This window comes from Ixodes scapularis, unplaced genomic scaffold, assembly GCF_016920785.2.
Source record: "Ixodes scapularis isolate PalLabHiFi unplaced genomic scaffold, ASM1692078v2 PGA_scaffold6__148_contigs__length_123643588, whole genome shotgun sequence".
In the NCBI taxonomy this organism is placed as follows: domain Eukaryota; kingdom Metazoa; phylum Arthropoda; class Arachnida; order Ixodida; family Ixodidae; genus Ixodes; species Ixodes scapularis.
This window is the reverse complement of record NW_024609881.1, coordinates 44,018,850-44,079,556: the sequence shown is the minus strand read 5'-3', so window position 1 is coordinate 44,079,556 and position 60,707 is coordinate 44,018,850. Positions and strand designations below refer to the sequence as shown.

Sequence of the window (60,707 nt, the reverse complement as noted above, 5' to 3'; positions counted from 1 at the left end):
AAAAAGAGAGAGCTGGGCGAAGAGGCGGATGGCGTACTACTGCCAATGTTCTCCGAACTGCAAAAGGACGCTACTAGTGCCACTCAATAAGCTACGCTTCAGAGTAACGGCACTTACCTATCTTGGAGCTTAAAATCATGGCGGCTAGTTATCTGAAGCTTTATCTTAAATTACAGGAAACTCTTTCCCGTCCTCCACAAATGTTTAAACAGTTCGCGACAGTGGGAAACAATGTTATGTAAGCTCACTAACATTGAATCTAATGCTGAGGAAGTCTCACTTTTGAATCCTGATGATCGGCAGTTGCGTCTGGCCTGCACAGGCACCAAAATGGCGGCGCCCACAACAATGTCGGGGAACAGCGTGCCGATAGTCTAAGCGTAACTCATTCAGTGTATCTATAGCCGGCGACAGGTCAAGAACGAAGTGGAAGCTCCTCCCACCCTTTCCACTTCAGCAGAGCCAACGGTGGAGAGGAGGTCGCCTCCTCTCCAGCGTTCGCTCTGCTAAAGTGGAAAGAGGTGGGAGGAGCTTCCACTTCGTTCTTCATCTGTCGCCGACTATAGACGCTCCGAGCCATCGCAGCCAATCGAAAGCTGCGAAAGCATCACGGAAACGCCCCTGCCACAGTGCTTGCGTTTGTTCGCAATGTTCACAGTGGCACCGTGTGCACGAAACCGACGAGGGAAAATGAAAGGCGTTTAGAAATATCTGTAATGCGAAACTAGAGCGCAGCTCTTAAAGAGGAGGAAGGGAGGGTACGGGGGGGGGGGGGGAAGAATGCCCCCTCCTCCTCCTGCCGCTGAATTTGTTTATGGGTGACGTGACACGGATTCGTGACGTCATTTTCCCCGCTAATTCTAGCGGGGAAACTGAATTCGTGTTGAGGAAACCTGACGTCAATTTCCCCGCTATATTTAGCCGGAAAATATTCCCCCCAATTTAGCGGGGAAACGTCTCATAATGCAAGGCGCGTGGTTACGCTGACGCCGACGCCGCTCCACATGGAAACGGGCCCGTAAGAGCTGAGCTCTATAGGCCCATACGCACATTCGCGTTTGAGCGCGGTGCGTTCCGTAGCGGCAAGCGGACGCGTTGCGTGGCGAAGACCGCTTGCGCCAAGCTTGTACGCACAGTTGCGTTGACACGCAGTCAACCGCAGTCAAGAGCCAATAAGAACGCGCTATCGTCGCTAGTGGCTCACCAATAGTAAGCGAAATCCAAGGCAACATGGCGGCGCACGGCGACGGCGTCAGTGTTCGATCTTGGGACAATCTCGCCGGCTTCCCCGACATTTTGTCAAGCTTGAACCATCGCAGCCTTGGAAAATACAGTCCCCACCGCTCCCCAGAACGAAAAAGCGAGCACTGCGACCGGCGAACCGGATACGTCTCGCCGAGTCGGCCCGGTGGGGCGAGCGAACACGTCACCCCATCTCCTCTTTCGACTTCTGATTGGTCGAACGCACCCGAACGCACCGCAACGCTTCGGAAAGTTGAGCGAGTCTCTACTCGCTTGCGTTGCGCTACCGAGCGTTGCGGGAAGGCGCGCGTCGCTCTGCAATCGACCGCGCCTGGCCGCAAGGACTCCGCAACGCACTCAAACGCGTTCAAACGCGAATGTGCGTACGGCCCTTAAAAGTCCTTCCCCTACGCCAAAGGGCGAGGCATCCAGACACGCAAACCTTAGTTTACAAAATGGGCAAGCCGTTTTGTAAACTATACGAAGTGGTGAAAAAAATCCCTGGAGAAGGGGAACATGAGGGACAAAGGACAAACACAAATCTCCAAACACAGCTAGGTGACTGGTGCGCGACCAAAAAAATCCGCCTGGTCCGGGTATCGAACCCGGGACCTCTCCATTACAGGTGGAGCGCTCAAGCGACTGAGCTAACCAGGGGTTAGACGTCAGTAGAGCAAACGGGTTTTATCAGCCGCCACCAGTATAACACCAAAAAAAAGTGAAGCTTGCAATTTAAGGTTATGATTATAATGCAATTAAATGCAAAGGTGCAATAATCCCTTCTCCAGGGATTATTTTCGTCATTCTTGTCCAGCTCGCTTGCACCTTTGCATTTAATTGGATTATAATCATATACGAAGTGCCGTGGACGCGCATCTCGGGCGCAAGCCACGACAACGGAGACCGCGGATCATCCTCCAGTGGTTGTGGGGGCTGGCTGCGGGGGTCCCGAGCGCGTCAGAGGTTCACGCGGTGGCGTAGACGCAGCATCGGGTCGCCATATTTCTGGGTATCCGGTGTGATCTTTCGCTACACTTGCGTTCTCGAGACCCATGTATGTTGTGTCTGGTAAGTTCTCCGTTTATCTATCGCTTTTAACGTTACTAATGCTCACACACCGACGGACGGCTTTCCCCGCGGGGCGCGTCCTGGCAATTCTCGCTGGAATCATCGCTGTCAGTCTATTCTCTCCGACCACAAACAAACAAGGGCCAGTGTCTCAATGTTTGGGCTCTAGCCGTGGGCCCTGTCCTTGGGAGCTGAAGTTTTGGCCTCGTGGCGAGGGTGGTTTTGTCCGTCCGATTGGTTGAGAGGGCTTTGGGGCCTGTACCGAATGGAATTCTATCTAGCCCTGATTGGATGAGATATGTTTCGGCGCACTGTCATAACCCCCGACCGGACGGAAAATCGTCGAGTTTAAACGAGCCCGAGGGATCCAGTAGTACACTCCCGCGGCTCGCCGCGTTACTACAGTCGTGCGTGACAGCCCCTGCTCTACGGCTTAAAGGCCTGTCCACACAGGACAGTACAGAAATCGTCAGGCGACTCGACTTCGACAAATCGCTCGGCGCTCCGCTTCGGGCCGTTTTCTTTTTTTTTTGTCGGGGGGAAAGTTTGTTTTGGTCAAATCTCGCCCGTGCCTTCCACGGTGGCCTTGATGTGCTGATCACGTGGGCCCGGAGAGCCACCCACACGCTCTGTTCGTTGTGGGTCAATCGCTCAAGGCCTCCGCCTTATTTCAGGTTCCGAAAGCGGAAAATAAATGACACCAAAACGCACGCTACGACGCAGGAATCTCTCAAATCCACCCGAAGCCGGACCTTTTTGGCCTTCCTGCCGAGGCAACGGCGGAAGCAAGGCCAGCGAGCCATGGGAGAACACCTGTGGCAGGTGGCGTGTGACGTCAAGTCTGACGAGCACCGACGCCAAAGAAAAGTGGAGAACGCGAGGAGAAAAGTCGTGACGTTGGCTTGCCCACAGAACTCGTCTGGCGATTCGACTTGTGCAAAAATCGTCAATACTGAAGCCGACGCGTCAATTTTGACGATTTTTGCAGGAGTCGTGTCGCCTGACCGTCTAAATTTCGACCCTTGAGTCTCCGTTATGAGAACCTCCGTCTCTCCCTTAACCTCCCTCGTGAGGGTATCCATTTACTAGAAAATGAATGTCATGCTGCCCCATGGGACATCAAGCCTGTAGCTTGTGATTGGTGTTCTACAGAATATAATAAACGTAACGTCTCCCCACTCATTCTAGAACAGGAATTCCCAGCTCAGCTAGAAAAATTCAAACATTACTGCCAGTTTTACACTGATGGTCGAAGTCCTTAATGTATGTTGGCTCCGCTGTTTATGCAACTTCGTTTACCCATGCCACTCGGCTTAACAATGTCGCCAGCATTTCCACTGCTAAACTATATCGTGTTCCGTAATCAGGAGCAAAGAGATGAAAGCCATTATTTTTGTAGACTCTCAAAGTGTTCTCACTGCAGTATGTTCCGTCACACCAACCAAAATAAGTTGACTCAACTCGTACGGGCCAAGGTACAACGGGGACTCGCGGGTGGGAATGACACTAAGTTTTTCCGGGTCCCGAGCCATGTGCGCATCGCGTTGAACGAGGCTGCAGATCAACTAGCCGCCTCTTCCCAGAACCTTTTACCATAAAATGGCCACGTACGTCACCAATAACTTAAAATGGGCATAAGATTGTCACTTGTACGACTATGGCGATTCGAATGAAAGTAAGGCGATAATAATAAGCTGTGATCAAACCAGAACTTGGTGCCCGGGAAACCTCTTGTAATAAAAGTAATTTGCACAAAGTCCTCCTGTGTTGCTTAAAAATTGGACGCTCGTTCGTTACACATCAAAACCTGCTTATACACGAACTCAACTCTGTTACGTCACGGCGTGGAGGTGGCGCGTCGTGCGCACTTCCCGTCTGGGGCTGTGGACGGAAGTTACCATGCGGGAAGTGCATTCCTGCGTTGTTTTGAAAGAAACGAGTCAAAAACCTGCCTTCTCGTCAAAACGCCGCGACTGGTGCGGTAGTAAGAGTTGAGAAAGGTTTTAAGATCAGCTGTCATGTGCTCGGTTTGTCTGATAACTTGGATTTGTGTCGTGAAAAGGGAAAACCAGACGCCGTCGGACAACGATTGCTTGGGTGGGAAACACTTTGGGTTTAATTCACAGATGCTTGTGGTCATCATATTTATGTTTTTTTTTGCCACCATAAAAGCGGGAAAACGGAGGAGGTGTGCGGACCACCTGCGGAATACGTTCAGTGCGTCTTCAAGTTCAAACGACCGCCTGATCGTTCAACCTGCCGTCTGCTCATCAAACGTTTCTGCTTGTCGTCTGCTCTTTCAGACGACGCCGGCTCGTACACCAAGCGCTGGCTCGGTAATTGCGATAAGAAGTAAGAGCAGGCCCCAAAAGACATTTAAGTTTGAAAGTTCGTTGGAGTAAGCGGGCTTGGTGTAAACAGTAGATACAAGGAGATGTTGATCATTGTTACCAGTGGCGATCACTGACTTGTTATGCCTGATTCACTTAATTTGATTCTGCTTGCAATTTTCAATATCGATGTCGACCATCTCAGCTACGATTCACGCTTTTGCAGCCCGAGCGCCGTCATGACTGAAAATTGCGAGCGAAATCTCGCCATGCGAATTATACTTTAGCGTTCATACTGCGGCGTCCACGCAGAATGAATCGCCGTATGTCAGATTATTCACGCTAAGTTTTGTGGTGTAAGGAGCCTCGGTAATTTCGCCGAGGCCTCTCAAGTAATTAAGCATTGCCAGGAAGACACAGAATCAACAGTTCCGACGCGAAAAAGAGCACGGGGACTGACACCGACGCCGACAGCATCGCATTTCAATTGTTTGTTTTATGGGCGACGGCGAACTTCTTGTCCACACTCCATCGCGCATGCGCGGCGCCATTGGGGTCCGCTATGGCAGAGCCGTATATGTAGAGAGTTTGGTCATTCGTTGGGAAGTATAGGAGACAAATGAGGAGGCGCCATTGCCCGAAAGCGGGCTGGGCGTGTTCCAGGGCGTCTTCAGAAATTCGAATGTGACCAACCAGAAGCCGGAAATAATACCCTGGCGGTGGTCGCGAGAAGCAAACCTGATAACTGCATTGGAGTAACTCTCGATAGCTGAAAATATGGTACACGTGATGTTTCAATCACACTCATCCAAAATGATGGTGGAAGAGTGCGACTAGCGGAAAGATCGACATAATCCTTACGCCAAGCGCCGAGGGCCAGGAATCTGCCGTCCGAGCGATCACGCTCTGTCCGCGCAAAACAGAGTTGAGCGGCGCATTCGTTCCTTACATCTTTCTGCATGATCATGATCAAAACAACACGTGCATCCTATTTTCAACCACGAAGAGTTACTACTCTTCACTGTGTGGAGACTGAAGAAAAGACAGCCGCTTCACTGGTGTCTACGCCCGTTCTAACCCGTGCTTGTCCTGAGCGCGCGCTAGCTTGACCCACCTCACGAGCCACCTTTATTGTCGTCCTTTTCAATCCCCACATCATTCCCCCTCTCGGGGGGGGGGGGGGGGGGGGGGGGGGGGGGCGGAGAGTTTCTTCATCAGGTGGTTTTCGTTGGTCCCCTCCCCGAGCACACGCCATGATTGTGGAGTTTTTGGCAGGGGGCATAGTGATGCCGTGATTCCGGTCACTGCACAGCCTCCGTCGACGATAGGGTTGCGTTGGGAGCTGTGCCTCGGCAAGCGATGCAAGGGTGGCCAGGACAGACGTGCTTTCCTGGTCACGACTCGTCGGTGGGGGGTGGTTGGTGAGGTCGTGGTGATGGGCGGTGGCCTCCCCAAGAGATGGCTTCTATGTGGCGAAAGATCTCTTGGTAGTTAAATTTCATCGTCGCTGAGTCTGATGTTCGCCAGTTCTGGTGGTAAGGGTAGTGTTCGGCGCAGGCGTTCGGGGCAGGCACGGCCAACAATAAGGAGGGCGGCCTCGATGTCGGCAGGTGTAAGGGCCCGTGATCCAGCTCGCACCAGCGCCCGCTGGCGGTCTTCTCGGTCGTGGTGAAGTGCTCCTTGATGATGTTGTTCGCATGAAATGAGTGGGACGCGGCAAAGTTCACAGATGTCGGCATATTCTTCCTCGTCGTAGGCGGCGGGTAGATCTGCAGCACAGCGCTCCGTCAGTGTCCGTCGCCGGAAGGGATGGGGAACGTCTTCTGGTGCAGTCCCTTGTGGCACTTGAGGTTGGTGTTCCCAGGCCATCCGGGACGCGAATGTGACCATTCGACCGGCCTCCATCACGCACCAGGTGGCAGCCTCGGCAGTGCGTGGCGGTTGCTGACGGCGGTTATGTCGCCTGGCGCGGCGCGAGTGGCCCCGCGGGTTGAATTGGGGGCGTAGGGGGGATCGGGAGCGGCTCCGAGAGCGTCGGAAGGAATGGGTGTTGCTGCGTCGAGGTGGCATGCCTGGATAGAAAATAACCATGAGCAACAATCTTTCGTGTGGCAAAAATTGACGGGGGACTGTGTTTCTTAGGACATCCCTAAAGGGTGACATGTCTAGAAACAAACGGCTTCAGATCACAAATGTTAACGGGTCCAGTTAACGACCCGTCTTCGACATGTCGTAACCTATACACCAAATGTGATACCCGTGAAACAACTTCCAAGGGACCTTCCCAACGAGGAGCTAGTGATGCCGCGAATCCCTTTGCTGCATTACTAAGCGGGTGCACGCGCCGGAGAACGCAGTCGCCTATTGAAAATTCTAGGGATCTCCTGCCTTGGTCATATTGGTTCCTCTGATCGAGCTGCGCTAACTCAATATTTTGTCGAGCCACTCGCACAGCGTCGGTGATTTTATCACGAAGTTGTTCAGCGAATCTCGCGTACGAGGTGTTTGGTCTTCGATTATCGTCGGAAAAGCTGTTCTCGAGGGGAAATCGCAGCTCGCGTCCGAAGTTTATTTGGGAAGGTGTGAACCCTGTCGTACGGTTCTCCGTAGTTCGAGTGGCGAAAGCCATTTCCGGGATGTAATTGTCCCAGTCTTTATGTCTCTCGGTGTATACCACTAGCATTGCTTTGAGGTTCCGGTTGACCCTCTCAGCTATGTTGGCTTGAGGGTGGTAAGGAGTGGTGCACTTGTGCTGGATGCCCAGTGTTGCGCAACAGTCCTCAAAAACCTTACTTGTGAAGTAGGATGCGTTGTCGGAAATTAATGGGGAACAGAACCCGAAGCGGGTGAAGGTGTCCCTCAATTTGTCCCAAATGGTCCTGGAACTCAGTTGGCGGAGAGGGTGAAGCTCCACCCACTTTGAGAAGTGGTCGGTGACTACCAGGAGATACCTGTTTCCTTTGGGGCTGCGTGGAAAGGGGCCCATTATGTCACATGAAACAATCTCCCATGGATAACGACTTTCCACTGACTGCATCAAACCAGGGGGTTTACCTCCCCTGGGTTTGGCTTGTTGGCAACGTAGGCAACTGCGTGTGTAGCGGAGAACATCCTGGCGCATCCTCGGCCAAGTGGCAACGCGACACAGTTTCTGGTAGGTTTTCTGACCGTCACTGTGGCCCGCTAGCGCACTGTCATGAAAATACCGGAGGAAAGTTTGCCTTAATGTACGGGGTACGACCACACGAAAAGGGGACGTTGTGGGGTCGGCTTCGTCTGCCTGCGGTATGTAGCGAAGGAGGAGTCCATCCTCGCTGTGTACATATGCGTCTGCCGACCCATACGTCCTGTTTCCATCGGTTTGATGGGGCTGAGTCAAGCACCGAGATACCTTTTGGCACATGTCGTCTTTTTGCTGGGCTTCTCGTAGCTCGTCCCGGCTCACAGAAAGACCCCAGGAGACTTCAGCGTCAGCAACAGCGACGAGTTCCGCTGTGTCATCCGCTTTTCGGGGGGGTAGGGGTGCTCGTGACAGGGCATCTGCTGCGACATTGAACCTTCCCGGTTTGTATTCAATGGAAAAATCATATTTCTGTAAAGCCAGAGCCCAGCGGGCAAGGCGTCCAGCGGGGTGTTTAAGGTTTTTCAGCCATGTTAATGCTTGATGGTCAGTCTGGATGGTGAAGGTCGCTCCATCTAGGTACATGTCAAACTTTCGCAAAGCGAATATTATAGCTAGACATTCTTTTTCGGTTACCGTATAGTTACATTCGGCCGCGGTGAGAGTATGACTCGCGAATGCAACGGGCCGCAACGCTGCGTTATGTTCTTGGAGTAATACTGCCCCTATACCGTAATCACTGGCATCCGTTTGGAGGACGAATGGAGCATTGAGATTAGGAAGTCTCAGAGATGCAGTATCCGCAATAGCATTTGCTAACGCTTTAAACGCTTGTTCCTGAGCGGAAGTCCAGGTCCATGGAACTTCCCGGCGTAATAGCTGGTGAAGGGGCCGGGCCAAATCAGCGCAGTTGGCAATAAACTCGCGGTAGAATCCCACCATGCCAAGGTACCGTTGTAAACTTTTTTTGTCTCGTGGCTGGGGAAATTCTATAATTGCTCTGAGCTTCTCTGCTTGCGGCTGGAGCGATCCTTGGTCGACCACGAAGCCAAGAAGCTCCACTTTGGGTGATGCAAGTTGCACTTTTGAAGGGTTAATCGTGAGACCAGCTTCACTCATGCGCTTCAGGACGACCTGTAAATGGTGAAGGTGGTCCTCGATAGTACTAGAAAACACTACTACGTCGTCCATGTAGGCCATTGCATAGTTAAACTTTGCATCACCCAAGACTGTATCCATGAGCCTCTGGAAGCTCGCAGGGGAGTTAGATAGGCCGAAGGGGAGTCGGACAAATTCGAACAGACCCCTGGGGCAAACAAATGCTGTTTTAGGGACGTCATCTGTTGCTACGGGAATTTGCAAAAATCCCCTACTACAGTCGAGGGTTGTGAATATCCGTGCAGACCCCAGTGCATATAAAACAGACGAGACTGATGGAAAGGGGTATGCATCTCGCTTCGTGACCGCGTTCAGAGGACGGTAATCTACGCAGAGGCGTGCGGTGCCATCCTTCTTGGGTGCTAACACAACCGGAAAAGCCCATGGACTTTTCGAGGGACGGACGGCTCCGGTCCGAATCATCTCATTCAGTGCTCCGTCCACGAGTGTGCGTTTGTGAACACTTAGGGGCCGCGCGTTAAATCGGATAGGCGGAGTGTCTCCAGTATCAATTCGGTGTTCGAGGATGCTAGTCCTCCCAGGTGTTTCTGTAAACATATGTGAGAAATTCTCCAAAAGCTTCGCTATACGTGAACGGTCCGAGTCGGTGCCAGAAAATGACTTTATTGCCACGTGCAGATACCCCGAGGAGGGGAATCTCTCACATATTGTACCCTCTAGAGGACGAGCTGCCGTAGGCATTGGTCTGACTGCAAACTTGAAAGTAGCGGACTGCGAGCCATATCGATATTCTTCTGCTGACAAATCTAGGACTATTTTTTCCCTGGAGATGAAATCTCGACCGAGAAGAATAGGGCAGGCGAGACCCGGCAGATATGTGAAATGTTGTCGACATTGTTGCCCATCAAAGCTCAGCTTCAGTCGAGCTCCTTCAGTGACGGAGATAAGTTGGTCAGATGCCGTACGGAGCTCTCTCTGAGAACGCCGCATTGAGATGTTCCGGTCTTTGCACAATTTTCTAACGAAGTCTCCAAAAAGTGGAATTGCAGCTCCGGTATCCAAGAGAGCTGCGATCTGTTGACCGGCAATGTTAACCACAATGTAGGGTTCTGTTATACCTCTACTTTCGTGACGCATAGCGTCAAGGGATGGTATAAAGTACGTGACTGGACGGAACCTATAAATTCGAAGTAGCTTGTCATAGACTTTCAGCCGACTCACCCATGATACCATGGTCGCTAGGATTCCCATGATCAATGAAATGCCGAGGATTGTCACGTCTCGTAGACCCGCCCAGGTCACCGTTCGGTAGTGGGCACGGGGTTCCGGTTGGACCGCACGGGCCATACACTTGTCTACGGGTTTTCCAGAAGGCCGCGCTGGTGTGGTCGCATCAGCCATTTTTCTGGCATGTGGGTGGACGACGGGCGGCCACGCCGCTGCCACTTCCTGCGAGCAGCCGTTGTCGTCACGTCTGTTCTCCGGAGTTGTCTCGTCGGGGACCAGGACGCCACCGAGAACCGCTCCGTGGGAAGCCTCGGGGAAAGCACCGGCGCTGGTACTACCGGAGGCATCTCCGCGAGCGCCGCCGAGAGCGTCACCGCATAATCCGTGAGCGGGAGCGTCATCGGGCGCTCGAGCGGGCGCCACGCCGGGACCTGGGGCATCTCCGCGAGCGCCTGCGAGAGCGTCGCCGCGTAATCCGGGAGCGGGAGCGTCATCGGGCGCTCGAGCGGGCGCCACACCAGGTGCTGCAACATCGGGCTCATCACAGGAGGCCCCCGGCGGGGCTGCTCGTGAGGCTGGGCCGAGACTGCTGAAGAACCGAGACGGTGGGGTGACCGAGGGCCTGTAACAAGGAGAAGCCACCGACAGACAGGGCCCTGCTATCGGCGGCCTACCTCGTTTCCCGAATTGTCGTTTGAAACCCGCCGGGTGCAGTCCCGGCGAAAGTGGCCGAGACTTCCGCACCGGAAGCAGCGGAGAGTAGCTGAGGTGGCCCTTGGGTATCGCTCTCTGGATGGGGCTTGGTATTGGCGGCCATGCTCGCGGACTTGAGCACCATCGCCCAGTCCGTGGGTGTAAGGGTCCAGCGCTCGGGGTACCCTTCCGGGGGGAACTGGCCGTCACCCATGCTCGTCCAAGGATTGCCTGGTCGTGCCTGTCCAAGCGCAGGACGGTTCCAGGCAAGCCTCCGGCGGTGGAGGAGGCCGATATCTTAGTTCGGCCAGGATGTCCGCCTGGATCTGGTGGGCTGCTTGGGCCAACTCGTCCAAACTCCGGAACACCCGCCCACGCAGGTAGGGATGAAACTGCGGGTGGCTTTGCCGGATAGCCCGCGACACCTTGTCTGAGTCGGACGCACTAGGGTCAGCCCTGTCATAGAGAGTTTGGAGCGCCCTAACAAACTCGACTAGGGACTCGTCGCGGTGCTGAGTGCGCGCCCTAAGCTCATCGAGCATTCGCGCGCCGTAATCGGGAGGCAGAAATTCATTTTTGAACTGCTCCGAAAAGTCTTGTAGCGTCGAGAAGGGTGATTGTCTCCGACGCCATGTCGCGGCGCTTCCCGTGAGGGCGATCGGCAGTACGCGTGATAGAAGTTCAACCTCAGACATTTCAGACACCGCCTGGTATTCACGCAATTCGTCAAGAAAATCAGCAACCGATTTTCTATCTGCGTAGCCTGAATATTTCGGAATCTCGGCATGTAAACGCAATGTCCCCGTCCGAGGTGTTGGAACTAAGGGTGGTAGCGGACGGCGTTGTTCCTGCAGGAGCCGCGACATCTCCGCCAGGAACAATGCCATTTGTTCTGGCAATGGGCCCAACGCGGTGAGAGGTGCAAGCGGCACCGGTGGGGAAAGGCTCTCAGCGGGCAATGGAACCTCCAAGTCTGCTGTGGGTATATCAGAGCCCGGTCGCAAGTCCTCCGCTCCATCACCAGTCGCGGTAGCACGAGCTGTGTTCGCTGCATTGGGGCGGCTACGGGATCGCGTAAGCGGGGGCGAAGTTGACATTTTAACGGTCACTATAACAAGCTCGGCGGTGAAGTAATCCAATGTCTGTATAGGCGCAGCGACTGCGAAGGCCTGCTAAACGTACCTGACTGTACGGGAATCTGGGTTCGGGCCCCACGCTGTGGCGCCAATGTGGAGACTGAAGAAAAGACAGCCGCTTCACTGGTGTCTACGCCCGTTCTAACCCGTGCTCGTCCTGAGCGCGCGCTAGCTTGACCCACCTCACGAGCCACCTTTATTGTCGTCCTTTTCAATCCCCACAACTGTTACGCGCTTATTAAAACCATATACGAACATAGACCTTTGATCAGAACTGTTTCTCGCTACCACCGCTAGGGGATACTTTTCGGTTTCTGGTTGGTCAAGAGAGCATGCCAAGCCCTCTTTCCGGGTCTGCCGCACGCCCTGGCTCTGCACGCGCCTCCCATTGACCAAACTCTCTACATATACGGCTCTGCGCTATGGGCGCTTCGGTTTGTTTGTAAACATGAGTTGGTCTATACACCAACTCATGTTTATTAACAAACCGGAGCGCCCCTAGCGGACGCCGCCGGCGCCGCGCATGCGCGATGGGGGTGCGGGCACGAAGCTCACCGTCGCCCGTAAACAAACCATTGGAACGCGATGTTGTCGGCGTAGGTGTAAGTCCCCCTGCCCTTTTTCACGTTCGAATTGTTGATTCTATGTCTTCCTGGCGATGTCTGACTACTTGAGCGGCGTCAGCGAAATTACCGAGGCTCGTTACACCGCAAAACTTCGCGTGAATAATGTAACATGTGGCGATTCATTCCGCGTGGACGCCGCAGATTGTACGCCAAAGCCTGATTTGCATGATATTTCGCTCGCAATTTTCAGTCGCGACGTCGCTCGGGCTGCAAAAGCCTGAACCGTAGCTGAGATGGTCGACGTCGATGCTGAAAATAGCAAGCAGGATCGGACCAAGTGAATTAGGCCTAACAAGTCGGTGATTGTTACTGGTAACAATGATCAACATCTCCTTGTATCTACTGTTTTATCGAGCCTGCTTACCAACTTTCAAATTTAAGTCTTTTGAGGCCTGCTCTTCCTTTATCGCAAGCACCGGGCCAAGGATTGGTCTACGGGACGGCGTCGTCCAAGAGAGCAGACGACCAGCAGAAACGTTTGAAAGAGCAGACGACAGTTCGAACGATCAGGCGGCCGTTTGAACTTGAAGGTGCACTAAACGTAGTCCGCCGGTGGTCCGCACAACATGACGGTTTTCTGGCGTTCATGTTGGAACGAAACAAATAAATCAGATGACCATAAGTATCCGTGAATTCAACCCAAAGTGCTCCCCGCCTAAGCAATCGTTGTCCGACGGCGGCTGCTTTCCCCTTTTCACGGCACATATCCAGATTCTCGGACGAACCGAGCACGTGAAAACTGACCTTCAAACCTTTCTCGACACTTTTGGTACGGCCCCAGTCGCGGCGTTTTGACGAGAAGGCAGGTTTTTGTCTGGTTCCTTTCAAAACAACGCAGGAATAGACGTCTGTCATGGGGACTTCTGCCCACAGTCCCAGACCGGAAGTGCAACCGACGCGCCACCACCGCGCCGTGACGTAACAGAGATGAGTTCGTGTATACACGAACTCAACTCTGTTACGTCACGGCGCGGTGGTGGCGCGTCGAGCGCACTTCCGGTTTGGGCCTGTGGGCGGAAGTCACCATGGGGGACGTGCATTTCTGCGTTGCTTTTGAGAAGACCAGAGACGAACCTGCCTTCTCTTCAAAGCGCCGCGACTGGGGCTGTACAAAAAGAGTCGAGAAAGGTTTGAAGGTCAGTTTTGATGTACTCGGTTCGTCCGAGAACGTGAATATCTGAAGTGAAAAGGGAAAACCAGACGCCGTAGGACCACGATTACTTGGGCGGGAAGCACTTTGGGTTGAATTCACGGATCCTTGCGGTCATCAGATTTATTTGTTTTGTTCCAACATGAACGCCCGAAAACCGCCAAGTTGTACGGACCACCTGCGGACTACGTTTAGTGCGTCTTCAAGTTCGAACGGTCGCCTGATCGTTCGAACTGTCGTCTACTCTTTCAAAAATTTCTGCTTGTCATCTGCTCTTTTAGACGACACCTGCCCGTAAACCAAACGTGGGCCCGGTATTTGCGATAAGAAGTAAGTGCAAGCCTCAAAAGACCTTTAAGTTTAAAGGTTGGTTGGGTTAAGTGGGCTCGGTGTAAAGGCTAGAGGCAAAGAGATGATGATAATTTTTATCAGTGGCCATCACCAACTTGTTATGTCCGATCTACTTGGCCAGATTCTGCTTGTGATTCTAAGTATTGACGCAGACTATCTCAGCTACGGTACACGCTTTTGCAGCCCGAGCGACGACGCGACTGTAAATTGCGAGCGGAATCTCATCATGCGAATTAGGCTTCAGCGTCCATTCTGCGGCGTCAAACGGGGAATGAGTCGCCGCCTGTCACATTACTCACTCAAAGTTTTGGGGTGTAACGAGCCTAGTTAATTTTGCTGCTGAGGCCGCTGAAAGTAGTCCGACATTTCCAGGAAGACGTAGAATCAACAATTCGAACGCGAAAAAGAGAACAAACATTCCCACCGACGCGACAACATCGCTTTCCAATGGTCTGTTTATGGGCGAGGGCGAACTTCTTGTCTTGTCGCGGCGCCTTTGGCGTCCGCTAGGGGCGTTTCGGTTTGTTTGTAAACGTGAGTTGGTGTATAGATGAGGAACCGCCGGGGTGTGGGAGCACCGTGGAGAAAGCAGTGTTGTACACGTTCCTCAAAAAGAGGAACGGAAGTTCGTTCCTCGTTCCTCCTGATTTTTGGAACGTGTTCCCGTTACAAGCTCCGTCTGCGAGAAAGGAACCCGTTGCAGTTTAAAAAATGGAACGTGTCGTTACATATACGTTACATTTGTATTTTGCTAATTAAAATATTTAGTTAGAGTAAACGAACATTTCTTTTATCTATCCCATTAAATAGCAACATACTAATTTGAATGCCGTGATTGAAGGACGCTAGGGGAAGTAAACAAGCGGAAGCAAGGTTTCATTTGTTGATACATTAATTAAAAAAAAAAAAAACCTTAGCGTTTTGCTGTAGTCACGTTTGTGGTAGACAATTCAGACGAGCCAAATATACTGTTACCCCCCTTGCACAGGCGTTTTACAACAAACTCACACGTTTCAATCTAACAATGTCCCGTGTTCAAACTTAACAACAGTTGCTTCTTGATACTGCTGTCAGGAAGGCGTGCAAATGGAGAAGAAGGTAGGGCTTTCTGAAGGTCAGTCTTGAAAACTACCAGTCCTTCCTGAAGGTTGGACTCGTTTTTCAGTTTGAAGGTGGGAGAAGAGGACAGAGAAGGGAGGTTAGTTTCTGTACATCTGGCCAATGTTTGGGATACCAGGGTGCGTTTGATGTAACTGGTTTCTTTGTAGAAGTTCAGTGATGGCTGCAGTCGGCCTTCGATTTCTGGGTGTATGAGGATTCGTGGAAGCAAGTAAAGTATCTGAGTTCGAGATGTCCCTTTTTCTGTCTCTTCCTTTACCAAATGTTCTGATTTTTGTGCTGCAGTCTCGGGCACTGAAAAAATAATCAATGTTACTAGCTCTCCTGCACCTACTGTTACCAAGCAAGGACCCCACAAAATAAACCCTAAGTAAGCATTATCGCACCTGTAGCCTGGCCCCTGCTGCGCGACTGGTACCTTTAGTCCATTACTGCGCTTCGCATGCGCTCAAAGTCTTTATACATTACTGATTTAATGGATTTCGATGACGCTCAGCAAGTTTCCATTTGGAGCCTTATGTCTGTACTAAATTAAAAGTAAATTAACAATTTTTTTTTCATTAATCGATTGATCATTGCGATCGGCCATATATACGATTTCCCCTTGCCATCTAACTCACCAACACAAACCGCAGAAGTGTAGCTTTCACGGCTTGCTTTAAACAAATATTAAGATAGAAAAAAAAGCTTTAGATTACAAGCCCATGGCACTGTGCCCTTCTGTGGCCTCGTAAGTGTGCCCGCCCAAGGGGAAGCTCAAGAGGCCCTAAACGCTGTGTATTTAGAAGTTGAACGCCTTTCAAAAACGTCACAAAGACAGCTGATTTTTTAATTTTTATTAGTATTTCTGTTACGATTTATGGAAACACCAAACGGCATCTGACAAGTAGAGCGGACAGATCCGTTGCTTTTCAAAAGTTGAAGACCATCCTTGAAATACTTATTATCATCATCATCATCTTCGTCATCATCATCATCATTATCATTATCATAATGATCATTCTTCTTCTTCTTATTATTATTATGAACCACTTCAGGCTGAAGTGTTTGGGGAACTGCTTGGTATGTCTGACACACAGTCTGATGAGCACATCAAGCCGTGTGGTGTGCCTACAAGTTCACAAGGTAGTACATCACGCTGACCGGGTGCGTTCATCAAGCATCTAGTGTAGCCATCAGACGCTCTGGTGGGCTCACCAGGCTGGTGTGCGGTTTATATCAGCCTGTTTGGGGGACACACCAGATCGCTAGGTGTTACACCAGGATTTTCTGGTGTTACACCAAGATGCTCTGATGTGTTTTTTTTAGAGAGCTGTTCCACTTATTCAACTTATTAGTGCTCCTCTTGGTTCAGAACCGACATAAGTGATCTATTTGGCAATAGCAAGTCAGCTGTGTTTGATCCATCTTTGCTTACGCCTGTCATGTTCCTGTCGTCACCGCAGTCTCTGATAATTTCTGCAATGACAACCTATTGCTGCAACCGAATGCCGACGCAAAAGCTGCTGAACTGTATTGAGTGCCAAGGAGCGGTTCCAACGCATTCGAGTTTGCAATAAGGCCATGGAAACGATGTATTGGGAGGGGTTATGCGACTTTTTTCTGATTTCGCTAATTTTTTCCGTGCGCGACAATCCAGGATTGGAGCTCGTGAAAAGTGTTCGGCCCCTTGCGGAAAACTATCTAGACCACAGCAACATAATTACTAAAATAACATATAATAAAACCTCGAGTATTGCTTAACTCGGGTTCCACATCATGTTGCACTGTCCTCTGTATCTTACGCAGCCAGCTGTCCAACGACGTGGTACCGCTTACTCGCTTCATCAGTTCGGAAACTGTGGATATAGAACCGCACTGCAGTGGGAATGTTGAAGAAACGGGTGTCCCACTCGAATGAACTCAGTATTTATAAACTCGGGGGCAAGTTTCCGTGGCAGTGCAGTCTAAAGCACGGGCTGCTTTTTGAGCACTGATTGAAACTGATCGCGCTTTCCCCCTCTCTTCGAATATGTCACAGAAAGTTGATGTTTTTTTGGGCTCATGTTTTGTTTCTAGCGCTTGTTTCAAGCTTGCCATCTGGAGACCCGAAGGCCACGGGGTGGATTAGCATAGCGCTATTCAACGGACCCTCGGAGGGCCTGATGGCTTTGTCTTGCCGAGACCCGCAGTGCCTGTGTTAGTATTCTGCTCTCCGTGTTTGACAGGGGTCTGCCGGCTCGGGGGTCGATGCGCTTTATGGCGGTGTAAAATTGACCAAGTGGTTGATTTGGTTTTCTCTTCTTGCAAGCATTTCTTCTGGGTCTCGTTGTGCCGACGGTGCCGGCGGTGTTCGGGTGCTTTCATCTTGCGGGTGTTCTGCTTTCTTGAGTTGGTCAGGCTAACGGCTGCTTTGTTTGCGGTTAGGTCAACTCGGGGCTCGATAATTGCTCGTGCTTCGACCTCGCGTCTCGAGGTGCGACGCGGATTCGTCTGCGATTGTTTGGTTTGTTTTCTTTCGTAGACTTGTAAGATGGACGGGAGAGGCTATTGGTGTTGCCAAACTACCGTTCCGAACGTTATCGCCAAACTATACCGTCCCCTTTTCTGATTCGAGCGAGGATTTGCTTAATTGAATTGTCCAGCGAAAAGCGGAAGTGCTTTGGTTGTTGTGCTGGTGGCACCGAGAATGCCTGTATATGCACGCGTGTCGGGTTCATTTCCTTCTAGGGTGCGCCTGTGAACAGTTGTATGATGATAACGAATAAATTTAAGAGTTAAGTTCGCCGCTGTTGTAGTTGTGCTTACACACGTGGTTAAGTTCATTTATTCTTAAATCAAGATTTCCCAGCGTGGACAACAAACATATCGGTGTAATAATGTGGGTCTCCGCCGTTGCTTTGTTTCCAGTATGAGCGAATGACGTTTTCCATATCATCTTTGTAGCTTGCCCTTGATTCGACCGGAAGTAGTGGCAAAAATGGAAGGACAGCGATAGTCGTTCCTGAAACATAGAAAACACTTCAATCATCAACTGCGTAATTAACCCTTTAACAGATTGAGCGAATTATTTTCTGCTTTTTAACACTAACGTAAAAACCAATTACCGGTTCCTTTTTCAGGTTTTTCAGTTTTTGTTTTTAAACCGTTGAAAACTACACTAATGTGGTCTGTTAACACGAGTTATACGGACAAGGGAACATAATGTAAAAAGTTAATCGTCTCGTTAGGTTGCATAATGGACTAAATCAGTTCTTTAACTGTTTAATTCATGAATATAAACATATGGTTCCAATTGAAAACTTGCTGAGCGTCATCGAAAAGCGCCAGGAAAGTTTATACATATTCGGAGCGAGCGGGGAGCGTTGTGTTGCGCCTAAATCACTAGTGCAACGTAAAGCCCCTCATGAACTGATAACTGGCGCCATTCATTGTTGTACAAATGCTCGAGACACGTGGCGCACGCCATTTCTGGGAAGAACATGGCGTCTGAAATCTAGCTCAGTGCTGCGCAGTGCCGCCGCGATATTCCCAAAGGCTGCACGTTGCACGTGCCTCTTGTACCGACGTGCACCTCGCGCTACGTTCGCAAAGTCCAGTGACTTTAGTGCAACGGGCTCAAGGCTGGCGGTACGAAAACCTGAATGATAAGCTCGCGGTTGCATTTTCATCCGCGTTTTCTCCCTGCCAGCTTTACGCCTGTTGAACGGGTGGTATCCGTCCGTCTCCAATCAGAGCGTACAAGTGCGTCATTTGATTCTTGCGCACTGTCTGGCGTTCGAACGCCGGACGCCGGAATTTTGCGTCCGTACGCGTTCGAACAGTGAGTGGGAACCGCGGTTTAAGATATTGTATATTTCATACTGCACTGCTGTTCTTACTTTTCTACTGCTTTCTGTGAGAAAAAATAAAGTTGTATAAATTACAAGTTTTTGTCCCGCTTTTATGGAAAAGAGTCAGCTAAAGCTTCTAGACCTTGCAATATTGAAGGACAAAGGAGGATTTTTGGGTAAATTAATACATAGGATGAACAATGCAGGTATTGTTTTAATTTGTAGAATACTTGAACTTGAGGTCAATACCCGAATACAGCTCAAAATATATCTAGTCATGAAATACATGGAATCAAAAGATAATCTCTGTGGCCTTGGGCAAACATGCTGCCATGGTAGGTACACTTCGCACCGATGTAAATTTGAAAAAAAAAAAAAAAATGATGAAATTTTTTTTTGTGTGTGATTGCACACCAGAGTATGGTTTAAAGCTCTCAGTATGAATTAAAAAAATCGAAGATGGCTTTTTTTAAATTTTTCTTTGAAGTTTAACTTTGTACAAGTTGGAAAATTTAGAGCGGAGGGTTAATACTCGTCCCTCAATCAACGGGTTGCCGTTTTTCCCTACCTCCTTTTTCTCAAAATTGGAACAAATAAAGAATTTGAATTTAAAAACGACTTACGAATGATCTCCTCCAAGTCCTCAGCGAGAGAAGCTTTTGTTAGAATTTCACACGTATGGCGCTTCAAGTTCACAGTTTTCAGAATGTCCAGCATGTAAGATATGAGGCTGGCGTGGTCTTCACTGTCCTGGCGGTCAGGAATAAACTTCTCGCAGATCTGGAACAGGATTAAGGGTGCGTTTAACCAAACTCGTACAATCGGAACACTACCAACTACGTCATTCCAGAAATAAAAACGTTCGTACTGTTGTACTAGTACATGTCTCGCAAGACAAGTAACAATAAGGACCAGAATCGTACGATGACTTTAAAAGTAAGCCAGTCAGTCTTCACCGTCCTGTTTAGCAGTAATCACTGGGGAATGGGAACACCACGGCATGACCTTTCGAATGCCCGACGCCCAGCACGCACTCGTTGCATTCAGAGATTGCTGCTGTTCTTATGACAATTAAATTTTGAAAAAGATGAAATCCGTTTGCAACTCCCTGTAACGCCGAAATAGAGCGCAGCGCTTGAGGAGGAGGAGGGAAGGGTACTGAGGGTTACGTGTTCTCGGGGGGGGGGGGGGTCTCGTGACCCCCAGAGAAATTTTTCCGCTAGACTTAGCGGGGAAACGTTTCCGCTAGATTTAGCGGGGAAATTTTTCCGCTAGATTTAGTGGGTAAATGTTTCCACTAGATTTAGCGGGGAGATATTTCCGCTACATTTAGCGGGGAAATTTTTCCGCTAGATTTAGCGGGAAATTTTTCCGCTAAATTTAGCGGGGAAATTTACCTATAATGCACCGTGCGGTTACGCAGACGGCGACGGCGACGCCGATGCCGCCCAAGCCGGAAACGGGCGCCTAAAAGCTGCGCTCTAAAAGACGGTGATGGCGGGTTTATGGTAACAGTGTTGCACAATGTACTTTATAGACTTATATAATCGTCAGCAAAGAGAATATCCATTCATGAAGGGAATTTGTGCAGGGACGTTAATTGCTGGGGGACGAACTGGAGGGACGTTAATTGCTGGGGGGCAGTGGCGTTATCAAGCACACTGCAATGAAAATGTATGGCTAGAGCATAAATAGTGTCGTAGCGCCTTTGAAAAGGATCAAGTCACATCACCGGTTGTAGAAAAAAAAAGACGCTTACAAGTCTCTGTAATGGGAAATTAGAGCGCAGCTTTTGAGGTATTTTGATTTTGCGATATACCGTGCTAAACAATTTGAGAACAATATATTTATATGTACAAATATAAGTCACTCTCCTCACATAATGCTTCTGCACCCTCCTCCCCTTCCGTTTCATCTTCCTTCTTCGTACCCTCCTCCTTCGTATCCTCCCCTCCTCCACTTCCCTCCCCTCCCCTCCTCCCCCGAACTCTCCCCTTTTCCTCCTTTATAGCCTCCCCTCCTCATCCGTGCCCTTCACTCCTCCTCCTCCTCCGTACCCTCCCCTTCTACTCCTTCATATTCTCCCCTCCTCCCACAGCTTCCCCGCTAAATTTAGTTGGAAAATTGACGCCACGTGACCTCAACACTAATTCAGTTCCCTGCTAAATTTAGCGAAGAAACTGAATTGGTGTGTAGGTCTGTGGCGTCCCATAATCTAACACTGTGCATTCGGTTTCCCCACTTAATGTAGCGGTAAAACTGTCGTCACATGACCTCGACACCAATGCAGTGTTCCCGCTAAATTTTGCGGAGATACTGCGACGTCCCATAATGCAACGCGCGCGCGGTTACGCCGACGGTGACGGCGACGCCGCTCAACACGAAAATGAGCGCCTAAGAGCTGCGCTCTAAAACTGACCACTCACTTCTCCCTCGTGAAGCTTAAGTCACTGTGACGTTTGGGTGGCGCATTAGGTGCCTCGAGTGGCTATTGGTTGGGGAAGTTCTTTCGGCTTCCGTTTTTGCGAGTTCTGGGAACGTATGATAAACACAACATAGAGGACAAGACCCGGGAATAAAGGCATCGTTGGATAGTTCCCGACCCACCCAAGTTGCAAACACCCTTCTGCTCGACCGAGCTATGTAACAAAGCGGTAGACACGAACGTCTTGGCGTCGCCTAGTGCTGGCATAGCGCTTGTTGTGAGACGCTGCAAGGCGTTCTCGTGGCGACGCCGATGTCCGCTTGGTGGCGCAAGTCGTCGCCCGATTCAAAAGGTTCAGCCGTATCCATCCATCCACCTATCCATCCAGTCATGACGTCAGAGGAGGACAGTGCGGTCCTTGCCTTTCAGGTGGCATTTTTACGGCAAACTTGTAGCGTATCGATCGCCTTCCAGCGTGCCGGACTGAACAAATTATTCCTTCGAATAAGATTAAGTAGACTTCCACATGAGATGGCGTGATATTGACGCTCTCTAGGCAACTGGTGGCCTCTGTAAAAAATCCGCCTTGTTTGGAATCGATCCCCGAACGTCTCCAAGAATAGCGAGGCGCCCTGCCAACTTTTCCGCCCTAAGGTAGCGCTCATTCTCCGCCCTAAGGAAGTGCTAGAGGTCACAACCACATGCCAAAGCTTCAGCCCGATCCGATTCCTTATTTGAAAGTGATTTTCTGATAATTTATATGGGAAAAAGGCGACCGACGGAGTTTCCGAATACATGGGGCTCTATTGCACCAGAAACTGAAAACAGTCAAAAATGGGCTCCATTTTCCCATTGAAATTTTCAGAAAATCCCTTATAACTTTTGAATAAGGTATCGGATCGGGCTGAAACTCATCTGGTTGCGACCTCTAGCGCTACCTTTGGGCGGACAACGAGCGGTCGGCGATGCCTAGTTCATTTTTGCGCAAAAAAAAAACCTGTAATGTTTTCGTGCGGCACCCTGTACATAAAATGAGTTGTGAGTCAGCGCGGCTCGTTTGATTTCCCTTTCTTTTTTTATTTGTAAGGAGTGAGTATACAGTGTGCGTGCACTTTTGCAGTATTGCGTTGTAGTGCTTGTTTATAAAACCCTCCCATCGTCTTGCTACGGTGAGGAGAACATCAACACGAGACCGCAAAGTTCATGCAGGGTTTCCATGTAAGATCATTTGCTTTAGAACAATATATGACGAGTTTTTTCTTCTTTTTTAGTGAGCCACATCCATCTGAAGAAACACCGAGATAAACAGGAATTTGTACTTATCGGACAAGCTTTCAGCCCTGAACCGTAGTCACCTGTGAATGAGTTTTTATATCATAATATGGCCGACTACAAATTAGTACCTCGTGGAAATGATGAACCTCCAGACATACTGCGACGTTCAGCCGAAATTGGCTTAATTTCGGTGTCTGAATTTGACTCATCTAAAAAAAAAGAACACAACTCACCATATTAGCAAAGTCATTACCTCTCTATACGCTTTCCATTGGTCCATCAGGCAGGTTCTCCTCCACATCTCGAGGTTTGTCGAACGAGCCACAAAGAAAAGCATGCACTCCCCTCCAGAGGTCATCAAGTCGGACATGTTTCTGAAAGCGGTCACGTGGTCCTTCACCCAATGTAAAGTGAAGAAAGAGTAGACGCGGTTGAACTGACCGTACTTCCTCACAAGTCCCGACACGTCTTTCGAGATGTCATGCACCTGGTACTCGATCTGCGGATGGGCAAAGTTCTCTCTCGCGAAGCCCACCATGCTTTCGCTGATGTCCGTTGCCACGATCCTCCTGCAGGGCTGGCAGCGTGGCAGGAGTTCTTGGCGAGTGAAGTCGCCGGTACCACATCCTATGTCCATAAACTGCTGGCCCGTGTTGGGCCTGCTCTTGAAAGATGTCCCCAGTCGTTCGAGCGTCCTGATGTTTAGCGTTCGCTGAAAGTCGTTGGCCATCACGTATACCTCCGGGATGAACATCGCTGTTGGTCGAGGCTCTTCGAGTGCTTCTGCGATTAGAGGACCCAGCAAGTTTCGGGAGGGAGATGAAGCGACCTGACTCGTAGTTTTCTTCCAGTGAAAATTCTGAAATTTATAATTGGAAGTAATCACTCTCAATAATGTCTATCACAATCCGTTTCACTTTAAGTTCGAGCGTACCAAATCTATTCTATCCTAGGGAGGAATTTTCATTTTAAGTTTCTAAACGAGAGCTGAAATGAATAAAAATAAAATTTGTCTCTCTCCCTACACCACCAAGCGCAACAACAGGCCGAAACCAATTAAAAATAAACAAATAGGGGTTAATATGACCAAAAAGTAAATTTTGATTTAAAAGCAAATCAAAGAAAAACGGGGACGCAACGAAACTACTAAACGGAATACAGGCTTGTGTTTTGTCTGCGGGCTTTCATCGATTATAAATTCTGGTTAATAATGTCGTAGTTTAATATATTGTCCATTTAGTTTTGTTCCTCTTGGTCTTATGTTTCGTTTGAGGCGACGACGAGGTTTCTTTACTGGTTACTTTTGCTTGCGTTATTTTTTCAATCTAATATCAAAGAAGTCAAGTGTGTATTATTGGGTTTATTAGAGTATTCATGTTTGCTTATCAAAACGAAGTTCTTTTCAGGTCTTCGCCCTTAACCACCCATAGCACCCCTCGGTTCCTTCTTTTCTCCTTTTTTCTTTATAGTCAATATATTTTGTAATAATAACCTATTTCTCCCCGGAATCTTTACACTTTTCCCTGTCTCTTCTTGCTTGTTTTTATGTTTTTATACTAGTATACTATCTCTAAAGTTATATTTATACTAGTTCGTTCAATCTCTTCTCTGTATCCATTTATATGTTTTGTTCATATCTTCCTGAAAAAGAGTGATTGCAAAATTATTTATTAGTTTAATGAATATATCCTTCCCTCATCTTCATAAAAACAATAGAAGTGAGACACTTTTTTTTCTAAAAAACTAAGAGGAAGTTGGAGGCTACGGAACTAGTCCACGCTTCCCTATTTAAGTATTGAGGGGTCTTCGATGCATGCAATCTTTGAAATCTATCTCTAGTAGAAAGCCAGGGTTAGAAACTGGTCCAAACGTTCCTGATATTAAAAGGGTCTTCATTGGGCATGCATATGTTTAAAGCTTACTCTATGCTCAAGGCTGCGAATTTTTTTATAGCTTGCTTGGAAAGCGTGCTTGCAAAAGTATTGATTAGTTTAATGAATATATCTTTCCCCCATCTTCACAGCAACAGTGCGCATTGAGACATATATTTATAAAGCTGAGAGGAAGCCCGAGTATACAAAACTAGTCCGCAACTACCCACATAAGTATTGAGGGGTCATCCATGCATGCAATCTTTGAGAGCTATTTTATCTTCAATAGGAAGCCAGGGTTAGAAATTGGTCCATACGCCCTGATAGTAAAGGTGGGGGGGGATGCAACGATCTTAAGATTGAAAGAATTAGCATCTCGTCATGTTTACGTTGTTTATCGTGTCCCGGCGGATAGAGAAAACATCCCCGTCATTAAAAAATGTCGCGATTACGCTGCATAATCCTAAAGCAAAAGTTGAGCTTCTTCTCCCACCTGCAGCCACGACTGGCAGCTGAAGGAACTGCGACGAGAAGCTTACGTGATCTCGCTCGGCTTTAAGCTGCAGCATAACGCCCGCTAATGTCAGCAGGGAAAGGGAGAGGAACCATCCTCCGAGAGAACAAACGGCTCCTTACACTGACGCCACATCGCATACTTTTGACCACCATGTAAAAGGAGGAGAGGGAAGTTGGCTTTGGTAAGAATTTTGGGTGACGGGTTAATTGCTTTCCTCTCTTGAAATACATTAAACATAAATGTTTCTAAATCGAAAGTTATCGTTATTGGTCTGGTATCACATAGAGCTGGCAGACTAGCATTAAACGTAGTGCGATAAGCTTGGCATATTTTTAATATTGGAATTCTTTGAGCAGAAATAAAATTTATTTTTAAATGACTGTTGTGTTCTTTTTTTTTTGCACATACAGGTGCACCGTTTACTATATTCGCTCGATAGAATCCAAATGAATTTTTCTAATTTGATTCTCGCTCAGGCCCCCATTGCACAAACGAAAAACGAGCTAAATTAAGTGTGTGTTTAAGTATTTTATTTTGAGACATGTTACGTGCTGAATAAATGATAATGGGGGTCAAAAATGAATCTTAAGATTTTCAGTTCCTGTTCGTATCTTATAAATGTAACTTATTGTGGTGAACTTGATTTGTGGAAGGTGCTTTTTGTATTTGTTTCCTGGAGCTATTTGTAGGCAGCAACATTTCGAGTAATTAGATGTTAACTTTCTTTTGCCCATTGTGTTATTTTGTTTAAAATAATTTCCGAGCGCCACATTTTCTGCAAGTGCCTATATAAATGTATGCATTAGGAGGTTAGCATTTAATTACAATATTCCATAATAATAAACACAGTGAAGATCCCTGTGTGCATCCCAAAGTTACTTTCGTTTGTATTGTACTAAGTTCTAAATTATAGAACCCGCGATCCTTCGTCGACAAGGCTTATCAGCGAACATGCTGATGACAGCGGAGCGACGCCCACCGATGGCGAGACGGGATTCAGCATCAACGGAGGGGACAGCGCTGACACTTCACAGGCTGCAGTTTCGTCAGAAGTTTATGGCCTGCTGCTGAGGCTAACGTCTCGGCTGGATATTTTGACGGCCGAGATCAAGCTTCTACGTGCGGACAACAGTGCGCTTCGGGTGGAAGTCGCTCAACTTCGCCAAGCGGTTGTAAGCCAGACAGCTGCGCAACAAGCAATCGCGGTTTCCCCCGAGGACGCGGCACCCGCCGGCTCGCCGCCGGCGAAACCATCCTATGCGTCTGTGGCGTTGGCTCCCCGGCCCCTAGCCCCACCTTGGGGACTATCCCGCGATAATCCTGGGAATGTCGGAGCTCAGAGGGCACCATTCTCGTCGGCACCTCCAGGCAACGGTGAGTCTACCAGCATGGCCCACAACGCGGGTTTCCCGCGAGCTAACCAGGAGCGCCGTCCAAGGCCTCAGGCCTCATTTGGTGAAGCCAAGAATTGCACCGTCAAAGCGGTGCCTCGCCCACCACCTTCCAAAGGCTCGTTTGTGTCCCGTCGGGACCCATCCACTAGCGTCACTGACGTCGAATCTATAGTATCAACTGTTATCGGGGACAAGCCAGTGATTTACACGCAACTTAAAACAAAATACCCCACGCATAACTCGTTCCATCTTGCCGTTGACAAGGAGTCGTTGCAAGTGTTAAATAACTCGGACGTCTGGCCAGATGGCTCTCTTTTTCGCCCTTTTTTGGGGAGGTTACCTAATTCCCGGCATTACGTGGTTGCAGCGGAAAGTTTAACCGAAGGTACTCATGGCTCGAAATCTTAACGTTTACTATCAAAATGTCTGCGGCCTTAGAGCAAAATCGGATGAATTTATGTCCAATCTGCTAGGTACCGATTACGATATTGTCATATTGTCAGAAACATGGCTTCATGACGGCATTGCGAATTGTGAATATTTTACACCTGCCTTTACTGTGTTTCGTAGAGATCGTGATTATACTTCCAGGATAAAATATGGAGGTGGTGTATTGATAGCTTGCAAACAATCACTGAATGCACATAGGCGAAATGATTTGGAAACCTATCAAGAATCCGTCTGGGTCGAGATACCGTCTGGTGACGGGTTCAACTTTCTAATTGGAGCATATTATTTCACTCCCGCTTCAGATGCGGCTCTCTTTGTAAGCCACTTTAATTTTCTTGAAAATGAAATAGACGTTACTAAATATCGCGTGCAACTATACGAGGATTTTAATCTACCGAAAGTTGACTGGATTAATGGTCGTATTAACAGTGAAAGCTCCTGCACACGTCAAAAAGCGTCTTGTTTGTTTAACTTCATAGATTTTAATGATTTTACACAACACAACATGTTCGTAAACTGTTCCGGTAACATTCTTGATCTGGTTTTATCTAACATTCCTACTTCGAAAGTGGCTCGTGTAGACGATCCGCTGGTCACCCCTGATGCTTATCATCCTCCCCTTACGGTTTCGTTTTCTATGTTTCTAAGGTCAAGGGTTTCGTCTGGTGCACTACGGTACGCGTACAGTGCTGGCGATTACTTTAGTTTATACAAATATTTTGAACAATATGATTGGACTGATGTCTTACAATGCTCTGACGTAGATTCGATGGTGGATAGTTTCACAGCGGTAGTCAATGATGCCATGAACTTGTTTGTTCCCCAGCGCACCAACCGCCCAGAGAAGTACCCTAAGTGGTTTTCCAAAGATTTGCGATATTACTTGAGATTAAAATTACGTTACCACAGATTATATAAAAAAACGAGACTCGGCTTATGGTATGAAAAATTTAGCATCTGTCGTGAATTAACAAAAAAGCTTCTTGCTAACGACCAATATCACTACCGCAGGCAGATGGAGCGTAACCTGAACAAGCGACCAGAAGAATTCTGGCGCTTTGTGAAAAAGCATACCACGAAGAACGTTAATGATATAACGCTGAGCAACGGGTCAGTTATTGAAACGTCCCCAAAATCTGTTTGTGAGTTGTTTTCGCATCATTTCAGTTCATGCTTTTCCAATGTCAACACCCCTTTACCCATGACATGTAATACTACTTTTGATGACTATTTACCTTTTACTAGATGTACTGTTCACGAAGTGCTTTTAGCTATTGGAAAGCTGAATTCTAAACTGTCCACAGGTTCAGATGGTATTCCCAACTTCGTTCTAAAAGGATGTGCCGAATGTTTTGCTCCTGTTCTTGAAAAAGTGTTTAACTTGTCTATACAGAGTGGTGTCTTTCCAGAAAAATGGAAATATTGAGGAGTTTCAGCGACGGTGTCACCGCCCTGGCGGCCGGTCGCCGAAAGAGAACGAGGGGGATAGGCTCGCTGGGCGTTGGCTTTGTGTAAATGCGTTGGCCGCGAACGTAGGCTTATAAACTTCGGCAGCAAGAATATTACGCGGCTCTAGTGTTCCGGTACGAGCAACAGAGATGACACGAACTGCTACGACGAGCTACGACCACCCGCCGCAGCGATGCAGGCGTCGAAGGAGCGCAACCTGTGTACTACGCAGTCAGTCGCCGCCGTCGCCCGACGCAGGTCGTTTGGCATTCAGGACTTTCCGTCCCGGGTTCTTCGCTTGCACTTGGAACCGAGTATTATTCCCTGTGCTTCTGTATGTGCTCAATGGCTGGATGTGGACCTCATAGAGCAGAGTTCTTCAGACTCGACAGCGACTCAAAGTTGACGGCGGAGGGGCTTGCAGCAACGCTTTCGGTTGGTGCACGGGTTCGACGACTACACGGATAAATTTTAAGATTGCTGCTAGCAAGGTGGGCCATAGTCGCTTTATGTTGACACGATTTTGAGTGTAAGTACTCCGTGCAAAGGCGAATCTATCGCGTTTCTAATCCACCTTTGCTTTTGTTGTTGTTTTTGCGCTCGCACGACCGATTGAAAATGCTTCTGTACCAATCACGGTGTGAATGTCTTCGGCCTACATTGCGGAACGCCCAATAAAAAGTCATATTCGTTCAGCGAGCAAACTTCCCTTTCGAGTGACCTTCTTTGATTGATGATTTCGCCCGTACTTGAGTGCTTTAATCAACACGATCGATGAAGTTTGCTTCCCTAGTTAGGACATTTTTTGTGCCACATGCGGCACTAATGCTTGGCACGATGTATTCTACTGGTGGTATTGTGAATTGGTTTACTTCCAAAGGTAACAGTATGACAGGTAAGACCATTCAATTTGCTAAAAATGTGATATGGGAATGTCGTTGCATAACTAGCGTTTTACGTTTAAGATTGGTAAGAAACATGCTCATATGATGACGCACGTCTACAGCATAAGCTTTGCAGATCCAGAATGGATGTGCTACAGGCTCAAGACTTTTAATGGACCAAATTGGTGATTACATGGCAATAAATATTGTGGAAAACTGCCCATTGACTCGGTGAGTTTTGATCGTGACCATTGGCGTGCTGTTGGCAAATTAAAGAGACATTGCATCTAGATGTGCTTAAATATCTTTATTTCAAGGTTCAGTGGACCCCTCTGCATCATTACAGGAAGGCACTCTCAAGCCACAACAAACAGCAGTGAATGTACAATGCATAATAACGGGCACCAGTGTCCAGGCGTATAGTCCACAGAAGCCAATTTGAGCCTAAAAATGTTTTTGTTTTGTTTAGATAGTTTGCATTTGGTGTATAATTCGCAGGGCCCGATTTCCGCACCCAGTGCATAGTCCACAAAGCTGGTGCGTTGCGTCTTTGTGCTTTTTTTCCTGGGTGGCATTTTCTTCAGAAGTTCTTCGGCGAACGCTATTGAGCCTGAAGAACTGCTCTTGAGGCCCATATCTAGCCACTCGGCACACACACAAGCACAGAAAATAACACTCGGTACCAAGTACAAACGAAGCACCTAGGCGGAAAGCCGTGAATGCCAAACGAGCAGCGTCCGGTGACGGCGACTGACTGCGTTGTGCCCCTTCGGTGCCTGCATCGCTGCGGTGGGTGGTCGTAGCTAGTCGTAGCGAGATGATCTTCACTTCAAGCAAGAAATCTTGCCATACCATAGTCAAGATATGTGTGCAAGTGTTCGACGACGTGGGCTCTCTCACGTTGGTGCAGTTGTCATCAAGAAAGGTACATAACAATGTTGAGTGTTTGAGGCTGAAACTATGATGCATACTTATCTAAACCTAAATTTATCGGTTTGTGGCTACAAACATTTTCGTTGACGTTGCTTAGATCATGTAACCATTCAGGCCTCAAATTAAATGGTGCTTTGAACTCTTCGGTTGTGTATGAAAACCTATTTGCTCTAATAAAAGACATTTTGAAAAGGACACATGTCTTCTGCTGATACATATCTTCCAATTTACAATGCAGAAGCAAACAGAAAATCAACTGCATACATCTACCACTTGGCATAAGAACGTTTTGCAATTCATTCTTGAGCACACTCAAATATCAGCTAAGGTTGCTCTTGTTTTAGAAGCTTTGCCCTGTTCTGTAAAAAGAAAACAGTTAAAAACGCTTTACCTTCGTTCTCCTCCTCGCATTTAATACGGACTTGTTTGTCAGCAGATCACACACAGCAGATATCACCGTGGCACATACAACTCGAATGACCGATGAGACTATTGCTATTACAATAAAGCTTTCCACAAGAGCCAAAATGAGGCTTGTAGGGGTGCACAAGCACATGGAAATGAGATTGGCGCTTCCGGGGCTTGTTTACATTATGCGTAAAAACAGGACGATCGGCGACCAGCTGATCGCAATATAACACCAAGGATACCGATGTTTCGATACATAGAACGCAGGATAAAGACCTCAATCGTCCCTTGTATGCTGTAGTTGTCATACTTTCCATCCAACCGCTTTTTAGCACAATTAACTAGAACAACCGAAAAGTTCGCAACACCTTCTAATGCGAGGCCTGAATGGTTACATCATCTAAGCCACGTCAACGAAAATGTTCGTAGCCGCAGACCGATAAGTTTAGTTTGAGATAAAGTACGCGTCATAGTTTGAACGCGCGAACATTGTTGATATGTACCTTTCTTTGGACCCGCGAACATTCGGTTCAACTTGATGACAGCTGCACCAGCGTGAGAGCTCACGTCGAACACTTGCACACCTATCTTGACTATGGCAAGATTTCTTGCCTTCGACTGGCTTGAACACTTCATCTGTAGCATCACGGTAGGTCTTGGTTGAAATGATGATCGTCTCGCACACGGCAACAAACAGAGAACGACACGCTTTGTTCTATTTATACGCTACCGGTCTACGGGCGTCGCAAATCTATCCCCCTCTTGTCCGCCATGTTGGATCTATCGGAGCGCCCCCTATATTCGCTGAAACTCCTCAATTCAATAGTAGTCCCGATTTTCAAGTCAGGTAATTCTTGTGATGTTAGTAACTATCGTCCTGTTTCCCTTCTCAATGCATTTTCAAAGGTTTTTGAGAAGCTGGTGTACAATCGTTTGTATAATTATTTTAAAAGAAAGTTTGTTCTTGTACAGCACGGTTTCGTCAAAGGCAGATCCGTCGAGACAAATCTGTGCACATTTTTAAATTTTGCTTTTCCAATTATTCAGTCTCGGGGCCAAGTAGACGCAATATATCTGAATATGTCCAAAGCCTTCGATAAGGTCAATCATGAGCTGTTATTACTGAAACTTAGGGACTATGGCCTGAGTCCTGAGTACAATACCTGGTTTAGGAGTTATCTTCATAAAAGGCAGAACTGTGTAAGGGTATCTGGCTTCTTGTCTCGTCCATTCATTTCTATATCAGGAGTGCCCCAAGGCTCAAACCTTGGACCCTTGTTGTTTCTTATTTTTATAAATGATTTGGTGTCGTCCGTAAAACACTCTCAATTACTTATGTTCGCAGATGACGTGAAGTTGTTTCGGGAGGTCACCTCAGTCACTGACTGTACTTTGCTGCAGGACGATCTTCGTTCAGTGGTAGAATGGTGCAGTTCTAACAATCTTTTCTTAAATCTGCGCAAAACAAAAGTCATGTCGCTGTCAAGAAAGCGTCACAATTTATCCTATGCATATGTTCTGGAAAATGAAACGATCTGTCGGACCACGCAGATGCGAGACCTAGGTGTTCTTGTGGACGACCATCTTTTTTTCCTTTCTCATGTAAACTCCATTATCAGCCAGTCATTGCGCACGCTAGGAATAATGTCTCGCTTAACTAGACCATTTATCACTCATCACTGTCTCTTGAAATTATATAGTACCCATGTACGCTCGAAACTAGAATTTGCATCTGTAGTCTGGAACTGCATATCTATAACAGCAAGTGAAAGTATAGAACATGTACACAAGCGATTTGTGCGCATCATTTACGACCGATATTTTGGAAGAAAGTGTTTTTATGAATATAATTCGATTTTAGCAAAATTAACATTGGGCACCTTAGGTAAAAGAAGGTCCATTCGGGATGTTCAGTTTTTACATAGGCTAATTCATAATGCAATAGACAGCCCTACTCTCCTCACCTGTGTTCACTTTCGTATACCACTTAGAACGAACTCTAGAAATCCTAGGGTCTTTTACCCAGACCTCATTCGAAACGCATCACCGGTTTCGCGTATCCAACATGTTTTAAACACGCAATTTACTGACGTCGATACTTTTAGTACAAACCTGTCTTTTGGAGAACGATCATTTTGATGCATGTGTTTTTAATTGGCATATATACACGTTTGTGTGCTTGCATGTTTTTTTGTTTTTTTTTCACAACTCTTTATTTTGTTTACTCTGTATTTTGGGTGTATTTCAATTGTGTGTGCTTAACCCAGTAGGCTTTCGAGCTGTTGGTTAGCACAAGAGAAAAATAAACATTGATTGATTGATTGATTGATTGATAGTGAATAGTTCTATTATAAAGAGCAAGCGGAGTCGAGATTATAGATTTGGTGGACAGTTATGTTTCTTTAAGAAATGTCGAATTAAAGGGTAGCATACCGATTCAAATTTTCCTTGAAAATCTAATGAGATTACTGTGCCAACCTTTTGTTATAGTTTGATTTTACGGGTATATTGAGTGAAGTTATATAGTGCTTTTGTGGAAGATTTCTTATGGAAAAACCCAAATTTATTTTGGTGTAATAGGTTTGATTTGCTAGTAAAAATATAGTCTATTATAAAGTAATCGCTCTAAGACTTTACAAAGTAGTGAATTTAAACAGATTGGTCTATATGTGGTTGTAGGATTATTTGGACGTTCTGGTTTATGTAATAGAATTACTTTGCCAACTTGCCATACTTTTGGAAAATAGTCTGATTGTAAACACGAGTTATAAATATATTAAAAAAACTTATTTATGTAAAAATGTGGATGATAGGTTCATATTTGTACTTTTATAGGACATGTTATTTTATCCACCACAGGGGCTGTTTCTGTACATAAACGATCGATTGATGATGATATTTATTTCCTGGTAATTGAGTAGATTGTCGCCAGCATTTACTGAGAGTTCCATTTTTTTATTTCCTATAATAATTAAAATATCACAGTCTGTGGATACGTCATCTTTTTAAAAAGGTTATCTAGTATATGATCTACTGGTTTTAGCAGGATGTGGTGCTGGTTCCATCTGTTTTGGTTATTAAAGGTGTGAAAAGTGGTGTTTTAACTTCTTTAATGTGATTTTTTGTAAGGTACTCTAAATAGTGATAATTTCGTATTTCCGTAACAAAAGTTCCTTCATGAGGTTACTTTAGCTAAGTTTTTTCTTCTTTTTAATCGTTTCTTTGAAATCGTAATATTTTCTTTATATAGTGGTTTTAGTTCTGTACTGATGCATCTTTGATGTCTTCTGCGTAACGCATTAAATTTCACTCAGATTTTTTTTAGTTCTGAGTTCCACCATGGTGTAGTATTCGCACTATATCTAACATTTTTTTTCACAGCTTTTACAGCGCAGCTCTTAGGCGCCCTTTTCCGTGTTGAGCGGCGTCGCCGTCGGCGCAACCTGGCGATGCATTATGGGACGTTTCCCACAATGACGTCACGTGTACGTCACGAGGGTCACAAGTGACGTCACGAGGGCCACGAGGTTCACGAGTGACGTCACAAGGGTCACGAGGATGACGTCACAGAGGTCACGAGGAGAGCGTCACGTGTGACGTCACCCTCATGACGTCACACGGGCATACCCTCCCCTCCGGGCCCTCCCCTTCACCTCCCTAGAGCTGCCCTCTAATTCGGCATTATGGAGAGTTGTAAACGTCTTTCATTTTTAATCCATTTGTGAAATTAGTAATAAAATTGATACAATTTATTCTCTATTATATCCCCTGTTAAATCACAAAATATTTAGATTTTAACCAGAGGTAATTTTGATAAGTTCATTTTGTCTTGTTAAACCAGTTATTGTTAATTGTCTCCGTGGTTGAGTTTTTAATTACATTAGGCCAAATGAAATATATTGATGATCGCTTAAATACTCTTTATCTGATATTTCCCAGTAAGATATTTTATTTAGAATATCGCTTGAAACAATCATTGAATCTATCCAACTTTTACCGTTATTTGTTTAAAAGGTTGCTGGAAAATGTTTACTATTAAGAGTAAAAAGGTGATGTCTTGTTACAAATTTACTTAAAGGGATACTACAACGAAATTTCGGCGCTCATTTTTTGGTCTATATGTGTTCAAAAGAGCAGTATCACATGGAACATACCAATATCTTGTTAAAAAAGTCTCGAAAAGGAATTTTAAAACGAATTAAACGATTAGCAAAGAGCACCTGGTGGCTGTCGCTAACGCTTCGTTTGTAATGCTCGTCTTGGAACCTTGACAGCTAGTGACGGAGGTTGTCTCGTCTCCGGCCACGACGAGAGAAGGGGGGAAGGAGGAACTCCCTTCTTCCCGAGAATTCCTTTTGTGTGTCGCAGAAGTCGCTATTGTCCCCCTAGAAGATTATAGAAGATTAACCCGTCACTCAAAATTCGTACAAAAGCAGCCGCTTCGGTGGCTGGAATGACAAGGCCATCCTCTCGACGTCAGCCTCGCCGTAGCTTTGCTCGTCTTGAGACGACCTACGTCACGATTGCGTTGGATGTCACGTGCTCTAAGCTGGGCCTTCTCCGAGCGCTTGCCAGAGTGGGCCGTTTATAACGAAAAATACAGCCACCAGGATCAAAATACAAACGTGCGATTGTCATTTACGGGTATTGTGGATCATATTCAACCTATTTTTGAACACGACGGGAATATTTCAAATTTCGTTGAAGTATCCCTTTAAGAGTTCTCCTTTATTGTCTGTGGCCTTAACCTCCCCATAGTTCGTGTTTGGCATTAAAATCCCCCGAATATTATCTTCTTATTTGTTAGAGAACGAAGAAAGTTGTCTAGTTTGTCTGAAGTTTGTTCAAAGTCACATATTGGAAATATATAAATATTTATTAGTACTATTTTGATATGTCTACATGTACATTCAATAGTTGCTATTTCTGATTGTTGTAATAAAGGAAAAAGAGAGTAACTATTATCTGTGCAAATTATCACATTTGGGATTAGCTTGAGATGGTATGATCTTATGTCTTAAAGGTACACCTACAATTTTATTTTCTACTACATGAGGGGGTTGTTTGAAAATAAACTCGGGCTTAATTTCATTCGTTATTTCTTCTGATTGTGCAGTTGCGATTTTTGATTTTCTCAAATTAACTAGATTAGTTTTGTCCTACTGTCATTGCTTAGCATTTATTTTTTATATTGGATTTTGTCCTTACCTAGTAGTTAGGCATTGTTTGCACGAAATATCCCCTCTAAAACAGTAAGTTTAAGAGTAATGCTATATGCACTCCGGAGTGCAGCTCGGCCGGAAATTGCTATACGCACTACGTTTGTCTCGTATAAAACGAATGGTCACAACAAATTTTCTAAGCGGTAGCATAGCGTAGGGGTTAAGGTGAAAAGAGTGAAAGTACAGGCTAGCTGGTGGAAGTCAACCATTTCGTCGTTTACCCTGAGACTGGTTTTTTTTGTTGAAGACCTGTCTGTTTTTTCTGTTACTTCTGCTCTTCAAAAAGAAAAACCCAGTCTCAGGGTAAACGACGAAAGGGTTAAGGTGTCCGCTTCGTACACAAGTGGACGCGGGTTCGAGGCGCGGTGGGCCCTTTTCTTTTTTTTTCTTTTTTTCTTGAACGTTGTTTTGTCAAGGCATTTGGCGATATTTATATTTCTTTTTGCGATAAACACTAAAACAAAAAAACAAAAACAAAAAAAAAAACACCGAATGTTGTCGACGAAACTACGCAGATCGGGGACAGCGGGGCTTGGGTTGCCGGCTGGACACCGCGAAGCGGCGTGTGCTGGTTAACTTTTCTATTTAGCAGCGGCGTGAATACAGGCGGGGGGCTGTGTTAACGAGCTCCCCAGTGATACACGCGCAGTTCGAAAAAGGGTGGCCCGAGCGGCATGAGCTCTCCGCGTAGTGCGTATAGCAATTTCCGTCCAAAGTGCACTACGTAGTGCATATAGCATCGCTCTAAGTTTAAATGTAGATATGTGTACAAAGTAGCAAGTTGCAAAATTTTCGGGCCTGATGGCACCAATTTCATCCCGACTCAAAACATTTAAAACCCAAATTTATCAACCCCTATGGGTCCTAGGTTAACGGGATTGAAACCTTTGGACTCGTCTGGACGAGCCCCTTCCAACGATACAAAACACGATCTAAAAACTGCCAAAAAAATTTTGCCCCGGGCCAATTGCCAAAAAAGTATGCAGCCTATTTGCCCGCGTCGCGCTGATTACAAAAATGTATACCATGCATACTTTGGGTGAAAAAAAAATAAATAGGCCTAATTATTAGGCCCACTTACAGGGTTTCCGGCAGTGCCTTGGTCCTCCATGGCGTAGCAGTTGTCGTCATCGTAACTGTGCGTTCTTTATATACCCTCTGTTACCAGGGGTCCACTATCTCAAATCATCTAGTCGCAGCTTCTACAGTGCTTTATGCTATTACTTAACCAGGGGATTACCTTACTAGCATAATAAATTCTTGAAATGCCGTCTGCAATCTGTAGTTCCGGGTAACGTATAGGGCTTTCGTCAAAAACACAAAGCCGCGAGACAAAAGAGAGAGAGAGAGCGAGAGAGAGGAGAAAAGGGAGTAACGAGAGAAGCGCGATTGGTCCTTAGAGTCACGTGGTATACGCCCCGGCTGTTCCCAGCTTGTGCAAGCCGCCCCCCCCCCCCCCCCCCCCCCCCCCCCCCCCCCTTCCCGCAAGCGCCCCACGCCCGAGAGCAAAGGACACTCCGTTGGCCGCTCTGGCCCGCACGCCTTCCCCGCCGACGCTACCGGAGTTCGCGCACGTTTTAATGATCACATATTTAGGTAAGAAATTGCAATAACGCAGTTTGTAACGGGTCAAGAGTAACCTCTTACGACGTAGTTTGAGTAGCTAAACGTTTTTTTTCCACTTCCCAGATGCGCTTCAAACGCGTGTGATCCCCTGAGTGGCGTTCGAGACTGCTAAATAAACTCCTCTATCTTTGTTTCTCTGCGCCTTGTAATTTGATTGTCGTTGCAGCTGCGATCAGTGGATTCCGCTTTGCAAGCGGACTGACCGTAAAAAATTGTTTCTGCTGTTAGGGTGACGAAACGAGGCATGCAAAGCTCGAGGACGTCGCGGAGCCTATACTTTTCCATTGCGTAGTCTGTTTGCGTAGACTTCCAGTCCGCTAGAGGCGCCAATGGGTTTTCGGAGGAGTTTCCAGTATTGGCGAAGCTATATGATATTTGGTTTTACAGTAGATGACACGCCCGTGGCTCCCAATAAGATAACCGGCGACCTAGGTAGAACACATATCTACTTGCTGGCTTAGGCTTACACTCTAAAAAAAGTCTGTGCCTCTACTTTCATGCACAACACTCGGAGAGCCAATCAGCGCAACTTACGGAGGCAGCTCAGCGAATGACGATGCTGAAACATATGTTTAGACCAAAAAACGCAGTATGAGTTGTGACATTAAGCAATGCAAAACGTCACGCTTGCATTGCTTAATGTCACAACTCAGTCTGTGTTTTTTGGTCGAAGCAGATGTTTCGGCATCGTCATTCGCTGAGCTGCCTCCGTAAGTTGCGCTAATTGGTTCTTCGAGTGTTGTGCGTGAAAGTAGACGCACGGACTTTTTTATAGTGTAGCGCGCGTACGCCAAACTCTAAAAAACGCCCGTGCGTCTACTTTCCCGCACAACACTCGGAGAGCCAATCAGCGCAACTTACAGAGGCAGCTCAACGAATGACGACGTCGAAACATATGTTTAGACAAGAAAACGCGGTCTGAGTTGTGAATTAAGCAATGGAGAACGGCACGCTTGCATTGCTTAATGTCACAACTCAGACTGCGTTTTTTGGTCTAAACATATGTTTCAGCATCGTCATTCGGTGAGCTGCCTCCGTAAGTTGCGCTGGTTGGCGCTTCGAGTGTTTTGCGGGAAAGTAGACGCGCGGGCTTTTTTAGAGTGCAGTGGGAAGCGCCGAAGTTATTCACGGCGTACATATATATTTTCCTCGTCACAACATGCCATCGCACACACCGATGCCGGCAGTGTTTTTGTCGTGTTACGGCACTGGGGCAGCACGGCGCGGTGCCGCTAGCTAGTTTGCGTTCTGCCGAGTGCTTGATCGCGACTAATGATTCGAGCTGTTATAAAACAATTTCCGACTTGCGGGATTAACGTAGCCTCCGTGGGGTTTAACAACGCGAGCGGACGCTCTGCGATCTGTATGCGCTGCACGCCTATGTGGAATGCTGTTTTTGCATGTGCTGCACGTTCTATATGTAGCACGAACAATTTCGTACTCGCGAAAGCGTCTGTACTGTGAGCGCAAGCTAGGATGCTTCGCATTCGCACTCGACCATCCCAACGATGGACCTTTTCCGAGAAGCGTTCTGCGCACGCACGAGCGCTTAATGCCAAGCGGCGGAAGTCGGCACGAGAAATCGAGGAAATTCGGAAGGAGGCTGTGGATCAGCGCTTAGAACAAGTAATTGCAACACATATATAATTGTATTACACAAAGAAAGAAAGTGGACGGAAAGAAAAACACGACGTTTGGGTGGACGCCACGGATGCTTCTTTTTAAAGTCGCGCTGGGCACGCGCCGCAGCTCAGAGAACGAAGAAACTGGTAGCGTAGCTCCCACTATCGATTGGTAGCGCAGGTAGGTCACTTCCTCGAGTTTTAGTTCGTGCAGCCACCGCGTGGTGCCTTCGGTATGTGGAAAAGATCCATTATAGCAGGAGTCTATCGGTGTTTGCTGTTAAAGCACGCGCTTTTGGCTTTACGATGCTACTACAGTTCGAGTTCTCCACGTCGTATGGGCGGGCCGAGCGCGCATCTTTGGAACGCGCTTTCCTTCCCTTACTGTACTGAACACACGCACGGAGAACGGGCTATCGGGTCATTTTCTTTCATTCAACGAAGGGAGCGGGACATGGGAGACTGGCCTGTGCAGAAAATTTTATATTTGTGAGTACCTATACAGCTGACGCCTGCGTAGTTGGCACAACAGAAGGTCAGAGCAGTTCTAGCTGTACTCGCCTTGAAAGGCGCCGATTGCTTCTCCAGAAACGACGCAACTAATTCCCCGTACAATTCACGACCGTGATCCGTATATTAAACCTTGCTTTTATTCGTTCTGGGAAAGACAATTTTCAACGACCTCACAGCTTCCTCTCCTGTATTTCGAGCTATGGGGACGGCAGTGAGAAATTGTGAAAACTTATCAATCACAAACAAAATGGATCGTTTGCCATCATTGTATTGGGCAATTTTTTAAAATTCCACCAGGTTCGCTTGATAGACGTCTGCAAGTCCCAAGGATAGCGTTTTGCAGCAGACGCGAAGCCAATTGGTTTCCCTGAACAATGCATTTGCATCTGATCCTTCTAAAAACTTTTCCGCCGTTATTCGTCTCGTATGTCGTGCGAGCCTGGTGATTCAACCAAAAGAGGCAAGATGACTAGCTTTGTAGTAGACCACTTTGCCCCTTTCCCGCCCCTTTTTTTTTGGTGGCGATGACAAGCTTTCTTAACGGACCGCTCTTTTGGTCGGTAATTGCGAGCGCGAAACGCTGAGAGGTTCAGATGACAGTCGATGCGAGCGAAAACAGCGCCCCTCATCCACGGAGGCTGCTTGTTGTACAGCTTGTACACTCTAAAAACAAAAGTAGTCATAGGTTTTTACCACCTTTGGGGTGGTAAAAAGTTGTGCCAAATATAACGACCCCTAGGGTAAAAATGACGACTCCACATGTAGTCAAAAAGCAGGTAGTGAAATTTGACTACCCCCAAAAGCAACATGGCGGACGGTTAGCGAGGCTCGGATTCCCCGGTAAGGCCTAGCGAACAGCACGGCTTTTCGGCCGAGTTAGATAATAGGGCGCGTACGCCTATTCGACGTCTTCCATGCGCCACCAGACACTCTAAACATCCGTCCTTAGACACCGGTACCGTACCTATTAGCGGGGAGGACGGCAGCGTGTTTGCCGGAATCGTCGCGATTGCACCCGACGGCATCTCGCTAGATTGACTGTATTTTTACCGCCGGCGGAGAACGCTCAAAAAAGAAATCGTAACGCGAGGAATGGGTATGCTGACTTTATTGAAGACAACGTATGCTTGTCGTTTGCGGCTATGAATCGCTGGGCACCTTCGTCGACACGACGGGAGGCGTTCAACTCGCACCAACGCCCCGCTTTCTTTCTTTTTTTTTCCCCAATCTCTTTCTTGTTTGGGCCTACCTCAATCGACGTGGTTATCCATTGCTGCCTGCACTTCGCAGCTCTTCGACACAGAACAATAATTTAGGTGGCCGAGTGAAACAATTATTACGATTGTTTTCAATCTGAGAGGCACTAGGGAGCCCAGTGGACCGCAGAGCCTGGACGGCTGGACCGTAGCCAGCTGTTTGTAATCAATAGCTACAGGACTTCACAGCACTTAGTTTATTGAATCAGGCGGCAGCTTGCACCACCTAGGAGGTGTAATAGTAACCGCTAGATGCACTAAAAAAAATGCTCATTCACTAACTCTCCTGAGCTCTTGAACTACGTACGTACTGCACCTATGACAACTCATGCGCCAACACACACCAACCACGATACCGAACACTCTTAGGGGCACATACATATCAACAGTACAACGAGGCACAAGCAACTGCAACACAACACCACCGGGACTCTCTACTCTGACCACCCTACCGACCCGATTCGTATATATGCCTCACCCGGTTCTGACAAGGATTAGGCAAGTGACTGCCGCTGTTTAGTTGATGAATACCAAAAGTATCTGCAAGTATTACTAGTATACAGTTGTTTTGAGTATTTAGATTGGGCGGCTAGACACCTCTCTTAATCTAACGCTTTGAAAGGCAACATGATATGAAAGTAATCGGCAAAAGTAACACCACATGGCATGCTCCAGATCAGTTTCGGTTTCAGATTCACGCAATGATAAGCTTACTACTGCCATGTTGCCCCATGCTCGTTCCGCGCGTGTAATAGCAGCAAAGGTTACAATAATATCTGCATTCCTAGTCAGTAATCGGCTAAAGGTAACATAATTCTTAGTCTTGTTTTGTTAAATACCCCACAAAGCCCAGCGTATCATATTTGCTACGTGGAGTTTGATAACTCAAAAGGTGACAATAAATTGCGTGAAGCTGAGACCATAGAGTTATTATTGCAATAACTCTATGGCTAAGACCAAAGCCTGCAGTATAGGTTTTGATACGCTGACAGAGTTTTCCGATTCAGCAAGGCCCCGCCAGGCTGCTGCTGGCAGCTAGAGCAAAATGGCCGCACGCAGCAGCTCGTTCGAAGGCATACCGCGGCCCCGTCGGCATCATTTTACTCGAAAAACAGTAAGCCGTCCTATATTCGGGAATTTTTTTTTTTTTCGCTCAGAATGTGTTGCGCAACCACATTATTCCGTTCGCTATTGTTTTTGAGTCCCGTCCGCTTAGTAACATTGCTTGAAATTTCTGCGTATCCTTTTCGATACAGTGGGTCGTAATTGATGGCACAATTTTTCTTGGTAAAGCTTTGAATGGTACACATTTTAACCGTTTTTTTATTGATTTTTTCTTTCTAATTTTAGGTTCCTAAGTTAGGAACATATTGAACATCGTCGCCGGCGAAGATGTCAGCGATTTTAGCGATCTGTCGGAAAGTGATGAAAATTGGTCCCCCCGCCGCGGCTGAGCCCTTTGAGACAAGTGATGATGAAGAAACCGTAGAAAATTCCTTCGGATCATCAGGGGGGCTATGTTGCGCTTTTTGGACTCCCGGGAGACTAGGGAGAAGGAAGTGACGTCAACAACGCAGCAAATGCAGATTGGATGTTGATTTTGTTTTGTTCTGTCAACATCCAATCTTCGTTTGCTCTAGTCGTTGACGTCACTTCCTTCTTCCAAGTGTCCTGGGAGTGCAGAAAGCGCAACATAGCACCCCTGTAGCTTCGTCTTCTCGTCCATACAACAAATGGCGAAAGGAATTGCTCCAAAACAGTCATGCTGAATTTTCCAAAGTATCCTTTCAGCCGGATGCCATAGATTCACCATTGTTCCTTTTCCGCCAGTTTCTAAGTACTGATATGCTCACTATGCTAGTGGAGCAAACCAATGTGTACAGTGCGCAGAAATACGGCAGCTCCGTGACACAACTCCGCAAGAGCTGGTGCAGTATATTAGAATATACCTGAAAATGGGGCTTACAAAATGCCGAACGTCATGTGCTACTGCGAGAATGGGACAAGGTATTCTCCTATCGCTGACAAGAGGTCGAGAAATCGTTTCTTGAAGCTGATTCAATGCATGCATGTTGTAAACAACATGGAAACCGCCAAAGAAGCGAAGGAGGACAAGTTGTAGAAGATTCGTCCTTGGATTTTATTCCAGCACAACCTCTAGAGCATTGAACAAGAAGAGTTCAATGCGGTGGATGAGATAATGGTGTTATTTACAGGAAGGAGCTCGCTAAAACAGTACATCCCAAACAAACCGACGCCATGGGGTTTCACGCTTTGGGGACGGGCAGGGGCAGGCACAACCGGTGTCCTTTACCAGTTCGAGGTATACCAAGGCCACTCCAAAGAAAACTACATTTTTGGACTTGGGGTGATACTGTCCTGAGCATCTGCTCTGAAATACGTTCAAATGAAGACTTCAAGGTTGCAGCTGACAATCTTTTTAGCTCTTTGAACCTTGTTGAAGGGCTAACGAGAGGAATACAGTACGTTGGAACTTTGAGGCAAAATCGGCTGAGAGACTGCAAACTCCAGGATGAGAAGACTCTGAGAAAAGTTGGCCAAGGCTCACATGATTACAGAGTTGACAATGACAAAGGAATTGTGGTAGTTCGCTGGTTTGACAGGAAAGCTGTCACCCTATACTCTGTTTCACCTGATGTTGTACCCCAGCGAAGGCTGGAAGCGCGAGCTCATAGCGTTGACAGCTGCCCTTACTGCACGAGAGCTTGTGCCGCCGAGATCTACCCCAGAGTAAGGAGCTCGCGCTTACAGCCTTTCCTGCGGTACAGCATAAGGTGAAACAGAGTATAGTGCCAAACTTCGTCTCTGTTGAGTCAATTCAGCAAGTCAAACGGTGTGACCGGAAGACCAAACTCCACATCGACATCACACGCCCGGCAATTGTTGGTATGTACAACAGTTTTAGGGAGGGGGGGGGGATCGACCAGCATAATTATCAGGTGTCGCTGTACAAATACACCATTCGGTCGAGGCGCTGGTACGCGTACCTCATATATCATGTTATCTTCATCTGTGTCGTGAATGCGTGGAATATTCACAGGCGCCAAAGCCATCAGCTGAAGGAGCGGCCACTCAAGCTGAGAACCTTCATTGCCAGTTTATCAGAAAGCCCAATCTCTACTGGAAATGCGCCAAGAGGACGGCCGGTCAGCCTGCCTTCGCCTCCGATGAAGAAGAGGAAGTTCCCGCCAAGTCATCCCCAAGATGACGTTCAAAAAGACGGGTTTGGGCATCTTCCAACTATGGCGAGCAACCGACTTCGATGCAGGAACTGTGTGCCCAGCGTGAACACATTTAGCACGGTTGTGTGCGCGAAATGCCATGTAACTCCGAGTCTGAGCAAGCGACGCAACTGTTTCTTTGAATACCACAAGCCACGAGACTGCAGCTGGCAAGGACATAGCAGAAAAGCCCAGTGTATCATATTTGATACGTTCAATAATTTTTTACTGGTTTGAAATTTCATTGTTCTTTTTGTATGAATGTACTTACGTTAGCCATAAATAAAGGCACACAAGTTTCTACAATTTTAGTTTGCCTAGAAATATGTTTGGGCTTAAATTTTTCAAGCACTTAAATTTAGTGCTTGAGAATAGGTGACAATTGTAACGGGCAAACGGTGGCGGCACGCTTTCCCGTGTTGATCGTGTGACCGATGAGTCGCTCTACTCGCTCCACTTTAGAATCCCCTAAATTATACTCGTGAAAAAAAAGGATTGGGGTACCTGTAAAAGAAACAAAAACAACTAGCATAGCCAAGGTTTCTTCTTTTTTTGTGCTGCTTTTGGGGAACGTGTACACCGATATCAAATTATTTTAAATCTTTCAGTTTTCTGTTGACAACAAAAGGTTGGCACTTTTCAAGTATGGGGACACTTGATATAAACAGTGTATTAAGCTCAAAACATTAGGGCATTACAACCAAAACTATACTGAGTATATATACATAAAGTGGCTATAATGAAGACAAAGTGCTCAGGTGGCAATTGTTTGTATTATTTTATTTTCCAAACCTGATTATACAATTTTATATTGAAAATACTTTCCTCTAAAAAATAAATAAAACTCATAAAACAACCTTGTAGGTACTTTTGACACATTGTGGAAATCTGAAAAGGAGTCTTTTTCCAGCACCGGACTATCGAACTATAATAGTTATAGTAATGATACTTTCAAAAGCCAGAAACAACCCTTTGAATATGAAACAAACCAGAAAACTTACATAGAAACAGGGAACGTTTAAACAAAAAACAATGTTATGTATGCATTACAAACATATTAAGTCATAAAAATATGCAACATCACAATCACTTCACCATTCTAAAAAAACAAATACCTGAAAATATGTATAACAGAAAAAGGGATATGATTTACACCAAGCAAGATACTGGGCCATAGAACCAAAGTTTCAACAATAAAAGAAAGTATGAGTGGGTACCCAAAAATAACCGGAATGAATTTCAGGAGGCCGGGCATTCGTAGTACCAGCATCCACCTCTTGCAGCACCCTTCCCAAGTTAGTTTGCCGACCGGCGTCGTCTGCTAAGGATCTAGCGGCATGTTGTGAATTTTTTCCCCAAGCGCTTCAAAATCATTCCTTGTTTTTTGCAATGTCTGACTTGAAGGACCTTCCACATCCATAAAATTATTTCCTTTCAAGACTTTTCATACGGGTGAAGAGAAAAAAGTCACACGGGGCGAGGTCCTGAGAATATGGGAGGTTGAAAAGCGGTGTCATGCCAGGACAGTGTCTGCTGAGGCATTGTTGTGATGGAACGATCATTCCCCCTTTCCCTCATTGTGGGGAATTTCTGCCTTACTGAGTTTCGCAAGTGTCGCAAAATTCCCCGGTAAAACACCTGGTTAATAGATTCACCATGAGGAACAAACTCTGAGTGATCAGTGCCCAAATATTTTTGTGTTATTCTTCAGTTGAGGAGGTTAAAGGTCGCCCAGAACGAGGTTGCTCATCGATCAAAAAATCACCAGTCTTAAAGCGAGAAAACCACTTGCGATTTCTTATTAGCATCTTCCTTGTAAGCTCTCTGAAGCATTACAAGAGTTTCAGGCACAGTTTTACCTAAAGCAATAATTCACAGCCCCATGTTGTTCTTTCATATCAGACATTGAAAAAAAAAAGATTTTGAAGTCCTTGGAAAAAATATTTGCAGCAGACAATGCCAGTCGGCAAACTCGCTCGGAAGGGATGCTGCAAAGCGATGCTAGCGGCGGAAGCTGGTACTACAAACAGCCCGCCTTTCAGAAATTCATTCCGGTTACTTTTGCATCCAACCTGGATCGAATCACTGCACCAAAAGCTTTCGATATATGCCATGTTTAAAACAAAAGATGGCAACCAGTCAAAGAGGCTCAATAGACCTTATGAAAAATTGTTTGGTGATCTGACAACACTGAGAGCGTCGCCATTTTAATGTTGGCAAGCGTCGTCGGTACCAAAGCACGGTGGAGGCATCAGAGAGAGCCGTACGGGCAGTGTACGATAGCGCAGCAGCTGTTTTCCGCCTTCTGACCATGAAATGTGGACAAACAGTTTAAACAACCTACCGAAACTGTCTGATGAAGCTCTAGGAGGCCTGTGCACGCTGGCAACAGCCTCGTCGAAGCAGCGGTGCAAATCCTTCGCCTTTGCTGTACAAGCTTACACACTGCGGGTTGTCGCCAGCGTGTGCACAGGCCTCCAAAAGTTTCATCAGACAGTTGCGGTAGGTTGTTTAAACTGTTCGTCCCCGTTCCATGGTCAGAAGGCGGAAAACACAGCTGCCGCGCCATCACATACTGTCCTCCACCGTGCTTCAGTACCGACAACGCTTGCTAACATTAAAACAGTGACGCTGTCAGTGTTGTCAGACTACCAAGCAATTTCGCATAAGCTTAATTGAGATGAGGCAATTTTCTCTGTAACATCAAGCAACATCGGCCACAGTGTGTGCCCAAATAATGGCAGACTTCGATAATTGGTGCTGCAGCTACCATACTCCACTTACCTCTAAGCTGAGACTGGTGGAAACTACATCCTCGTTAGATTAGTCATACGCCTCTCTTTTGTCACATCATCACGCTCCCGGCCATACCCACGCGCAAAGAGTTGGGTCAGGTGATAAAAGCAGTGATGTGATTGGTCATTGCCTTGGAGCAGCTGTTTGAGCAGCCAAAAGTTCATTTTGGAGAAGCAAAAAGAGCTCTTGGAGCACAACCGCACACTTCATTTTCATCTATATCACTGCGAATGTGAGGAGAGATGGCAAATATTAGGAGAACAAACACCAGCTGTTTAGTTGCTTGTGTAAGCACCAGACACGGCAACAAGACGATGACTGATGAAGAACAGCGCAAACAACTGTGGATAATTATTTTAGGCACAAAATCCCACTGAAAAAATGTTAAAATACAATCATTTTGAGCACCTAGATCTATGTGTCCTTCAAGTTCTAAGGGGGGTTGTAACAAAACTGCAACTCTTCATTGAGACAAAAAAAGAAACCCATAAAAAATAAACCTACAAGAGTCCATATATACCTTCTTGCACCCCGTCTCGCTCTGGAGGAGTACCTTTCCCCTTAGCACGCGGGTGTGCTGCGGCGAAGCAAGACACGCAACATAGCGACGCCTAATTTGCAATTGTTGCTTCACTGCATTACACTACGCGGTGAGAAGCGCACTCAACAAAGCTAACTAACCCACCAGAACAGACCACGAACACGAGACTTGTTGTGAAACTTCTAAGCACTGTCAGTGCTTGGTGCAAAATCAAATCGAATAGTATGTTATTTGAGACGATTATCGAAAGTCCTGAAAACCCGCACGAGCCTACACTAACGATTCGCCCCGGCAGCGAGGCCTGCAGCTGTTATATTTTCAGTATTATTTAATTGAATTTAAGTTCTGGTGCAATGTTGGTGCAAATTCCTCACATTTTGATCAAATGTAGGAAGTGTAGCAGAATAAGCACTTAGGCACAGTTTGGCACAATTGGCGCAGCAATCACAATACTGGGTGATAAGAGGGAGCCGGCTGATTGGTCCGGCAGGAGGAACATAGTATAGCTGGTACACACTTTTGAAAAGGGTCTATTCAAGGGTAGCTGACAAGCTGCTGTTGGCTGCAATACAAATAGCAGAAGCGCATACTGTTCACTCGTCTCCTATGATTTTGATATAGCCTTTGTTCTTCTCATAGGCAACACTGGATCCCACCGCTGCCGGCATGTCGTGGTCGAGACAGGTTAACGACGACAACTGATTCATTGCATGCAATACGTGGTCCTGTGGGTTGTCGGGCTGGTGGCATCTATTACATGGTGGGCCTTATCTGCTAACCCTCTTTCGCATCTTTTTGCTGGTGCTTTCCACATGAGGTGCTGTGCTCGACGGTGGGCACTGGTGTTTCCCACAACAGTTCTAAATCACTATAAAAAAACAAAACAAAAAAACGGTGACAAACCTGTAACAATGTAGCAAACAGATTTGTTTTAGGCTGGCTTCACACGAAAAATCTTTTTGAACATTTTGACGTTGCAAGGCGAACAGAATTCTGGAAGTTTCACGATCTAAACCAACAAGCACGCCCCCCAAAGGATTGAGGATCCATTCCACCGCCTGGCCATGGTCTGACGAGCAGCTGAAATCTCGTTATATCTTGAAGTAGCAATAGCTGCAACTCCAGTCTCCTGAGTTCACGAGCAGCAACCGCTGAAATAGCAACGCGGTATTTCTGGTATGATCACTATCCAAAAATACAATTAGCTCATGCTGTATAGACCCAAACTTTCGGAGTGATCACTTGCAACTATGCCTATGTCTTTTGCTGATGCACCTAGAACCATAAATTACAAAACTAGAAAAAAATAAAGCAATCAAATTTTGTTGTCAATTAACCTTCTGACCCTGCAGTGATAATGAAATTAAACTACAAGCATATACAGGTTCATTAAAAAATATGTTTAATATCGATCTTGAGTGAATTGCTATATTTTTATTGTGAATGTCCCATTCTTGCAAGCACATCTAATGCAGTCATTGAAATGTGACGGAGACATCTTGGGACATTTGGGATACAAGTCACCTTACCACGGCCATTGCTAGCCTGGCTGCAAGCATGCCAGTTGACAGTGTCACCAAATACTTCACCAGGAAAATATACATTTGTCTCCATTCATTTACGCCAGCGCACCCACACTACCAAATGTTGCTCTCCTAACGGTGTAGACACCATGCACCTGAGAGAATGCATGAGGATCACACCGTCCACACTGTACAGCAGTCATGCCGCACCAAGGGAGAGGGCTGCCATGGGCACGCCGAGATACTGGGTTTGCCGAGACAGCAGAGGCAGCTGTCTCGACTAGTGCTCCAGGTGTCCACAACCATAGACGGGAACAGTCATCTATTGTGGCCATCAACTGTCCCAATAGGCAGATCTCACTAAGCATTCCACGCATGCGTGATGCCGCCATAACTTTAGTTCACAGGAGGCAAAGCACGAGACGGCTCGTGTCGTCTCGTCACATGCAAAGCTCCAGCGGGGTTTTCCCACATGCAGATTAAGTTTCTTTGATGCATTGTGGCAGCGGCGGCTTAATGAAACTGGCTGGTGAGATTGGTCTATTCAAAGGCAAAAACGCTGAGGCTGCTGCACATCCAGTCGTTCCAACCATGCAAAGCCTCTTTGTGTCCAGGCCATTGGGTTCTCATGGGGTGAGATATTTTCATAGTAAAGTATCTGGTGTCGTCATGTCACACCCTGGTGGTTTTCAACACCCATGGGCTATATAATTCCTCTTCACTTTCAAAGAATTCTGTTACATCAGAAAGATGAGAGGTTGAAAACAGGGATGGAGAAGAACGTCAGAGGAAAGGAGTGGTGAAGCAAAGCGACTGACCGAATCGTCCTAGGCGAGCCAACACAGGACACCTGTTTGTGCAGGGCGTGGGCTGGGGTGGTGTGTTGCCTAACCTGGGTGGCCTTTGAAGAAACCTAGCCCGGGCTTGACTCAACTGCCAAGACCCCAGTTTCATCAGACACGGGGACACCTAGCACAGCCAGGCTTGCAGGGGGTCATAACCCATGCTGGGCTCGGGGCTCATGGTGATTGGTGACACCACTCACCAAACACCCAAAAGCGCACAAGTCTCCTGTGGCAACTCAACCCTGTAAAAAGGCATTCAGTACATGAGGTAGATACTGATCAAGCCAAGTGAGAGATACACTTCAGCTGAAAAAAAAAATGAAGGCTCAGCTCAGACATATGATAGATGCCCAAGTGCGGTTGTCTGTCAAAACCAATGTATTTTACATGCTCCAAGTGAACTAATAGTTATCATAGATAAACTCAAAGCTACAAAGCAAAATGTACCCAAAATACTGAAAGCTGAGCTAAAGTATGCACAGCTTTCTTAACCGAAATACCTAAGAATGCTTTTATTTCACTTGTCTTTCTAATTAAGTGACACCTCTTTTTCAGCTACAAATGGAATGTGCTCATGTGAAACCTATAACTTCATGCTAAATCTGGGTCATTCCTCCTCTACAGTGTGCTGCCTTGCTCAAAATAAAATCAGGTGGCCTTATCTTGGTCTCAACAAAAAAAAAAAAATTGTCAAGGCTAGTGCTGCCTTAGCAAAGCTTTTTCTTGAGGCTTCCTTAGATAGACCGACTGAGTTACTTTCGAACAAACCAGCCAATAAATAGATTATGAACAAACAGAATCAAGATTACACATTCCACTGAAACGAGTAGCCAAGTGAAATCACCAATTAGCTGAATACTCAGGCGGTTGTAACCTGCCAACTCTGTAGCCTTCAACAAAAACTCTTTTCATTGCATCAGTTGGCAAAGTAGATGTGAAACACGTGCACGACAAAGACAGGCATTATATGATGGTTCCCACATCAATCGTAGCTGGCGTCCTATGACACTGTGACATGGCACGTCCCAATGTCGCAAGCAGAAATTGCAACCGAATATTTTGGTCATTTCACTGCAGTGTCAGGTGTATGCAGTTTGAATGTTTTCGTGTTCTGCAAAGCTACTGCAAGCACCATGAGTGACAAGGAAGGTGTTGTGATATCACCATCTCAACTACAAACAAACAAAGCATTGCAACAACGACAATGATGCCGAGAAGCGGTGCTAAAATGCTGAAAGGTAGTGCATGCTTTGGTTTGGCTGCACAATTGGTTTTGTTTTAAAGTTCAGAAGGTGAAGAGGAATTGCAACAGCCAGGGTCCTCTGGGGTAACAACCGCTACGAAGTCACATAAGCACTGTGGAAGGTGTTAGCTGTGCCAGGGCTCACGTTTCCTAATGACGCACTGTGCCTGTTGTCAGGCGCCTGTCACTATATACCTCGAGCAGTGCGAGAAAGATGTGCGTAGGTAAACAGTAACAGTCAGTCAAGCAGCACCAAAACAGGACCTGGAAGGGTACATGGGCTCATCCAGGTTTGACACCAGAGAGTCCTGAGCCAAGCTGGGCTTTGAGTGGAACCTCAGCAGAATCCACGAAGGAGGACCAGACAATCGTTCCTTCATGTACGTCACGAAAAGGTGCCTACCACACACTATTTAGTATATAAGAGGTCGAATTTGGGACGCAGTCTTCCCTCGAAATAAGCTTTAGTCACTTTCCATGATCCCGAGTGTTGCTTGGGGTCTCGTGAAATGACAGCCCCGGCAAGTTCTTGCCCACAGGTACCACGAAAATTGCCAAAAACAGCACCAAGAATACAAGAACGCACGAGAAGCTTATTTTCATTAACATTTTCTGCCTTGTATAGGAAGGCGACACACCCTTGTAGTGATAGCTGGCAACTGGCAAATGAGCAGGCATTATCAGTATACAGGAGGCTATGCTCCATGACGCCTATCCTGGGGCCCTATGTTGCGCTTTTCGGACTCCCACGGCGACGAGGGAGACGGAAGTGACGTCAAACACGCAGCAAACGCAGATTGGATGTTGATTGGTGAGAGTTGCTGATGACGAATTTCCGCAGAAGAAAACAAAGGAAAAGTGAGCTTTGCTTTCTTCTGCAAAAATTCGTCATCAGCGACTTTCACCAATCAACACTTAATCTGTGCTTGCTGCTTTGTTGACGTCACTTCCTTGTTCCTAGCCGCCGTGGGAGTCCACAAAGCGCGACATAGGGCCCCAGGCAGGTCAGTCATGGAGAGCTTGGCACAAACCACCTTCTGGAACCCCGGTGTTGACAAAGACATTTAAGGCCATGTAAGAAGGTGCGAAACATGTGCCCAGTCCTGTTAAATGCCCCTGGTGCAGGTTCGGGTCAGCTGTTTGGATACCATGCAACGCTGAACATGGCTTATATTATGCCGTACAGCTGGAGAGTTACGTGATACTGATCGACACAAAGCAGATAGAAGCATCGGCCGAGACCACAGTGGAAGCCCAGTGCGACATCTTTGATCGATTTGGACAGCCAAGGACACTTGTGTTTGACGACAACAAACCCAGATAATAGTACTGTTTTCAAACAGTTTTTACAACGGTCATGTACATCACCCCACCACCGCTTTGTATCACCCGCAGTTCATCAGGTTATCCGAGCATGCAATACGTGGAGACAAGGGGGAATTTATGAGGTTCAACCTCACAGTCTTGGAATTAGGCTTGCAAGCACTTCCCCGCTGTTGTTGAAGTTCCACTGCTGCAGAACCTCAGCAAAAGATAGGAGGTATTCTTCTTAACTGTTATTTGGCTACCACATCAGATCCCCGATTGATTTTTGTCTATATGCATTTGGACTCGTCCCCGCACATGGGAGGCAACCATCCTTTTGGTGTGGGACAGATTGTGTGGGCGCGCAGTTTAGGCCTATGGTGGATTCCTGAAATTGTCTGCTCACTTGATGGTATAAGAATGACAACAGTAGGCACCTCAAGAGGACAGCACCAACACCAGGCAGATCAGCTCTGGACACAGCTTCCCCCCAAGTGGGCCAGCCTACCTGTAGTAGTTTTTTGACGGAGAGGCAACAATGTTGGAGGTTCGGTGGTTCAATCATCAGGCTGGTCCTTGGCAGCAGGAGACATCCAAAAAGCGCTGGTAGAGCGGCCAGGTGATGGGGTATCCTGATGGGAGACTAGTAGTGGCGGGGTTCACAGTCAGCGCGAACCCTGCCAACGACAAAGCAGAGGTGAGTGACATTTAGGTTTAGATTTCATTAATTATAGAGCAGAACATCAGAACTGAAAAACAAGAATGGCAAAGAGGTGCAAGCTCGGACTCAAAATTGCACTCATAATAGTGCAAGTAGTGTCTGTGACGTTGTAACAAACTAGTAGAAGCCAATTATTAGATTCTCCTTTCCTTAAGTTTTTTTAAACAAAACCCCAAGAAAGACATTAGGGGGGTACAGAATCAAAACTTGGAATATTTCCAGAACACTTCGAAATAAGTGAAATATGATCCACAATATCCGTAAATGATAATGGCACGCTTGTATTTTTAGCAGATGGCTATATTTTTTGTTCCAACCGACAGATTCTGGCGAGCGCCTCAAAAACAGCCATCGAGTCGGCATGCAAATCTCGGGATATTTACCCGTGACGTCACGCTCGCAACGTCACGGGCCCATACGAGCCAAAGGGTATAGTAATTACGATCGCCGTCACTAGGTGGCGCCAGCTTTATCGTCAGCGCGTTGCAATTCTGACAAGTCGGAATGCCCGAGGTACGGTGTACTAGACCTGAGACGTGCGCCAAGCGTCGCTCGCTCCCGCACGCCTCCATCGGACACGCCACACTGTGGTGTAGCTCCTGATGGGCCCGTGACGTGAGACATTCCAACAAAGCTCAGACCTCAACTACCAGGTGGTATTAGGACATTTTTTTATTTGTTTTAAAATTGCTTTTCTTGCATTTATAGACGAAAGAGTGCTGTTTGTGAGCTGCTGTCATGAAGCAGACCATGTCTACACAAAGAAGTAGGCGCTAAAATGTTGCTTTTGTACCTCATTAAAGCAGAACGAAAAACTACTGCTCTCCCATTCTTAATATTTTTTTAACAGTAGCTATAGGAAGACTACAATAATAAAAATACCAGAACACAACACTTATCTTCTAATACACACAAGTGATCAATGAGAAATGATATTGGAAAAACTTAATATCCGAGGAAAGTTTGTCATAATTGAGATAGTCGCAATCAGAGAAAAATGTTGATTTAATGGCGGCTGTTGTGGTCACAGGCATTTATGATAAAAACGTTTTTTAGAAGAAAAATCGAAAGAGAAACAATTAATTTCACAGCACTGGGATTCAACGAAAGCGCCCGTCTAGAACGGAGGAGATGCTAGCTCGTCCGCAAACGAGCAGCCATCGATAAAGCTTTGTGTCGCATGCTGGTGCACGCTCGTTCTTCAGCATACGGTTTAGAGCGAAGAGGCCAATGAAGACAGCAGCCGTATTGTAAACACCAACTTCTTGGGAGGCCGGAGCTGGGTGGCCATCCTGCGCGCTGACTATATTCCATTCATCCCTAAGCTGAAACTGTGGTGAAAGCTACGTCTTCAATGGACCAGTCATACATCCCTCTTTCACCACGTCATCACGCTCCCGCTCATATCCACAGACCGAGGACTGGGTCAGGCGATAAAAGGGAGGCGGCTGGTTAGTTCGGCGGGCAAGCAGTTCCCACTGCAGTATCAGCTCAGAGCCGTGTTTAGAGAGTGTTTGGTCAGTGCTACGCGCAGGCAGAGCCTGGGCATGCACCAGAAGCAGAAAGTGGGCTTGACATTCTTTCTTGACCAACCAGAAGCCTAAAAGAATCCCTAGCGGTAGTAGCGAGAAACTGTTTTAATCATAGGTATATGTTGGTGTATGGTTTTAATAAGCACGTAAGTGTGAAGTGTAGTGACCCTTCATGGTTTAAAATAGGGTGCACAGGATGTTACAATCATGATCATGCAGAAAGATGTAAGAAACAAATGTGCCGCTCAACTCTGTTTTGCTCAGGGAGAGTGTGACCGCTGAGACGGTAGATTCCCGGCCTTCGGCGCACGGATTATGTCGATCGTTCCGCCAGTCGCACACTCTTTCACCATAATTTCGGATGACCGTGATTGAAACATCACATGTACCACATTTTCAGTCACCGAGAGTTACTCCGACGCACTTATGAATTTTGTTTCTCGCAACCACCGCCAGGGTATTATTTCCGGCTTCTGATTGGCCACATTCGATTTTGTGAAGACGCCCTGGAACACGCCCAGCCTGCTTTCGGCCAATGGCACTTCCTCATTTGTCTCCTATACTTCCCAACGAATGGCCAAACTTTCTACATATATGGCTCTGTATCAGCTTAAGGGTGAACGGAGTATAGGGCAGCATGTCCCAATGCAGTGAAATTTCGTAAAGTCCAAAACCGGCTACAGCAGAGCGACCGGCCAAGGGGAAAAGATCAGAAGGTTTGAAAGGCCCCGTCTTGCAAGGCAGACTGGTAAACTGAACAATCACGGGCGTTGGAACACTGTGAAGAACATCAGGGGCTTATTTACTGTCCTAAAAGAACTGAAGGAAGACATGTGTGGGAACACTGCAAAGAACCTCAGAAACTTATATACTGCCCTTAAAAAAAAAAAAAAAAAAAAAAAAAAAAAACTGAACGAGCACGAGTGCAAGAACGTTGTGAAAAACCGCGGGGGCTCTTTTTGTGCCCAGAAAAGAGTTAAACAGTCGAAAAAACGGGACGGGCCGACAGGCTCGGCCAACGCACCAAAATATAGCGGTAGGTGACGCGCCGAAATATAGTGGTAGCTGACGCACCAAAATGTAGTGATCCTCTGGCGGAGAGGCGACGATGATGGAGGTTCGACGATCCGGCTGTTACTTGGCAGCAGGAGACGTCCAAAAAGGGCCGGTAGAGCGGCAGCGCTATGGGGTGTCCTGATGGGTGATGAGGCAGAGGCGATTGGCCTTTAGATTTAGGTTTAATAAATCATAGAGCAGAACATCAAACCAGAAGAACGCAAACGGTGAAAGAGGCGCAAGTTCGGGCTCGCGCTGGCGCTTGTAAAAGCACAAATAGCGCTCGTGACGACACAACAATCTAGTAAAAGCCAATTACTACGCTGCCACTGAATCTCAACCTGGTACTGAATTGGAAAGTTCGCGCACTACGTACGTACAGCCAGAAGATCACAACCACGACGGGTGCAGCTCAGGAATTCAACCAGTCCGAGATTGATGAAAACAGTACGGGCGACACAGTCACATACCTCTGAGCATGTTTACCCTGCCGATCCTCGGTCCCATTGTTCAATGGTTCGACACGATCAGATATACAATTAATCATTTTTTTATATTCTTTGCAATAAAATAGGGCAGAAAGACATCCTCACGTCAGTTCGGCAAACACCCACGCCGTTTGTTGTTGTTATGATGCCACAGCTACACCCCACCACGGTCCACGGCTGTCGAGACCAGTGTTGCTGCTCGCGCTGACAAAATGTTTATTCCACCAATTTACGCGAATTGCACGACAGATGTGATCCTGGCGGATCTTAAAAGATCACGAAAGCTAAGGAAGCATATCATATATAGTCTTCCAGTAGTTATCCAAGTTACTAATATCATTTACGACTGCCTGCACGTGAATATCGGATTCGAAAGTGACCACACCACTGTCGTCATCTGCAAAAAGGCGGTCATTCCACAGCGGTTTGGGGTCGTCACTTTGCCCAAAGGCTAGTAACTCGCCTTTTGGGGTAGTCAAAACCTCCAAAGCGCCATTTGACTACACAGGGTAGTAATTTTTTCTTAGAGTGTAAGTATAAGGACTATGCACAATTCTTCACTGATGGTGCAAAAACTCCACACACTGTCGGTTCAGCTGTATATTCAGAACAATTTGTGAAAGCCAGAACACTTTGTAAGCTGGGTACCAAGCCATGTGGGAATTTCAGGTAATGAAAAGGCGGATAGGGTAGCCGCCTCTGTCAAGGGTACTCTGGAAACACTCGTTGGGCTGCCTCAAGAAGATTTTATACCAGTTCTCAGAAAAGCAGTTTATAACGCCTGGCAGCTGGGTTGGGACAAAGAAATATATAATAAGCTGCATGTTGTCAAACCACGTTTGGGGGTATGGGAGAGTTCGCACCATAGAGGCCGTCGCCGTAGAGTTTAATGTGTCGTTTGAGAATTGGGCATTCACGTGAGACCCATCGACATCTTCTCTGTGGGGAGGACATGCCATTCTGCGAGCATTGTGGTGAATTGCTAACTATAATGCACATTCTATGGCACTGCAAATTCTTTGATCAAGAACGTCAAACAAGTTTCCCGTCACATTCCGGATATCTTCCATTTCATCCAGTCTTCTTGCTGGGAGATGAACCTTTAGTCCCCTCTCATCACATTCGAGATTTTCTTAAAAAAACAGGCTACCTTAACCAGTTATAAATCTTCTGCGTAGTAATTCCTTTCATTCACTATAGACTCTTTTAACAGTTTCTTTGGCGCAGCAAGGCCTACGTTTATTTTTGCGCTTAATAATCAATCAATCAATAAAATATTAAGCTAATCGTAATGTTGATATAACGAGAACCTTCCATTCCGTAGGTTCGAGCCCCCTAATCGAAGAAGGACCCGAGGCCGGCTCGACGGTGGCTCATCCAAGATGAGGTCCTTCTGCATTTCCGGATTCTCCGACGCCCTGGACTGGAGGCCCATCCTCTTCCAGGAGCCCGCCATTGCACACAGCGCGTGCGCACTGTGTGGACTCGTGTCCCTCAAAGCCATCAGGTTGTCCTGTGGCCACACGCTCTGCTCTGACTGCCACGAGGAGTGCTCTCGGCAAGAGGGCGTCTGTCCCATCGATCAGGAATCCTTCGGCGAGGATGACTGCTCCCGAATCTACCTTTCAGTGGGCTTTTTAGCCAAACGCCGGGTAAGTGCTAATGTCATGTTTGTTGTGTCAATTATAAGCAAAAGGAAGTGAGTACCTCCTGATTGAGATCATTGCATTGAGGCACTACTTGACCTGTTCTGCGAGAGTGCTGAGCTAGGTTTTTTGACTTTTGTATTCCAGTGGTAACTACATTGGAGTATAAAACCTCTACCTTGGTTTCATTAAACAAATACGAGCAAAGTAAAAAATAGAGCCGCGAGAGTCGAGCCAATCCGAGCTCTCATGCTGCCCACGCGTACCCGTACAAGTGAAAGCTCCGTTCAAGTTATCATCCTCGTACTTGTAGCTTCGGCTGTGCTTGATTCTTGATTATTGAAGGTAGAATAGTAATTTAGTTTTCTGTTTTGACATTAAACTAAAGTGTGGGCTTAAGTTTTCCTCCTCAAAAGTTTTACTTACCAAAACACGTCGGCTTTCGCACTTACCTCTCTGCGCTATACTTCGTGTAACCGACATCTGTCGGATTTGGCGCGGCACACAAAGAAATCATAATTAAGGAAACATTAAAACGATTAACTTTATTAAAAAAGTTGCCATCAGTAACACAAACCCCCCTGGATTACCAGTAATCAAGAGAGCATGGGTTCATGTGCCGCAGCTAGCAATGGTTTCACAAAAATTCTCCCCTAGTAAAAAAAAAAAATGTTAAAAAAAGAAACTATAATATAGGTACTTATGTATGCCTTATACAAGTTATATAAATTCAAATAGGTTCATTGGACAAACCGCATATATTTTCATAGGTACGTTTTTACTTTGTGCTTAATGATTTCTTGCCTTTCACATTTTCGTTTCTGGATATTGTAAAATTAATGTTTCATAAAGCACGTTCAGTGCATCTAAAGCACTTATTTCCCTATCACTAAAATCATGGCGGTAGCAAAGCCAAAGTATATGACATAAATGCATATCTGGATTTAGCCTAACTACGCCGAAATATCGCGGTAAGCATAGCTAAAGTGTGGCTTCACTGCAGTCGAGGATGCCCGAGATCGGCCAATTACAAGCAGCGTTATTACAAAGTAGCTATGAGTAGATTCTGTAGGAAGTAGAGAATGCTGTTCTTCGCTACGAGATAACGAAACCCAAAGTTCGCACGCTGCATATCTCAGAACCGACTGCTCTATACCGATTATAAGCGATGTTCATAATAAGTTAAATGATAAACAACGGTAACAGAAACTATTTAAATAATTGCCGCACACTAGTTATTTAAAAAAAAAAAAAAACAGCATGACCGGTGATGCATACGTTGGCAGCGTTGTGTTATGTTTGCTGTTGAGCATACATTTCCATAGATTTGAGATTGGGAATATGTAGAGGTGCTTAGCACTACGACCGTACTGCAAACATCGCGAAGTATTGTCACATTACATTGTGAGTAGTGTTACCAAGATCTGAAAGTACAAAAGTTCTCCAGCTCCCCTTGTTTAATTAAGTGCCGTCAACGTTTTCCGACTTAGTGATACGCCCTTGTTTGTATTTTCTTGGCATGACTTTATGTAACACCCGCGTTTTCGATGTTTTTGGTCTCACCAAGGCGGCCTGCTGGAACAAGTTCAATGGCTACAACTTCGAGGGTCCCATTTGCAGTCTCTTGAAGCACTACATGGAGTGCGCTTTCCACGTTGTGTCCTGTCCTCGGTGTCAAGCGTCCGTACTGAGGAGCGAGGTTGTGAGACATTGCAAACGTGGTTGCCACTTACCCGCCGTTGGGCCCGTTGATGACACAGACCGTGGCACACAGGGATACGACAGCATCGAGCAGACAAGTAATGAAATCAAAGAAGCGTTGGGCAGGCTCTCTGAAGACCTGTCCTGTCTGCAAACTAGCCTGAACCTGTGTCGGGAGGACGTCAGAAAAGCAGAAAGGAGTTTGAAAGAACAGCTGGAAGCTCACTCTGTGTCACTTATTGAACACTTCTCCAGATTGCACATCAAAGGGCCTTCTCTTGCGGAGGACAGACTGAGTGACGTCGCTGGTGAAGTGGAGAAGGGTTGTCAGGCCGGAAACTTCAGCGCACACGCCGAACGCTCGCTACACGCCACAGAGAGCACGTGCCAAGGACTGCATCCTGATCACCGAGGAAAGAAATTCCACTGGTACTTAAGGGGATTCACAGCTCTGGAGGAACAAGCACTCGAGGATGAGGCCGCGGCTGCTGAGAGCCCCCGGCACTATTTGAGCGGATACAACGTTTCCATTGTATGCAGCATTGAATGGGAAGATTTCTTCTGTAATGTTTATATGTATTTAGAAATATATCCTGGAGCCTACGATTCAAGCCTGGAATGGCCGTTCAGCAAGACTGTCAGTGTCAGATTCGTTCACAGCGTGGACGAAAATTTGAGTCTTTCCTTCTCAGTTGATACGAGTATATGCAATGGTGACGAGTTGCAGAGGCCAAACGGAAATTCCCACAGAAGTGGTGCATTCTTGAAGGAGTTGAAACTGGAGGATATAAAAAAGTATGGGTTTGTTAAAAGAGAGACAGTGCACCTGTACTTTGAGGTCGTGTAATTGAAAACCTGCCTCTGTTACGAACGAATGACAAGAAAAAAGAAACAGCTAAAATTAAAATTAGCATCTTTACGTCTCCTTCAATATCGCGGTATCATTGATAGCGCAGTTTTACAGCTGTCTTTTTTTGTTTGCTAGAGCTAAATCACCTTCAGGCATAATAGGGAGAAAACTTGGATGTTGATATATCACTTTAACCCATTTACCATATCGTACTGGTTTTGCTGTTGATTACAATCATATATTTCATGTAAAAATAAAATGAAACGAGATAAAAACGATGGATTGACATAATGGTTTCGTTCTTTTATCTTTTCTATTTGTTGCAATTGCAGCTTGATCAAGCAAGAATTTTTTAATTTTGTGAGGATGTCTGTGCCCT

At 46.6% G+C, this 60,707-nt stretch overlaps 3 protein-coding genes across 3 annotated transcripts; 1 reads left to right on the top strand and 2 right to left on the bottom strand.

Moving 5' to 3' along the window:
* Positions 1 to 6,131: 6,131 nt before the first annotated feature.
* On the bottom strand, positions 6,132 to 11,687 carry LOC120840046. The gene is made up of 3 exons (XM_040210480.2): positions 11,050 to 11,687; positions 10,102 to 10,235; positions 6,132 to 6,712 (listed from the first exon to the last, which is right to left on the bottom strand). The coding sequence occupies exons 1-3, from the start codon at positions 11,685 to 11,687 to the stop codon at positions 6,132 to 6,134; spliced, it is 1,353 nt and encodes a 450-aa protein (XP_040066414.2).
* Positions 11,688 to 17,998: 6,311 nt separating this feature from the next.
* LOC120840045 (juvenile hormone acid O-methyltransferase-like) lies at positions 17,999 to 36,933 on the bottom strand. Its single transcript, XM_040210479.1, has 4 exons — positions 36,904 to 36,933; positions 22,948 to 23,553; positions 19,618 to 19,774; positions 17,999 to 18,165 (listed from the first exon to the last, which is right to left on the bottom strand). Exons 1-4 carry the CDS (start codon positions 36,931 to 36,933, stop codon positions 17,999 to 18,001), a joined length of 960 nt encoding a protein of 319 aa, XP_040066413.1.
* Positions 36,934 to 57,453: 20,520 nt separating this feature from the next.
* Positions 57,454 to 60,325, top strand: LOC8026568 (TNF receptor-associated factor 6-like). Its single transcript, XM_040210517.3, has 2 exons — positions 57,454 to 57,783; positions 59,345 to 60,325. The coding sequence occupies exons 1-2, from the start codon at positions 57,514 to 57,516 to the stop codon at positions 60,323 to 60,325; spliced, it is 1,251 nt and encodes a 416-aa protein (XP_040066451.1). The 5' UTR covers positions 57,454 to 57,513.
* The last annotated feature ends 382 nt before the right edge of the window (positions 60,326 to 60,707 follow it).

Excerpts from the sequence above, each read along its gene's own strand:
- LOC120840046 (XM_040210480.2), bottom strand. The coding sequence starts at position 11,687 with ATGGCATTGTTCCTGGCGGAGATGTCGCGGCTCCTGCAGGAACAACGC. Across the intron at positions 10,236-11,049 it reads TGCCTGGAACCGTCCTGCGC|ACAAGTGTATGGCCCGTGCG; the intron begins TTGGACAGGCAC and ends GAAAACCCGTAG. Across the intron at positions 6,713-10,101 it reads TAGCGACCATGGTATCATGG|GCATGCCACCTCGACGCAGC; the intron begins GTGAGTCGGCTG and ends TTTTCTATCCAG.
- LOC120840045 (XM_040210479.1), bottom strand. The coding sequence starts at position 36,933 with ATGGAGGACCAAGGCACTGCCGGAAACCCT. Across the intron at positions 23,554-36,903 it reads AAGGCACTGCCGGAAACCCT|AATTTTCACTGGAAGAAAAC; the intron begins GTAAGTGGGCCT and ends TATAAATTTCAG. Across the intron at positions 19,775-22,947 it reads AATGGAAAGCGTATAGAGAG|ATCTGCGAGAAGTTTATTCC; the intron begins GTAATGACTTTG and ends ATCCTGTTCCAG.
- LOC8026568 (XM_040210517.3), top strand. The coding sequence starts at position 57,514 with ATGAGGTCCTTCTGCATTTCCGGATTCTCCGACGCCCTGGACTGGAGG. Across the intron at positions 57,784-59,344 it reads GCTTTTTAGCCAAACGCCGG|GCGGCCTGCTGGAACAAGTT; the intron begins GTAAGTGCTAAT and ends GGTCTCACCAAG.